This window comes from Ictalurus furcatus, chromosome 28, assembly GCF_023375685.1.
Source record: "Ictalurus furcatus strain D&B chromosome 28, Billie_1.0, whole genome shotgun sequence".
Lineage (NCBI taxonomy): Eukaryota > Metazoa > Chordata > Actinopteri > Siluriformes > Ictaluridae > Ictalurus > Ictalurus furcatus.
The window spans coordinates 10,240,560-10,297,206 of NC_071282.1; the positions used below are offsets into that span (position 1 = coordinate 10,240,560).

General features: G+C 37.5%; 3 protein-coding genes across 6 annotated transcripts; all 3 read right to left on the reverse strand.

Annotated features, from left to right (window-relative positions):
• Positions 1–5,110: 5,110 nt before the first annotated feature.
• On the reverse strand, positions 5,111–14,852 carry LOC128603902 (kynurenine--oxoglutarate transaminase 1-like). 2 transcript variants are annotated; one of them, XM_053618667.1, is made up of 13 exons: positions 14,271–14,852; positions 13,963–14,049; positions 12,583–12,730; positions 12,192–12,341; positions 11,911–11,997; positions 11,659–11,784; positions 11,029–11,149; positions 10,710–10,786; positions 10,157–10,246; positions 7,593–7,779; positions 5,860–5,936; positions 5,677–5,763; positions 5,111–5,327 (listed from the first exon to the last, which is right to left on the reverse strand). In XM_053618667.1, exons 2-13 carry the CDS (start codon positions 14,013–14,015, stop codon positions 5,253–5,255), a joined length of 1,278 nt encoding a protein of 425 aa, XP_053474642.1. In that variant the 5' UTR covers positions 14,016–14,049; positions 14,271–14,852; the 3' UTR covers positions 5,111–5,252. The 2 variants fall into 2 exon arrangements, with proteins under 2 accessions (XP_053474642.1, XP_053474644.1); XM_053618669.1 differs by lacking the exon at positions 14,271–14,852 and having other exon boundaries at positions 13,963–14,231.
• Positions 14,853–20,162: 5,310 nt separating this feature from the next.
• LOC128603857 (kynurenine--oxoglutarate transaminase 1-like) lies at positions 20,163–34,952 on the reverse strand. Of its 2 annotated transcripts, XM_053618595.1 has the most exons (14): positions 34,902–34,925; positions 34,740–34,789; positions 34,421–34,479; positions 33,523–33,670; positions 32,524–32,673; positions 30,608–30,694; positions 30,363–30,488; positions 30,007–30,127; positions 29,769–29,845; positions 24,962–25,051; positions 24,462–24,648; positions 21,004–21,080; positions 20,818–20,904; positions 20,163–20,566 (listed from the first exon to the last, which is right to left on the reverse strand). In XM_053618595.1, the coding sequence occupies exons 3-14, from the start codon at positions 34,471–34,473 to the stop codon at positions 20,486–20,488; spliced, it is 1,284 nt and encodes a 427-aa protein (XP_053474570.1). In that variant the 5' UTR covers positions 34,474–34,479; positions 34,740–34,789; positions 34,902–34,925; the 3' UTR covers positions 20,163–20,485. The 2 variants fall into 2 exon arrangements, with proteins under 2 accessions (XP_053474570.1, XP_053474571.1); XM_053618596.1 differs by lacking the exon at positions 30,363–30,488 and having other exon boundaries at positions 34,740–34,952.
• A 4,160-nt stretch (positions 34,953–39,112) lies between these two features.
• LOC128603760 (kynurenine--oxoglutarate transaminase 1-like) lies at positions 39,113–53,017 on the reverse strand. Of its 2 annotated transcripts, XM_053618421.1 has the most exons (14): positions 52,795–53,017; positions 52,414–52,507; positions 51,019–51,077; positions 48,031–48,178; positions 47,625–47,774; positions 47,378–47,464; positions 47,138–47,263; positions 46,816–46,936; positions 46,550–46,626; positions 45,624–45,713; positions 44,315–44,501; positions 42,546–42,625; positions 42,367–42,453; positions 39,113–41,554 (listed from the first exon to the last, which is right to left on the reverse strand). In XM_053618421.1, exons 2-14 carry the CDS (start codon positions 52,486–52,488, stop codon positions 41,495–41,497), a joined length of 1,347 nt encoding a protein of 448 aa, XP_053474396.1. In that variant the 5' UTR covers positions 52,489–52,507; positions 52,795–53,017; the 3' UTR covers positions 39,113–41,494. The 2 variants fall into 2 exon arrangements, with proteins under 2 accessions (XP_053474396.1, XP_053474397.1); XM_053618422.1 differs by lacking the exons at positions 52,414–52,507; positions 52,795–53,017 and adding an exon at positions 52,052–52,400.
• Between the last annotated feature and the right edge of the window lie 3,630 nt (positions 53,018–56,647).

Below are 56,647 nucleotides of genomic sequence, written 5' to 3' on the forward strand. Positions count from 1 at the left end.
ATATATATATATTGTTTACTCTGTTACTTTTACTACATCTACATTAGTGGGTTTGGAAAGTATTCAGACCGTTTCAAATGGATTCAATTTACTTTTTGCCATTAATCTATACACAATAATTTATAAAGACACAGCAGGAAAAATACAAGTTTTTAGAACTGTATTAAAAATTAAAAAGACTAAAACATCTTATTTAAATAAGTATTCAGACCCTTGGCCCACTAAACTGAGTTCAGGTGCATGCTTTTTACTTTATCTTGAGATGTCTTTCAAGATAAAGCTTATCTTGAAAGCTTGGCTGAAGTCCACCTGTGGCCACACACCTGTGTGCACAAGATCCCACAATTCACAGTGCATGTCAGACCAAAAACCAAAGCATGAAGTCCAAGGAATGCTCCGTAGACCTTATAGAGCTGGCATCTGGCTAAACTCAGTAGGGCCTTGTTCAAGGAGAGGTGACCAAGAACCCAATGATCACTCTAAAAGAGCCTCACAAGTCCTTCATAGAGATGGGAGAACCTGCTTGAAGGACAGCCGTCTCAGAAATATTCCTTCAATCAGACCTTTATTGTAGTCACTTGATGGAAGCCAATTTGTGAGACAAAAATTGAACACTTTGGGCTGAATTCCAAATGCTATGTCTAGCAAAAACCAGGTAATGCACATCAACTAGCTAATACCATCACTATGGTTTAGCATGGTGGTGGAAGCATCATGGTGTGGGGCTGCTTTTCAGTGGCAGGGAAAGGGAAACGGGTCAGAATTGAGGGAAGGCTAAATGGAGCCAAATACAGAGAGGTCCTTGAAGCAAACAGAGGTCACATGCAAACAAATACTGTAAAGCAAAGATGCCTTCAAAAATAAAGAATGTTTCTTCATAATATACAGTATCTCACAAAAGTGAGTACACCCCTCACATTTTTGTAAATATTTGATTATATCTTTTCATGTGACAACACGGAAGAAATGACACTTTGCTCCAATGTAAAGTAGTGAGTGTACAGCTTGTGTAACAGTGTAAATTTGCTGTCCCCTCAAAATAACTCAACACACAGACATTAATGTCTAAACCACTGGCAACAAAAGTGAGTACACCCCTAAGTGAAAATGTCCAAATTGGGCCCAATTAGCCATTTTCTCTCCCTGGTGGCATGTGACTTGTTAGTGTTACAAGGTCTCAGGTGTGAATGGGGAGCAGGTGTGTTAAATTTGGTGTCAATTTGGTGTAAATTTGGTGTCAGAAAATTTACACTGTTACACAAGCTGTACACTCACTACTTTACATTGTAGCAAAGTGTCATTTCTTCAGTGTTGTCACATGAAAAGATATAATCAAATATTTACAAAAATGTGAGGGGTGTACTCACTTTTGTGAGATACTGTATAAATAATATATAGATCAGAATTTCAGTTTTAATTTCCTGATATTTACATCTACACTCACCACCCACTTTAATAGTAACAATCATACACCTTCTCATTCATGCAGTTATCTAGTCGGCCAATCATGTAGCAACAGCACAATGCACAAAATCATGCAGATACAGGTCAAGAACATCAAATTCACATCAAACATCAGAATGGGGGAAATTATGATCTCTGTGACTTTGACCATGGCATGGTTGATGATACTAGATGAGCTGGAGTATTTCAGAAATTGCTGATCTCATGGGATTTTCACACAACAGTCTCTAGATTTTACACAGAATGGTGCAAAAACAAAAAAACATTGAGTGAACGACACTTTTGTGGTTTGAAATGCCTTGTTGATAAGAGAGGTCAGAGGAAAACCTTGAGGTGGATGGGCTACAACAGCAGAAGACCATGTTGGGTTCCATTCCTGTCAGTCAAGAAAAGAATCTGAGGCTATCATGGGTACAGGCTTACCAAAACTGGACAGTTGAAGATTGAGGGGGAAAATCACCTGGTCTTTTTCCAGTCTTCAACTGTTGTTTTACAGTTGTCTGCCGCTTTAGCCCATCCACCTCAAGATGCTTTGCTGCTCACCAAGATTTTAATAAGTGCTAATTTGATTTACTACAGACTTCCTGTCAGCTCAAACCAGTCTGGACATTCTCATCTAATCTCTCTCTTCAACAAGATGTTTCAGCCTGCAATAAATAACACAATATTTGGTTCCATGTCCCTTGCTTGCAATAACTGCATCAAGTCAGAGTCAGATGTTTTCCAGGCTTGTAATATAGCTTCTTTCAATTGTTTGTTTTGGGGGTTTTCTCCCTTCAGTCTCCACTTCAGGAGGTGAAATGCATGCTCATTTGGGTAAAGGTCTGGTGTCTGACAAGGTCAGTCTAAAACTTTCTACTTTTTTCCTTCATGAAAGACTTTGTTGTGTTGGCAGTGTGTTTCAGGTCATTGTCTTGCTGCATAATGAAGTTCTTCCCAATTAGGTTGGATGGTTTTCTTTGTAAATTGGTAGACAGTATGTTTCTGTAGACTTCTGAATTCATTCTGCTGCTACCATCATGAGTTACATCATCAATAAAGATTAGTGAGCCCATTCCAGAATTAGTCGCGCAAGGTCAAGCCATGACACTACTTCAACTGCGCTTGACCGATGAGCTTGTATGCTTTAGATCATGAGCAGATCCTTTCTTTCTCCACACTTTCCATCACTTTGCTAGAGGGTAATCTTGGTTCCAGAACTTTTGTGGCTCGTCATTGTATTTTTTTGCTGATTCAAATCTGGCCTTCAGATTCTTACTGCAGATGAATGGTTTGCAACTTGTAGTATGGCCTCTATATTTTGGATCTCGAAGTCTTCTTCAAACACTAGATTGTGATACCTTCACCCCTGCCCAATGGAGGTTTTTAATGATGTCACTGACTGTTGATTTTAGGTTTTTCATCAACTGCTGTTGTTTATCTTGGCCGACCTGTTCCATGTCTGGTTGTTAGTACACCAGTGGTTTCTTTTTTTCCACAGGACATTCCAAATTGTTGTGTTGGCTATGCCCAGTGCTTGTGCAATGACCTCCCTTTTTTCTCAGCTTCAAAATGGCTTGTTTTTCTCCCATAGGCAGCTCTCTGGTCTTCATGTTGGTTTATCATTTTTAACAACAACTGCAGTCTTCACAGGTAAATCTCAGCGCTCAAACCAAGAGTTTTGGGGGGGTGGGGGGGGGGGGGGGTTAAGATGTGACTAACTGGTAAGAAACACCAGTTAGTCACATTATCCAGTATATTTGATCACTTGAAAAATGGGTGGGATCAAACAAAAGGTGCCATTTGTAATACAGCTAGATGTAAATACCAGGAAATGAAAGCTGAAATTCTAATCTATCATCTCATATTCATCTAATGATATCGAACCCAACTCAAACACAAATGTTTTCGGTGTATAGCAAAAACAAAAAACACTTACTGTTCCAATACTTTCACAGGTGTATGTATGTACAGTTGCATCTAAAAAAAATTAGAATATTGTGGAAAAGTTTTTTTTATTATTATTCAAAAAGTGGAACTTTCATATATTCTAGATTCATTACACATAAAGTGAAATATTTCAAGCCTTTTTTATGTTTTAATCTTGATTACAGCTTGCAGCTCATTAAAATAAAAAATCCATCTCAAAATATTAGAATAAATAATTTATAATACAGAAATTTCGACCTGAGAAGAGCTCAAAAATTAACTCAAAACACATGAAAAGTTTTCCTGAGCCTTTAATCTCTCAGTCTGGTTCAGTACACACACACACAAAATAAATTTGCGTTTACTCAGGTTGCCTTTGTTTTATCTTAGTTTTTTTTTTTTAAATTTCTGAAATAATTTAGTATGAGATATACTCAAAAACAGAAGAAATAAGGATGGGGACAAATACTTTTTCACAGCACTGTATATGTACACACATTACACATAGATGTACAGATGAGTTTACATACATCAAGGCTAAATATCTAAAGATTTCATGTTACCATACCATACAAGTCAGTTAGGGCCTCTACTTTATTAAATACACATTTATTTCAGCTTTCATTCACTACATCAGAATTCCAGTGGGTCAGAATTTTACATACACAAAGTTGACTGTCTCTTTAAACAGTAGAAGCTTTTAGAAGCTTCAGGTTGGCCAGGTGTCATAATTAGGAGTTAAAAGGGAGTGCACCTGTAACTGCATTTAGAACCAAGTCTCCACAAGAGTCTGATTCAAGTTAAGCAATTAAAAGGCAATGCCACGAGGCACAATGCAATGACGCTTAGCTATTATTTTGAAATGACCTCTTATGCAAATAAAGTAGATGCCCCAAATGACTTAACACAGGAAATGTATGGTAACACGAAAGGTGTAGAGGTGTGAAAAAATTGAGTTTGAATGTCTTTAGCCTATGTGTATGTAAATGTTTGGCCTCAACTGGATGTTAGATACTACAACAAAAAATACTGCTATATAGGAAGCACCTGTGTATCCATAAACTGTAAGCCATCTATCTCCTCATTTCTCGATTCCTTCAAGTGCATTTTTTTTATTTCCGGGTCAAAAGAAAGAATTCATTCAAACCTGCTTATTTACTGTTCATCTTACACAGATGTGTCATATTCAAGGTCACACAAATGTAAAAGTGCTTTTATTTTAGGTTCTGCATTAATTCATACATTCAGTGGAGCTCCTTCAATAAATTACACATGCTTTCCTATTAACTGATAGGAAAAAGAAATGTTTTATTCTATGTTATTTTGATTAGTTGAATAGTGTGGATGCAAAAGAATGCAAACTCATTTGTCCATCTTCAGTAAGCAATTTATCTAGAGACTATCCTAGGAACACTGGGTGTAAGGTGGGAAATGTTTGATAATAATTAGGGAAAAAATCAGTTCAGTAATTCTTTCTAAAATAATCTGTCCCCCCATTCTTTCTAATATATCTGTTATAACATGGCTGGATATCAAACACTAGCAGAGGAAGTGTGATGACAGTAATATGTCTTGTTGCTTTTGATTATACGACAATTTTTTTCTGTTGTTTATGCCTTACGTTTTGAATTGCTCTTTTGCAGCAGCATTTTTTGTAGATTAACTGTAAAATAGAGATAACGTTTTCCTTTTTCATCCAGAAAAAATGGGGGGGGGGGTGAAATTGTTTTGCACTAAATTGTATAAGTATGGATAAAACACAGTAGGACTGCTGAATTTCCCACCCCCCTGAGGTATTTCACTTAAAAGCTTAGATTCTTCTATAGTGGTTAATGTGAGCTGACTCAGACATACTATGCAAAAAAGATTTTTGAACAGAATTAGTTTGATCCCATTTTGATATAATCATTCCACTGTTTCAGAATGTCTTCTACTGCATTCAGGGTTGAATCATCCTGTTCAGAACAAAGAAAGGGAATGTTATGAACATTTAAGCTTTATTAACCATATCACTGGATTTAATATGTATTGTGATTTTTTATTTATTTAATAATGATGCAGTAGTAATCTAAAACAACATATCTACTAAATGAAGGCACTGCCATTAACTCTAGTATACTATTCCTCAGAGATAGCATAATCAGAACGTATGCATCATAATTATGTTTTAAAAAAATATTAAAATTTCTTATTTACATTTTTCAATTATTAAATCAAATTATTAACATTTTACTTTAAACAGACCACATAAGGGCTGGGGTACTGATTGTTTGTTTGATCTGAAACATGCATTAATTTCATCACCCTGACAAAGCAGACTCTAATGTAATTCTGGAAGTGTGCTCTTTGTTCCAAGCTGAAAAATGCAGATACAGGGATAGTGCCCAAACCCTAAAAGGAACACATAAAACATCCTGTTAATGTTGCAGTTGAATGTTACAAGTGTCCCTCTGAAAATGTGGTTTAGTGAAATAAATTTATTTTTACCTTCTCTTTAATAAGCCACTTCACAAATCTGCTGTCATAGAGTTCATCCTTAGCATTTGGGTCATTTAGGTCAACCTCTACAGGACAGATACATTAAATAAATTATATCCAGGAATGGACTAGTTTTGGATTTAACAAGCCTGAGACTCCACTGAAAGCTGGCATGGGTATGCTTACAAATGCATGTACAGTCATGTGAAAAAAATAAGTACACCCCATAGAAATTGTTGCGTTTTGTTTTGTTTTGTTTTTTACATATTTGGACAAGCAAACATTTGATCCTCTCTGAAACAGTGCCTATTAATAAAGGTGATACACTCTGTCAATTGACGCATAAAATTGACATTTTGTAGTAATTTTCACAATTGAGGTGAACAAAAAACAGATCAGTACATGGAAAAAGTAAGTACACCCCTACATTTATCATACCTTCAAATCCATAAAATTAGAATTGGGTGTTCAAGATTGGGTGCCAGTTATTAGAGCCTGCTTAGGGAGTGCAGGTGGAACTGGTCTTATTTATACCCCTCTCATATCTTGTTCTGGTGTTCCCTTTGCTATTCAGGTGTGTGGTGTCATCATGCCAAGATCTAAAGAGTTCTATAAGGCCTTCAGAAAAAATGTTGTGGATGCTTAGGAAGTCCCTAGGCAAGGGATTTAAAAAGATCAACAACAAAAAAACAATTTATTTGAAATACATCATTCCACTGTAAGGAAAATCATCTGCAAATGGTGCAGATTTTAAATGACTGCCAATTTGTCTAGGACTGGCCGTCCCAGCAAAGAGCAGACAGTCTGATGCAAAAAGTCTCCAAGAATCCCAAAATTTCATCACAGGATCTACTAGTAAGTCTTGCAACTGTTGGTGTCAAAGTGCATGCTTCTACAATCAGAAAGAGATTGGACCAATTTGACCTGCATGGGAGGTGTGCAAAGAAAAAAGCCTTGCATTCATTGATTCAACTATGAATTCTGCATCATATCAAAGAGTGCTTGAAGATAATGTGAGGCCATCTGTCAGAAAGTTGAAGTTGACCTTTCAGCAGGATGATGATCCTAAGCACACTAGCGAATCCACCAAGGAATGGCTAAAAAAAAAAAGAAATAGAGGATTATGGAAGGGCCTAGTCAAAGCCCAGATTTGAATCCCATTGAAATGTTGTGGAGGGGATTTGAAACAGGCAGTACATGCAAGAAAACCCTCAATCATCTTGCAACTGCAATAATATTGCATGGAAGAGTGATCAAAGATTCCAGGAAGCCTGGTGGACAATTATGTGAAAGTAGTTATTAGGGGGCAATATTAGCTTCTGAAGCCACGGGTATACTTACTTTTTCCACAGAAGAATATCACATCTATTGATATTTCTGTTGAATAAAAGATTGAAAAAGCTAATTTTTGGTTTTGTTCAAGTATATCGACTTCATTAATAAGCACTGTTTCAAAGATGATAAAATGTTTGCTTGTCCAAATATGCCAAAAAAGCCAACAATTTCCATGGGATGTACTTATTTTTTCACATGACTGTATCTGCATATACTACTGTCCGACTGACCATGTGTCATTCTAATAGCTTTAGCTATTAGAAAAGTGTACCAGAATAGCCAGTTCTTGGAACTGTGCTCAAATCTTGTATTATAATCTTGAACATGTTCAGGATTATGTCTAGACATGTCTTTTCTACTAGTATTATTACTACTACTACTGACATACAATTCGATATAATACTCACTCACGTTGGAGATGTCCATCATCATAAAGTAGCCACCCTCAGGCATGATGGGCTGCAGCCCCACACTACTCATACAGTTGGCTAGCCTTTCGCATTTGGTTTGGAGCTGCTTTGGTAACTGTCTAAAGTAGCTTTCTTCTGTGCCAAACATGTTGTATTCTCTCTGGAAACACACTGCCAGAGCCTCCTACACAAACAAATAGTTAATAATCATGTACTCATACAGTATACTGCAATGTGAGAATCTAATATGTGGCATTCGTTAAAGAAGAAGAAATAATAAAATTGCTGAAATACACTAGGTTTCCTTTTACCACTTAATTTTTGCCATTTGTTGGATTGTACTATTTTGTATAATCATGTTATAATTAATTGATTTAATGCATATATATCCAACTCCAGAATTATTGGTACCCTGTACAAAAATAAACAAAAATTAATCAAGCTTAAACACATGGGGACAATGTTTTTTTCAAAACTAGTGCAAATTTCTCGATAGAACAAAAAATATCATTTAAATTATGTGCATCTCCAGCACTGAGCTGCCTCTTGTAATGACAGTGTTGGAGAAAACTTCTGCAGAACATTGTCTTTAAAATGATCTGCATCTGTAGCAAAGTTTTTTTATTTAAATAACTTCACAACACAAGACTGATAGAGAGACAGGAGGTGAGCATAAATATAATCAGTGTCAATGATCTAATAGAAAGTTTTCACATTAAACTAGCAACCAACGGCAGTTTAAAACTGCTGGGATTTGTAGTTTGTTACAACAACTCCATGCTTAATATTTTGGGAAGCCTCCCATGGAAAGAAAAACAGCACTAAGTGTCTTCCAATAATGATGAACAATGTTAGAGAACACTTTAGATTCCTATGTTTTGTGCACGTGCACTGCCCTTTTTAATCCTGACCACAAGTTTCCAGTAGTGTTCAAATTCCGAGACTGAAAAAGCAATTGCTAAACAGTGATTTTGTGTCAAAGTAGATGAATATTTTGGGGACATTATCTCAATGAAAGTTTAACTTTCACAGCCTTCTGAATTCACAATGACATTACTCTTCACAAGAGCCCCTGGACCGCTGGCCATAATACACACCCCAATCCAGCCTTAAATCAGACCCTTTTTACAGAGGATATCAGGTTATTTCCTAGTATTTTGACCCCATTTCGATGGTGTGCATGACCAAAATGTTCAATTTGTGAACAATTGTTAACCCGTGTCCAGATTTTCACCCTAGCTGTCTAGCTGAACAATCTGCTAGAAGAACAGCACCCATGTCAACTCATTAGGCAGTCCAAGAACTCAGCAGGAGTTGCCCCGGAGCCACTGGCGATTGACAAGAATCACTTAACACCTCTTGGAGTTAACAGAGTCAGGGGTGGTTTTAGGCAGGGTCGTGTCTCTACTCACCAAAAGCCCATAAGGTCCAGTCTTGGTGAGTGAATACTTAGTAAAGCAAATGACCTAGTCGTCTCAGATATCTGTTTGTCTATATTAGAAATTCTACCAGTTTTACAAGCATAGAATATTTTTTGGTGGGAAAACATTTTATTTATCAGCGTACTGGTCTGAGATCTTTGTTTGTCTTACTGTTTGCCAAGCCAGGTGGACCATGTTTATTACACATGTCAGTGTTACTGTGGCAGCGGGGACGGAGAGGAGGCAGGTTGAACCAGGAGGTAATGTGTGATGATTCTCACCTGTGTGTGATCACAGCGAGTTTACTTATGTGTGCTTTCTTTGTCCTCCCACGAGAATGCCATGAATGAGAGAGCAAGAGCTAAGCTGAGCTGAACTTTTTGTGTTCACAAGAATAGAAGCACTGAAAAGCATGAGCAGAAAATTAAAAGAATACTGGAAGCTCCATTAAAAGTTAGCTGTCTCACGAGATGAGTCCTTGTTTCCACGTACATAACGCATTCTACAGTTACCATTTCATATAGTCTTAGATCAAAGAACACTACAGCCAATACCCTTTCTTATTCCTGAACCTGAGTACAAAGACCCAAAACCTGACGTCATCAGGGACGTTCACTTAGTCTTTGAGCAGCCTTGGACCTTACCATGCACTTGAGTTTCTTTCTAGATCCCAGTATCTCTAGTATTGTGTTGCATTGTACTGTACTGTATTGTAATCTGTTCGCTCTTTACCTTGGGTCTCATTCCTGTCAGTGCTGTATTTACCTTGCCTTGTAGTTTTAATCTTGGTGTATCCTTAATAATTGTGGGCTTGGTTATATACAGTAAGCAATTGAGCAAAAATATCATAAAGTGGTCCATGTGAAATAATTTTTGTAGTTAGTTTTAGATCAAGAGAATGAGCGGAAGATGTGAATTAATGTGTGTAATGTTGATTTTATACAATAATTTAGGAATATTCTCATGAAGAATGACAATAATTCTGGAGTTGACAGTATTGACATCTTATAATATTTGGTCTATTCCTAATCTTCTTGTTCTTTTTTTAGTCATATTACTGTGCCCATTTGAAGAATAAGAATATCTGCCATATATATATAAACATTAGATTATTGCAAAAGAGACAGACCATACATTTACCTGAGTAGGAGTGGGACAGTGGTATACAGAGTTCTGATGAATGCTTTGCAGGTGTTTAAGGATGTGTCCTGGTCCAATTGCCCAGCCCAACTGAACATGAGTAGAAAGGATTAGGAAACTGGGTCACTATGATTAAGCAATTTATGCTGATCTAACACTGCTAATCAGAATTACTTTAAAATTTGTACTAGAAAGTTGAACCACACTCTATATGCTATATTGATGATATACCCATGCAATGGTATACCAGTAAATGAACAGTTTAAGTTACCACACATTGTGCTGAAATGAAAGGATTTTGCTGTACACTAATTTAAAATGATCAAACCCAGATTTGATATGCTACTGAAGAAAAAGATGGATCTTCATGACAAGTACATTTAAAATTCTATATCTTCCATGTAATATATTACTAGCACTAATGTAATTTAATATAATTCTGTTTAAAAATGTAAAGTTAGTATTTCATAGGAATATTGTATCCAAGATACAAGATACAAGCAAGCAGCATACCAAAAAAGTGACAATTTATCATATTGTTCCCACATTTTACCTTCCATCCTGTGGCACTAAAGCACTTGCCTGCGCTCCCGATAGTGACAGTGTGCTCCCACATACCTGGAAAACTTGCTGCAGTGGAAAAACAGTCCAATCCAAACAGATCAGTCCTCACAAGTTAAAGAGATTTGAGCAACTCTTTATTACTGCATCATGTTTCACATGCTATAAATGTATTGTAATGAACAACTGAAGAATGGGTTACATATGCTGAAATACTGTAACCTTTCCAAATATAAGGAGGTTTATGTAGGCTTTAAGCTTTAAAGACCATTATGTCTAATGCCTCTAAATCCACAGGAAACTTGTGTTACCTATTTTTATATGTTGTGCTCCATCATATGTAAGCCACTCATACACCTCATCACTGATGCAAATAACATTGTGCTTTATACACAGGTCAGCTATCATCTGCAACTCTTCCCTCTGAAAGACCTGTAAAATAAGAGTGTAGATCACTAATGAAAATCAGCTAATTAAAATATCTGTACTACTGTTTACATAATGGTTTCATCTTCATATGATTCACTGGTTTGTGATTATTTATGATATTTTCCTTTTAGCTTCAGTAATTAGAATAATGCAGCCTTCCTAAATGGGTTTCCTTGGACTTTAACAATTGGACCATAAATAACTGAACTTTGTGTGTTGAATCAATATACTAAAAAATGAAATCATAAATAATAATTAAACAAAAAAGAAAACATCTGCTTTTACTTCCAGGAACTTTTTTAATTTAGTTTTTAATTATACTTATGTGACACTTCTGCCTTGTGTCAAATTTTATCTCAATCATTATTATTGGGGGGTGTAATATACTGTCACTGTCACACACGGAATACTGTGTGTGTGTGTGTGTGTGTGTGTGTGTTTGAAACAGACCACAAGGTTTGAAAGTATCAATCTGACCATCCCTGCTCTGGAAGTAAATAGGCAGGACTCACCTTGCCTAATGGATTACTGGGATTGTTAATGATGATAGCTTTTGTATGAGAGGTAAATTTACTGGCCAGCTCTTCAGGACACAACACCCAATCAGCACTGGACAAAGTTGGACCAGTAACCTTTAGCTGTAAGATACAGACAAGCCTCCCAATGTTTTTATAAGTAAAAAAAAAAAAATTAACCGATGAATAAAGTAAAGTCCGTTCTCACCAAACAAAATTTAACTACAGCTTTTCAAAGTAAACACTCACAGGTTTGAGGGGCACGTAGACAGGTTTTCCTCCTGCCATTACAGTCATGGATTTATAACGGTCATGGAAAGGTTCTATGATAATTACCTGTAAAAGAAATCACACATGAGAGATACAGAGAGTAGTGAAAGATAATTACATGAGGCTGCCAGGGCATACTGTTAATAATGATCCTCAAATCTGTTCAATTTAATATGAAATCAGAAACACTTTTTTTGTATTAAATAATTAATTATTAAATTAAAGCCTAAGATTGATAAATATTGCTTTACTGAACTTACTTCATCACCTTCAGAAATCAGAGCCTGAATTGCACAGAAAAGGGCTTCATAGGCTCCTACAGTAATCAGGATGTCCTGCATTGGATCTATTTCCAGGCCCAAAATCCTCCCAAAAAATTTGGCAAGGATCTTTACAAGTGGTGGATGGCCCTGTGGGTCACATTACACATTTACTTACGAAACCTCTGGAAGGTGATTAAGCCTGGTTAATCTAATAAAAAACGACCATCTCTGTGCTTAGTTTTCATATAAATGGCAATAAAAGACTAAAGAAAGCACTACAGTCTGCAGGTTTATTTTAGACAATGTTTTAAATGCAAGCGAACAAATCCAATAACTAACTTGCATTTATACCTTGTTCAATGAATAAGAAAGAAAACATTTGTCTTACAAGGATGCGTGTGTATTGGTGCATACTAGTGCCCCCACAGACAGCAGTGCAAAGAGCCTCCTTGGCAAAACTGGGAGGAGGAAAGTCAGGGAATCCATGGCTCAGGTTCACTACTTCGTACTCAGCAGCTAGTTGGGTAAATTCCACCCTAGCAGCCAAACATGAGCAGTTACAAGTGGGAAAAATACTGAAAACATACTATACACCTATACAGAACCTAGCCACTGAAAAAAGAGTTCTGTGCATTAAATAATTTGCAAGTATTATTTGGAATTTCTGTCCATCTGTTTTCATTTTATTATTATTATTAATATATATATATATATATATATATATATATATATATATATATATATATATATATATATATATATATATATATATTTGTGCATGTGAAAAGGCTAGAACCTATGAAAATGCCAAAAAAAAAACAAAACAAGAAAAAGTAATCTAAATGTCCCATAAAAATTGCCATGAAGTGAACATGTGAGAATGATAAAAAAAAAAAGAGCATTTTTACAGATGTTGACTTAGCTACTTTTCCTTGGAGAGTTTTCAAGTTTTCATTACTATATGATGTGTTCAAATCCTATGCCATGTACGATATACTGGTTTTGGCCACATATGAATATCAGTTGTCATGGTAACCAGGAGAGCTTAATTGAGGTTGTTAAATGCATAAAGCTGGTTAGTTGCCAACAGTTGCTAAATAGGTTATACCACCACATTTCAACATAGCCTACTATTTACTATTGATTCTAGTAATAAGGAGTTTTTGGCTGTAGCCCTGTGACTGTATGCTTGGTTGACATTTTAGTGCACCCTTTCCAAAAGATTTGCATATCAACTTTAAAAACAGACGCACTCACACGTACACATTTGCATTTTCTTTGCCATCTTTTGAAAATTTTGCTCCAAATTTGGATATAAGGAGTGGCAGAGAGTCATAGTGGGTAGTGTTGCCACTTCACCAACTGCAGGGCCCCTGGTTCACTCTGTCTTTGAGGAGTTTTTATCTGTTTTGCCCAAAAACATACAGATGTAGGTAGACTGCTAAATGATGTCCTATCTTGGGTTAATTTTCCCATCCTGCCCCCAGTTTTCCTGCAAAAAGCTCCAGATCCTGTGTGACCCTGACCTAGGATAAAGCAGTTACTGCTTTGACATGAATGAATGAATGAATGAATGAGTGAACGAATTTGGATATAACTAAGTACATTTTATTTATTAAGAAACGTAAAAACAAAATGCTTTACAACCTTAAAACAGCAAGTCATAAAACCAATAAAATGATTCATTTAAGCAGGGAGCAGGGAGTACACTTAACTGTACTGTGGTTACTGTTGAAATTGTATTGAAAAAAGGCGAATAAATTTTTACCACACGTGATTGTCGATTGCCTCGGTCCTCTGTGTATGGAACTTGCGGGACATGGTCTAAAAATATGAACATGTGTCAGGATATAGTCTGTAAAACAGCAAACACAAGTTTTGTAGCTGCAGTCATTAGAATCACACAGCATGTTTTAAGTTTACGCATGTAAATTGGCTACAAATAATTATCTAAACTAATTAATCTAAATAAACAGATTGATATGCGTACATATATAAACCATGCAATTGTAATCAAATCTTCAGGTTAAGCCTGACCAAAACCTTCCTTCAAAGTTTTTTTTTAAGTATGCTTACCAAAACAGCTGAAATTCTTCAGAGACTGTAACTGAAAGTGAAAAGATAAAAAAATATACATTAACAGGACAAGTAAGAGGCCGCTCCGTAGACAGGACTGATTCACACCTCTGCATATCACTACAGTGTACTGAGTGGATCTGATATTTATCTACCTTACAGTGTTTTTCAGGTCATGTGAATGACTGGTGTTTTCCAAAGTAAAGCCTCATTTAACACCACTGTTCTAAACATTCCAGTATGTAAATTATACCTTCAGGGGTAGACATACAGTGCATCATTGCTTACTCTCAGGGGCACTGTAACGAGGGTGGAGGGTGGATTCTTTTGACAATAATCTATTAAGAAGCATGCTATAATGAGTGCCCTCAGACTGTGCCAGGTGTATGTGTGTCCCCTTAAGACACTCGTGGATTATTCAGAATCGGGATACCAAAAAAGGAAAGAAAAACTTAAAAAAGAGGAGAGAGCAAGACGGGGAAAACAGCTAGTCACCCAGCGTTTTTTGTTGTTGTTGTTTTAAGTGATTTACGTTCCCTGTTTTGTGCTATGATTCTGAAGCTAGTCCATATAAAGCTGTTATAATTAACATAAAATAGAAATTCTATCAGTTACCCCCCCCCCACCCCCCATGTTTATACTTGGATGGAAGTTGGAACACAATATTTCCATGAATGTATGGTTTTCCATACAATCAAGCAATAGTAATGGTGCATTGAGGTTCAAAAAGGACAGAAAATAACCGAGCGATAAGTCCAGTGTTGTATATATTCAAGCTTTCCGAAGCCTTGCAACAGCTCACAGATTCCCGGGTGAGTTTATGAGAGAACTGTTGTAATGATGTCCTATTCGTGAGTGAATCCTTTGTCTGAGTCGGTTCATTTCAACAAATTGGAGAATATAGTTGATAAACCTGTCTGAATGATTCATTCACAAATAGCACCAATTTGATTCTCGAGTTCAACTCACTGATTCAATGATCCTTTCACTGTTGTAGCTAAATTATACATTTCTTTCTGGAGCTGCTGGGTGTGTGAAACATATTATTCACTCAGTGAATAATAATAATAATAATAATAATAATAATAATAATAATAATAATAAAGTTCATTGTCCTTTTACAAGCTATTCCGTGACCTATAAACAATCCCTTCTGTGTCAGGAATAATCACTCATGCCTTGACTGAAGAAGATCTGAGACAGAAGGAGAAGGAGCTGGAGTTATTTGAGGCAGAAGGTGAGCTTTAGAAAACGATTTATTGTTGTTTAAATGTATTGAATTTTAGTTTAATAATTTAAATGGTGTCAATGTGTAAAAGCTCATGTGTTATGTGTGCAGAAAGGATTAGTAAGTTGCTAATGTATATACCTAGTTATTTGTATGTAGTTAACATAGTTATAAATTCATAATTTCAGTTAATTTAATAAACTGTTCAAAGTTAGTTCTTTTTTAATATGCAATTAAATTCCTTATTGAATATGCAATCATTTTTATGCTTATTGATAATGACTGTTTTTACACATGGCAATAAGATAAGATAATTGGGGGGTAGGGGCTTGGGGCCCAGAGTACAAATTAGCCAAATAAACTCTACAACCATGCGCTTGTAATCCAGGCAGAATGTGGTTTGGTGTTGTCCTGCTCTGGATGGCAGCATATGCTGTTCCAAAATGTGTACATATCTTTCTGCATTAATGGTGCCCTCACAGATGTGCACGTTACCCATGTCATGGGCAGTGACACACCCCCATACCATGACAGACACTGGCTTTTGGACCTGACGCTGATAACAGCTTGGATGGTCCTTTTCCTCTTTGGCCCGGAGAACACGATGGCTGTTTTGTCCAAAAACTATTTGAAATACTGACTCGTCGGACGACAAAAATACGATTCCACTGTGCTACTGTCCATCTCAGATGAGACTGAGCCCAGAGAAGTCGGCGGCACTTCTGGACAGTGTTGATGTATGGCTTCTGCTTTGCACAGTAAAGCCTTAACTTGCATCTGTGGATGTAGCGGTGGATGGTGTTGACTGACAAAGGTTTACCAAAGTATTCCCGAGCCCATGTCAGGATAGCCATTACAGACTCATGACGGTTTTTAAGACAGTGACGTCTGATGGATCGGGATCAGGATCACGTGCATTCAGAAGTGGTTTTCGGTCTTGCACTTTACGCACCGAGATTTGACCGGATTCCTCAAATCTTTTAATTATATTGTGCACTGTAGAAGGTGAAATGCCCAAAATCCTACCGATTTATCTTTGGTGAATGTTGTTCTCAGAGTGTTGGATTATTCGCTGATGCATCTGTTGGCAGATTGGTGAGCCACGACCCATCTTTGCTCTTGGTGGACTAGGCCTTTTTTGGAAGCTCCTTATATACTAAGATTGCCTCACCTGTTCACATCAACTTCTTATTTCAACGTGTCACATCGCTATTAGTCCTAAATTGCCCCTGTCCCAACTTTTTTGGAACGTGTTGGATGCATCAATTTCAAAATAAAACTTTACCTTCAAAAAACTATCTTGTCTTTATATGTTTTTTCTTGTTTAAATACAAGTCAAAGTACATTTACAAGCCATTCTTTTTTGTTTTTATTAGCATTTTCCATACTGTCCCAACTTTTTCAGAATTGGGGTTGTATTTTAATATCACTGAGCCTTATTTTAGCTTAGCTTAAATGCTGAAATAAATAAAGCATATTGTAGGCAGATCAAATCAAAACAGTGTACAAGGGTTGACTATGAAGTAGTTTGGGAGTTTTCCTGGTGGGCCAGGAATTGTTCATTGTAAGCATGCATAGACGAAATGCTGGAGAGAAACCGGAATGATGATTACTCAATGATGATTTATATGCTCTGTATGGTACGGTGTGAGACAACCTCGCCTGAGAGGAAACAATGCTTCTTTGAGCTGGAAGCAGAGCTTCGAAAGTGTCCTACTGTTCGTGTTTAATTTATGTTGAGTATTTTGTTTGTTTTATAAACCAGTAATGATATAATAAAGTGGGCGCACGGTCGCTTAGTGGTCAGCACGTTCGCCTCACACCTCCAGGGTCGGGGGTTCGATTCCCACCGTGGCCCTGTGTGTGCGGAGTTTGCATGTTCTCCCCGTGCTGCGGGGGTTTCCTCCGGGTACCCCGGTTTCCTCCCCCAGTCCAAAGACATGCGTGGTAGGCTGATTGGCGTGTCCAAAGTGTCCGTAGTGTATGAATGGGTGTGTGAGTGTGTATGTGATTGTCCCCTGCGATAGACTGGCACCCTCTCCAGGGTGTACCCTGCCTTGTGCCCAATGCTCCCTAGGATAGGCTCCAGGGTCCCGTGACCCTGAAAAGGATAAGCGGTATAGAAGATGGATGGATGGATGGATATAATAAAGCATATCAGTATCTCTTTCACTCTCAAACCAAGCATGTGTAGCATCTTTGTTTTGTTTTTTTCTCTCAGAAAATTTACGAAACTACTTAAAGTGAAGTATTGTATGGCAAGAGATGACTAGTTAGCAAAATTAACCCTGGTTCGATGGTCCTTTGATACTACAGTTAAAAACCAAGTTTAATATATATGTAGCTGGATGGAGAGGGTTACACGTGAATGTTTTCAGGCTTTATTAAAAACAACATACCAAACAAAGCAAAGTGCTAGGCAAAGTGCTAGGCAATACAAATGGTTAGGCAATTAGCAGAATGTATAGTGGAGGATCTGCGATGTTTTGGGGCTGTTTTTCCTCCAAAGACCCACATAACTGAAGCTGAAGAGGAGAATCCACAAGAGAGGACATAGGACCCCGGAGCACCTGGAAAGATTATGTATTGAGGAGTGGTCTGTATTCTCATCATGCACTATAGGAAAACACATAATGCTATTATGTTGCAAAGGGATGTACAAGGTTGCACAAAACACTATATGCAGGGATGCCATGTGGCACGCCAACACAGGGCAGAGATGCCAACTATGGTTTTGATAAGGGTTTTCTTATTTCACTGAATAAATGTACTTCAATGAAAGGTCAATTTCTCTCATATTATAAATTCAGTGTCAGATTAATTAGCCACAGTGACATTTTTTTTAGTTGTTTAACCATCCTTAGCAAGGGTGTCAATAACTTTGAAACTAACTGTATATATTTTCTAATCTAATTATCTAAGTAAATTAGGAAGGTATGTACAGACTGTGTGATAGACTTTTCCAAACAGTTGGAATGATAAAAAAAAAAAAAAAGATGCTGTGTTTATGGTGACAATCAACATTTTAAGTAAGGTTTACCTATTTATTTTGTAGTGTTTGCCTAAGAGATGGGTGTATCAGTATATTTCATGGTCATGTTTGGTGCCATTTCAGCACAGATTTCATGATGAACAATGTGCTGACTTCAATAGTAACATACAAGTTCAGGAAAGAGCATTTACAGAATATGACTCTATAGTCTTTATTGTGTGGCCCGTAGTGTTCCACAATGTGTCAAGACCTGATTCAGCTGCATTTTAAAAATGATTTTGCTGTGTTGGGGTCGTGTCAGTGGCATGTCAAAATCGAGCTCATGTGTAATGCTGCCCATATTTTATGCTCTTAGTGAAGTGTAACCTCCAGAGAAACCCACTGAAATCATTAAACCACACGTTCTTTATTCTATGATAAAGAAACATACCGGTTGTAGACTGCCCTACTGTCACATTTTTAAGTAAATGCTAAAAGAGTTATTGTGAGCTCATTGTGAGCTTTTCTTCATGATTTTTCATTGCTTTACATTCTTACTTACACTCACCGAACACTTTATTAGGAAACTATAATAATACTGGATACAGCCTCCCTTTGCTCTCAAAACAGCCTCAATTCTTCATGGCATGGATTACACAAGTGGTTAAAAAACATTCCTTTGAGATTCTGGTCCATGATGATTTTTAGGTGCAATTTCATGCTGTGACTCTCCAGTTCTACCACATCCCAAGGATGTTCTACTGAATTCAGATCCAGTGACTGGGAAGGCCACTGAAGAATATTGAACTCATTCTCATGTTCATGAAACCAGTTTGAGATACCTTTTGCTTTATGACATGGTACATTATCATGCTGGAAGTCGCCATTAGAAGATGAGAAAATTGTGGCCATGAAGGGATGCACATGGTCAGCAACAATACTCAAATAGTCTGTGGCATTCAAGTGATGATTGATTGGCATGAACAGGCCCAAAGTGTGCCAAGAAAATATTCCCCACACCATTACACCACCTCCACCAGCTTGGACTGTTGGTACAAGGCAAGTTGGGTCCATGAATTCATGCTGTTGGCACCCAACAGTCTGTCTTGGCTGACAGACGTGGTCTTCTGCTCATCCACCTCAAGGTTCAATGTGTTGTGCATTTTCTGCTCACCACAATTGTACAACGTGGTTCTCTGAGTTACTGTAGCCTTTTGGTCAGCTCGAAACAGTCTGGCTATTCTCAATTGTCCTCTCTCATAAACAAGGTGTTTCCATCTGCAAAACTTTCTGAGTAACCTCTAGAGACTGTTGTGTGTGGAAATACCAGGAGATCAACAGTTATAGAAATACTCAAACCAGCCTGTCTGGTACCAACAATCACGCCATGGTAAAAATCACTGAGATCACATTTTTTTCCCCATTCTGGTAATTGATGTGAACATTACCTGAAGCTGTTGGCCCGTAACTGCATAATTTTATGCATTGCACTGCTGACACATGATTGGCTGATTGGATAATTGCACAAATGAGCAGGTGTACAGGTGTAAGTAAAACTTCTGCAGTGAGTATAATAATATATGTATATAATATATACTTACATACATACTTATATTCTATTATATAAATCCTGTATAGCACTAAGAGTTACAAAATTAGGGACATTTATAGAGGATACTAGCAAAGTAAATAGTATTCTTTGTCATTCAGAATGTTTGTCAGCTTGGTGAGAATGAAGGGAATTACTGATGTATAGTATATCAGTTGGGACCGTGTAGATCTCTGATATCACCTTTACCCAACACCTCTGAACCCTGGTTATCCAGCTAAAATTGTTGAGTGACCAGATTGATATACATGCCATGAGACTACCCATAACCAACTCTGGTTTATTAGCATGAGCTTTCCTTGATTTGAACTCTTTTTACCTGGTTACAATAAAACACGATTCTTCTACTTGCTACTTAACAAGCATTATATTGCAGTTTGACATAGATCCACTTTGCAAAGCTCATCTCAGACAGAATCACTATCCTGTATTTTTTCATCCTTCCACTTTCTCAGAATATCTTCAGCTGCTTCCAGGGTTGAGTCGTCCTGTTCATAGCAAAAGAGAAAAAAAAATAGCTCTGACCAATCGCTGTTGCAATGTCATATGACACAGTATCTTCCTCATTATACACTATCATGAAATGGCATTTATCATACTCTCGTAAGCAACATTCTCATAATAAATGAGTAACTGGCAGCTACTTTATTAATCAATCAATTGTAAATTCATCAGGAACTATTGCAAAGTATTTTGAAGGTACAAGAATGCGCTTTGAAACATTCATAAAGCAAATCACCTTTACGAAGCAGAGTCGAATGTACTTCTGGAAGTCTTCTCTGTGTTCTGGGCTGCAAAATCCAGATACAGGGATAGTGCTCAAACCCTGAAAGAACATACAGAACACATACTGTTAATTTAACAATAAATAACAAGTGCCCCTTTGAAGAGATCTCATTTTCAGGTCAGTGTGATTTACTCTTACCTTCTCTTTGATAAGCCATTTAGTAAATCTGTAGTCATAAGGTTCGTCCTTAGTACTTGGGTCATTCAGATCAACCTCTACAGGAAAGACACAAAATTGAATACTGACTAGACCTGGGTTTTGATTTAACAGTCAGTGTTCATGGAAAGTGTTGCCTATGCTTACAGATCCATCAGTCCATTTTTCCTTCCATGCTCGTTTGATATCAATTAGAGGTGGCTTTATAGTTCCGAGCTTAAATTCATCTTCAGGATAATTTTACACATGTGTAGTGAAATAACTACGGTGATGTTTCAGTTTGTAAATTCACTTTTAGTTATTATAAATTGTGATATATGGCGCATTCACAAAGTATTCAAACCCCTTCACCTTTTTTATGTTACAGCCTTAATCTAAAATCGACTCAATCCTCTTTTCTGATCAGTCTGCTAGCAGTCCATTATGAAAAAAAAATAAACAGTTTCATTCAAGGAACACTTCGAATTTAGATTGCTAAAAAGCCTTTATTTAAATTGCTATTTCATAGTCGAAATATTTTTTTTAAAAGAAGGAGTAACGGGCTGCAAACTTTTCAGCAGAAATGCCTTCTTTAAGGTGGAGCCCCCACAAACACAAAACTGCCTCAAATGGGCTCTCACCTAAAGCAGCTGTGTTAGACACACCTGCTCAAATGACTTTCACAGCCAGAGGTGGCTAGTGTCAGAATGCCATTAGGTAGCAAGTGTCCTAGCCACCTAATGGCATTCTCCTAAAAGGACACAGCTAGATGGTGCCACAATGAGAGAAGATAACTAAATAAACAGAAACGTATACAAAAGGTCAAAATATTTGACATATACAGTACCATCCATCCATCTTCTACTGCTTACTCCTTCTTCAGGGTCGTGGGGGAACGACCCTATCCCAGGGAACATCGGGCACAGGGCGGGGTACACCCTGGACAGGGTGCCAGTCCATCGCAGGGCACAATGACACACCCATTCATACACTACGGACACTTTAGACACGCCAATCAGCCTACCATGTCTTTGCACTGGGGGAGGAAACCGTTGTACCTGGAGGAAACCCCGGCAGCATGGGGAGAACATGCAAACTCCGCACACACATGGCCCCGGCGGGAATCGAACCCCGGACCCTGGAGGTATGAACATGCTAACCACCAGGCCACCGTGCGGCCCATATACAGTACCATGCACTGGAAAATTGAATGAGTGATTTCAGAGAAAGGAACTAAAATCAATTTCTTCATGTAGATCATGAAAGTCCATCTGATATATGTAAAACATTTCCCTTTGTAATAATAATTTCAAGTGATCTCTAACCCGTATCTTTTTACCTACTGTTTCTAATGCTTCCACTATGAGACTGTCTGGGTTGCCATTATGCGCTACCTGAAAACGCCTCGCCTTAGGGTAATCTATATTCTGTTTTCTGATGGAATATTTTTGTGTTCCTGGACCTTATCCTTCAAGCACCTCTTAGTTCTATCAATGTAGAAGCAACCACAGCTGCACGGTAGCCAATAGATTACACATTGTGTATTGCAATTGATAAATGACTTTTTTGGTTTTAAAATCAATGTACTGTTTGCCATCCTTTATATTTCAGCAATAGTTCCAGGAGCCCTAAAGGACTTTCATGCCATGAGCAAAAAAAGGCCCATTGCCTCATTGAGCTCCATAGCCAATTTTATCCAGTGTGAAGGGAAATATGAATAGTTAAAATGCAGAGACAGCCTTGATGAAAACCTGCCTTGAGATGTTCATTATTTTCATGAGAAACTTGAAAATAGCAGTACAGTGGCACTCTCTATCCACAGGTTTTGCAGAGAGCAATGGAAGAAGACCCCTGTAGCATGAGAGGTGTGGTTTAGCATTGGTCTGCATACTGATGGAGGGGCATGGGTTAATTAGCCAACTGATCAATTGTTCAATGTGCCACACCTTGCTTCCCAGGATGTATGCTTCCTGGTATTGTGTTTCTGTCTCTCAGGAAGCTGTGTGTGCATTAGGGGTCTAAGCATATACAAATATAATATTGGGATCGAACAGATAATGTGTCCTAAACAAATAAGAATACAGATACGAAAAATAGGTGAAGTATTGGGGGGGGTTTGTTCCCACTGGATGAAACAAACAAAAAAAAATGTCAAACAAGAATATATTTTTCTTCTTTAATACTGAACTGTAAAGAACAGGTTGCAGAAGCTAATGGGGAGGGTTGCCAGGTTTTTGCTAAATTTCCATCTGCACACAAAGACTTGACACTATCCCAAAATGTTTGGACACATGAAAAAGAAGACTTTTTGCACCTTTCTCATTTAGGAAGAAACAAGTTAACAGTAGTTTACATTTCTGATTTGCAGTATAAATCTGCAATATATGAACAAATATGCAGAACCTGCAACCCTGCTCATGGAACTTTAAGAAAGAGCAAGATGCCTTGTACACAGAGCTGCATGGCTCTCCAAAATAAGTAATTAAATACATTTTTTAAATATTGTTATATATATATATATATATATATATATATATATATATATATATATATATATATATATATATACATATATATATATATACACACATATATGTATGTATATATAAATATTTATGTATTTGATACACAGAAGCACTGTAAGTTTGTCCTGGTTTTATAATAATTTCTAATAGCATGTCAGGCAAACTTTTCCAAACTGTGATATAAAGTAAATTATATTATTTTATACTTTTATTTTATACTATTATATTATATGGCAGTTTCTTGATTTGGGAAAGACTTTGCTTTGAAACATATTGTAGTTAGCTTGCATACTTAGTTACATTACAGAGAAGATAGAAAGTTTTCCAGAAAGTTCCACATGGTGTCTGGTTCAGGAGTTGGATAAGGTTTTGTTGTGCAAATTGCTATTTGTTTTTATAATTTGTGAATGGAACATGACTTCTTTTTCCAGCCACTGTGTTATTTTCAGTGTTTCTAGGACTTTGCCAGTGTAAATAAAACAAAGAGGAGCTGAAGAAATACAATGTAAACTGGAAAGTGGCAAATTTGTTCCACATGGGGTGGAAAATATGAATAAATATTGGGAGGTGTCCTTCATCAAAGTACTGAATAAAGTGTCTGAATGCTAGAGTGAATGTAATATTTCAGTGTTTCTTATAAATGTATGAAACTTGTAAATTTGTATGCTTTTCTGTTAGGGAGAATTTTTGCAGATGGTGTTGCATTTCTTAGTGTGTAGTTACTCTACACCGTGCAGTTTTTAGTATTGTCCTTTTTATTGGATTGTACTTGTCATCCTGCTAAATAGTACATTTATACAATGCTCTCCTGCACTATTTCCCTTCATGTAGTCATTTATACTGAGCCCCTGTATTGTCTTGCATAGCTTATGATCCTGGAGGCAAAATATTTCACTCCACCACCGTGTATGTGCATGTAGGTGTGTAAGGACTCACTCAGGTTGGAGATGTCCGTAATGATGAAGTAGCCACCGTCAGGTACAAAAGGTTGCAGCCCAACGCTCCTCAGGCACTCGGCTAGTCTGAGCCTTTTGGCCTGGAGCTGCGTGCGTAGCTGTCTGAAGTAGCTTTCTTCTGTACCAAATGTGTCATATTCCATCTGAAAACACACAGCTACAGCCTCCTGCAAAAATTAGTACTTTGTATAACTGACCACAAAAGCATAATTAAATACTGTAATGTTGCAGTATAATTAACAATTAACAATATTTAGCTCACATTATTCATTGCCATATTTAATACATCCAGCTGCACTATGCCTCTTTGGTTTGCACAATTGTTAGATTATGTTGATTTGTATGGTCGTACAGATGATTAGTGTATTGCTGAATATTTTTATGTCTTTCCATAGAATTCCTTTATATTGTTCTGATTTTCACTTTGTACTCTGCACATTTGCGATTACTTACAAATAGATGGTGTTTTTTTTTTTTTACCTGAGTAGGAGTGGGACAGTGGCATATAGACTTCTGATGGATTTTTTGCAGGTGTTCCAAGATGTGTCCTGGCCCTATTGCCCAACCCACCTAAAACAAAAAGAAGGGTACCTAAGTGTTAAAGAACAATCACACTACGTACAGTACTGTGCCAAAGTTTTAGGCACCCTATTTTTTAATTCAAACTTTGTATAAAGTTTAATTCAAACTTAGTTTTTTTTATTTTATGACATATACATTATCAAGTCAGTACAAAAAACATTTTCGATTCCCAAACATTAGTTTTCTAACACAAAATTAAATGTTACTGAAAAATGTTTGTATGTCATTAAAGAAAACAGCATATTAGGTAAGTGACACTTTTCAGACAAAAAACACAGTGAAGGCTGTTGGGTTTTGCTGCAAAAATAAGAAGCAAGCGCCGCAGTCAAAGTCTCCAGGAGAACCGTGTCTGGTTCTGCAAGACGCTCAATAAAACTTACAGCTCATTTCCTTATAAAACTACACTAATTGTACCTGAGACTATTATTTTTATATTTATTTTTTGTCACACCAAATATTGACTTTGTTTCATTTATTCCTGTTTACTGCTCTTTATGGTATTTTTTTTATTCATGTAGAAACATTTAATTTCATTATTTTAAAGGCATCTTTGCTCTACAGCATTTCTTTGCATGTGCATAAAACATTTGAACAGTACTGTAAAACTCAGTGAACTCTTACAACCCCAATTCATAAAAAGTTGGGACAGTACGGAAAATGCTAATAAAAACAATGAGGAGTGATTTGTAAATGTACTTTGACTTGTATTTAAAAAAAAAAAAAAACATATAAAGACAAGGTATTTGATGTTTTACCTAATCAACTGCATAGTTTTTTGAAGGTAAATGTTTATTTTTAAATTGATGCATGTTCCAAAAAAGTTGGGACAGGGGCAATTTTGGACTAATAGCGATGTGAGAAGTTGAAATAAGAAGTTGATGTGAAACAGGTGAGGCAATCGTCTAATCACAGTATATAAGAAGCCTCCAAAAAAGGTCTAGTCCACCAAGAGCAAGGATGGGTCGAGGCTCGCCGATCTGCCAACAGATACGTCAGTGAATAATCCAACACTTTGAGAACAATATTCCCCAAAGATAAATCGGTAGGTTTTTGGGCATTTCACCTTCTACAGTGCACAATATAATTAAAAGATTCGAGGAATCCGGTCAAATCTCGGTGCGTAAAGGGCAAGGCCGAAAACCACTTCTGAATGCACGTGATCCTGATCCCGATCCATCAGACGTCACTGGCTTAAAAACCGTTATGAGTCTATAATGGATATCCTGACATGGGCTCGGGAATACTTTGGTAAACCTTTTTCAGTCAACGCATTCGCCACTACATCCAGAGATGGAAGTTAAGGCTTCACTATGCAAAGGAGAAGCCATACATCAACACTGTCCAGAAGCACCGCCGACTTCTCTGGGCTCATCTGATCTCATCAGTAGCACAGTGGAATCGTGTTTTGTGGTCTGACGAAAACATTTCAAATAGTTTTTGGACAAAACAGTCGTTGTGTTCTCCGGGCCAAAGAGGAAAAGGACTATCCAAGCTGACCATCAGTGTCAGGTCCAAATGCCAGTATCTGTCATGGTATGGGGGTGTGTCTGTGCCCATGGCATGGGTAACTTGCACATCTGTGAGGTCACCATTAATGCAGAAAGATATGTACACATTTTGGAGCAACATATGCTGCCATCCAGAGCAGGACAACACCAAACTACATTCTGCGGGTGCTAGCATGGCCCGCCTGCAGTCCTGACCTGTCTCCGATTGAGAATGTGTGGCGCATTATGAATCACAAAAGGCCCTACACAGTTGCACAACTGAAGAAATGCATAATGGATGAATGGAGGAAAATTCCCCTTGCTAAACTTAATCAACTGGTGTCTTCAGTGCCCAAATGCTTAATAAGTGTTATTAAAAGAAAAGGTGATGTTATACAGTGGTAAACAGTTGACTGTCCCAACTTTTTTGGAGTGTGTTCAGTCATCAGATTTGAAATGAGTGTATATTGTCAAAAATAAATTAAATTCCCCAAAGACAAATCCTTTATCTAATGTGTGTTTCACAAAAAAGTGAAAAGTACTCTATAATGAATAAAACATAAACCAGTTGTTGAGTCATTATCCCAAATCTCTGCCTGTAATGTTCTTACAGCAAACTAATAATTAGCAAAATTGCTCAACACCTCCTAATGTAAAATATCCCCTATAAATTAATTTGTTTTTCTGTAATAAAGTAAAGATTGATTGCTGTTTATATATGCATATATTAGAAAAGAGTCATTGTAAATATATAATATTACTTTCTCATATTTACATTTATTGCATTTAGCAGACACCATTATCTAAAGTGACCTACTGATGTGCTTTGTGGTCCTCCTCTGAAACTTCAAGCTATTTCAATAGGTCAGGGTCTAACAATACCATCAAGCTAAAGCTATGTTAGAGAGAAGCTAGTACAGAAAGAAATCCCAACATAAGATGAGCCTGAACAAGCACCTGATCCTCATGATGTTGTATAAGAGAACCTGCATGACCAAGTCAGGTTAGCAGTGTGAGGAAAGAAGGACTGTTGGTTGTCCAGATCAACCACAAGGTGCCTATGGTGCCAGATGGCACAACCGCAACTCTGACGAGCATAGGCCATCCACCAAGTGACTGGGTAAGGGGGACATTAGTCATCGAAGGAACTCAACAGTGCTCATCTCCCTTAGAACACCAACCCCCCAGTGAAGCATGATGCTGGTAGCATCATCTTGGGAGGACTCTTTTCATCAGCAGGCACTGGGAAACTGGTCAGGTTTGAAGGCAAGATGAATGGAGTCAAATACAGGGCAACCTTAGAAGAAAATCTGTTCCAGTCTGGGAGCAAGAAACTGGAGTTAAAGTTTTCCTTCCAATAAGACAATAACCCTAAGCATACTGAGTTACATTGGAGTTGTTCAAAAGCACCTGAATGTGTTTGAATAGCCAAGTCAAAACCCAGACCTCAATCTAACTGAGAGAGAGAGAGAGAGAGAGAGAGCGCAACCAGCACAAAGCAGTGTGTGTGTGTGTGTGTGTGTGTGTGTGTGTGTGTGTGTGTGAATAAATAAGCTGAAAAGTGAAAGAGATAACAAAGTGCCTTTTGAGTTGTTCCAAGCCTGTCTCCAGCTTCCTAATGTCTCCGAACTACCAGTCGCCAACATGGTGGACTACCTGGACCTGATCGAGCTGGGACATACCGCATACTGGTGAGTGTTCAAGGGGGTACATACCATGCATTGATGGATTTGGGCTGTAACCAGTTTTAATTCACCAATGCTTGGTTCAAGCTGAGGCATTGCGAAATGCACGTTTGGTGAAGGTGAGGTGTGAGGATGTTCACAAATATCCGCTGGTCATCATTAAATTTCAGGGTGAAAACATATAGTAGAGGTGGAAGTTAGTCCTCACCTCACTCATCCACTAATCTTGGGGACAAATTGGCCAGGGTTTTGAGCCTTAGCAATAGTGAAAAATGGAGAGGAATGTGTGCAGCATTGGCCCCATTGACATCAGCACCATGTCAGGGGCACATCAAAAGTTGGGGTGCTCTGCTCCTCCCCTCTTGGTGGGGATTGGAGTAGTATTGTTAAAATGTGCTGACAATGTACAAAAAGTACTGATACACACACTGAAATCATTTAAACAGGTTTTATATTTGACTATAAAGTGATGGATGGTTGTCACTAGGCTTGCTGCAATCATTTAGTTCAGTCAGAGAACATGGCAAAATGTGTTTTGGCAAAATTTAAATGAGCCTTCTGGGATAGCAATAGTTTTTGCCTCACCTTACTTCCATGGATGCCATTTTTGCCCAGTGTCTTTCTGATAGTGGAGTCATGAACAGTGACCTTTATTGATGCAAGAGAGGTCTGTAGATCCTTTGATGTTGTCCTTGGCACTTTTGTGATTTCCTGGATGAGTAGTTGCTGTGCTCTTGGAGGAATTTTGGAAGGTCAGCCACTTCTGGGAAGGTTCAATACCGCGCCGAGTTTTTCCATTTGGAGATAATGGCTCTCACTGTGGTTCTTTGGAGTCCCATTGCATTTGAAATAGCTTTTTAACCCTTCCCAGACTGTTGTATTTCAATCACATTATTCCTCATCATTTCTGGAATATCTTTCAATTCTGGCATAGTGTGTTACTGCATAAGACCTTTTAACCAACTTCATGCTGTTGAAAAAGTTCTGTTTAAGTGTTGATTTGATTGAACAGGGTTTGCAGTAATCAGGACTGGTTTTGTGTAGTCCAGTTGAACCCCATTATGAATGCAGTTTCATAGATTAGGGAAATTAGCAACTATGGGGGCAAATACATTTTCACACAGGCCCAGTTGGTATTGGATAACTTTTTTGCTTCAATAAATAACATTGTCATTTAAAAACTGTATTGTGTGTTTACTCAGGTTGCTTTTTTTATCTTAGATTTTGTTTTAATCTCTGAAACAATTTAGTATGAGATGTACACAAAAACAGAAGAAATCAGGATGGGATTAAAAAATCCTTTTTCACAGCACTGTATACTTTTTCTGTTTTTAGTCAAATTAAAAAAACATTATGAAAATCTGTTTGTTTGTTTTTCATGATGTAAAGAGAAGGAGAAATCAGAACACTTTCTAAAAGCACTGTATATGATACAACAAACAGCACACTGTGATATAACAAAAGTAATGAAAGTGGGTTGTACAGTTTCACACCATAACTTTATCATAGCAAACTTTATCATCAGCCCATTACCTTCCATCCAGTGACGCCAAAGCTCTTGCCTGCAGTCCCAATGGTGACAGTGCGCTCCCACATCCCCGGAAGAGTCGCTGTAATGGAACCACAGATCAATTTAACAAAGGTCTTTATTATTACATGATAGATCACACACTGCTTAGTAAACAGCTCAAACATTGTAAACATATTAAAAGTTAGGACCTTTGTCTAAGTTCTAAAGGTTGAAAAATTCATAGCAAGGTTTTCTTCTTACCTATTTTAATATGTTGTGCTCCATCATATGTAAGCCATTCATATACCTCATCACTGATACAAATAACATCATGCTTTATACACAGGTCAGCTATCATCTGTAACTCTTCCCTCTGGAAGACCTGCAAAAGAAATGAGCACTAACAGAGCCAAGTATTATTTGGAAGTCTATGGTTTCACTAGTTTTCACTGGTTTGTGATTATTTCAGACACTTCCTATTAGCTAGCGATAGCTGTTGTTGAGTCGTTGATAAATTTGCTTCTTTAAGTACGTAACATGTGAAACACATCTCCATTTGGCAAACAATATTTAGACGATATTACGTTAAACTCTGAAAGCAAATGGAGAGAGCTCACCTTGCCCAATGGATTACTGGGATTGTTAATGATAATAGCTTTTGTGTGAGAGTTAAATTTACTCGTCAACTCTTCAGAACATAACACCCAGTCAGCACTAGACCCAGTTGGACCAGTGACCTTTTGCTGTAAGATATGTACAAGCACCCCAGATTTTTTAAGTGTAATAAATTATGTGATGAATAAAGAAATGTACATCACAACCATACAACATTTCGGTACAGTTTTTGAAAATGAACACTCACAGGTTTGAGGGGCACATGGACGACTTTTCCTCCTGCCATTAATGTCATGGGTTCATAGCAATGATAGGAAGGCTCCACAATGATCACCTGGGCCGACATAACATGCATGAGAAGGATAGAGAAAGAGAATAAAAATTATGAACCAGGGCAGCCTGGTGATATACACTATGTGGCCAAACGTGTGTGTACACCCATATGAGGGCCTTCCCCAACCTGTTGCCATAAGTTAGAAGCACACAACAGTACAGTATTGCTGTAGCAATACTGGAACTATGGGGCCCAAACCAGCATGACAATGCCCCTGAGAACAATGCAAGGTCCATGAAGACATGGCTTGCCAATAAGGGAGTGGAAGAACTTGGGTGCCCTGCACAGAACCTTGATCTCAACCTCACTTAACACCTTTGGCATGAATTGGAATGCTGACAAAGCCTTCTTGCTTGACATCAGTGCCTGACCTCACTAATGCTCTTGTGGCTGAATGGGCAAATCCCCAGAGCCAAGTTCCAAAATCTCATGGAAAGCCTTCTCAGAAGAGTTATTATAACAGTAAACGGTGACTAAACCTGGAATGGGATGTTCAACAAGCACATATGGGTGTGATGGTCAGGTGTCCACAAATCTTTGGCCATATAAGGTATATTGTACAACCCCAATTCCAAAAAAGTTGGGATGCTGTGTTAAATGTAAATAAATTTAAATAAAAACAGAATGCAATGATTTGCAAATCTCATAAACCCATATGTTATTCACAATAGAATACAGAAAATATATACAAAATTTAAACTGATGAAATAAGGTCATTTTGAATTTGATTGCCGCAGCACATCTCAAAAATGTTGGGACGGGGGCAACAAAAGGCTGGAAAAGTGAGTGTTACTAAAAAGAAACAGCTGGAGGTTAATTGGCAACAGGTCAATAACATGATTGGGTATAAAAAGAGTATCTTAGAGAGGCAGAGTCTTTCAGAAGTAAAGATGGGCAGAGATTCACCAATCTCACCAATCCCACAATCTATTTGTGGAACAATTTCAGAATAATGTTCCTCAACGTAAAATTGTGAAGACTATGAATATCTCATCATCTACAGTAGATGACAGTAGTAGTACAATATCATCAAAGATTCTGAGAATCTGGAGAAATCTCAAGGGACAAGGACGAAAATCAATACTGCATGCCTGTGATCTTCGGGCCCTCAGGCGGCACTGTATTTAAAACAGGCCTGATTCTGTAATGGAAATCACTGCATGGGCTCAGAAACACCTCCAGAACTCACTGTCTGTGAACACAGTTCGCTGTGCCATCCACAAATGCTGGTTAAAGCTCTATCATGCAAAGAAGAAACTATATGTGAACATGATCCAGAAACGCTGCCGTCTTCTCTGGACCAAAGCGCATTTAAAATGGATTTAAGTTTCCATCCCATCTTTACTTCTGAAAGACTCTGTTTCTCTAAGATACTCTTTTTATACCCAATCATGTAACTGACCTGTTGCCAATTAACCTAATTAGTTGCAAAATATTTCTTTTTAGTAATACTTACTTTTCCAGCCTTTTGTTGCCCTGTCCCACCTTTTTTTTGAGATGTCTTGTGTCCATGAAATTCAAAAGTACCTTATTTTTTTCTTAAACTGGTACATTTCCTCAGTTTAAACATTTGATATGTTTTCTATGTTCTATTGTGAATAACATATAGGTTTATGAGATTTGCAAATCATTGCATTCTGTTTTTATTTACATTCATTTTCATTTAACACACCATCCCAAATTTTTTGGAATTGGGGTTGTACATAATGATGCTCCAATTTGTCCAATTTAATATAAAAGTCAGCATCATGTGAAAAAGTATTTAGGACACTGTAGTTTTAGTAGTTATCCAAGTTGAACCATGATAAATATTACTTCAAGGAACTTACTTCATCGCCCTCATAAACCAGAGCTTGAACTGCACAAAAAACCGCCTGATAGGCTCCCATGGTAACTAGGATGTCCTTCATGGGATCAATTTCCTGGCCCAAAACCCTCCCAAAGAACTTGGCAAGGATCTTGACAAGAGGTGGATGGCCCTGTAGGTCACAATACATCTTTCCTTAATAAACCTAATTTAGAGGGGGCACTGATTAAAACTGATGAGTTAAAAATCATTTTAAGGGAGAACCTCAAGTGATTTATTGATAGGGATGGGCCTAGTTTGCACAAATATAAATAAATATACATATACAGTTAGTCACTGTTAGTAAATGATGAAAGACTATTTAAGTAACTGTAGTTCTATTCTATATACTCTATATACACTGAAAAAACACCGGGGGTGGTGTGTAGAAACTGCATAACACCACATGCACACAGTGATTATATGACACGCCATTTATTATAATTACTACCATGATACATTTAACATGATACATGCCCCTGTGTCTTACATACATAGCAAATAATCATCTAGTCTGAGGACGGCTGGTGTCATGTCCAAATAATACTGTAGGGAACATAACAGTATGGAACACTGTGCAGGCACAGCCTAATTGAAGGCAGCAAGATCAATATAGCGATTCAGAAAGGTGAAATGATATGACCTATGACAGAAATCCTGGATTCAGCCACTGGGATACCCCAGAGTCATTTGGCCACATTTCCAGTATAACATTTCCACCTTGTTTTGGTAAAATAATTAAATTAGTTAAAGTAAACAAGTCAGAGTATAATACTGGCAGAAAAACAGTGTTGGCAGGCTATAGTTCTGACCATGAACACAAGCTGCTAAGCAAATACCTCCATATCATCTTCAGGATAAGGAAAGAAAATGGAATGATCGATGTATGATGGTAGTATTTACAACATGCATACTCACAGTATCCAGCTGTTACATACTGCCCCTAATGGTAAGGATGGGTAAAAAAGAATATCTCTCTTACAAGACTGCGTGTGTACTGGTGCATATGAAAGCCTCCGTTGACAGCATTGAAGAGAGCCTCCTGAACAAAGCTGGCAGGAGGTAAGTCTGGGAACCCTTGGCCTAGGTTCACTGCCTTGTACTCAGCAGTTAATTGGAAAAGTTCCGACCTAGCAGAAAACAAAATGGTAAAAATCAAATCGTACCAATTTCTGTCCGAAGTATCCTATAGTGGCATACTATTGAGTATATTCATAAGTGATCACAGGCAGTGGTAAGCTTTCATGGTAACTTGATAATTGCTTAACTGGTTAGCTCACCAAAGTTGCTAAATAGATTGTATGTTTCAACATGGTTTATTATTTAGCACAGTAGCATGTAGTATTTATTATTTTTTTAAATAAATTATTGTCCTTATTTTTTCATTAATAATTTTATGTTTTCACAAATGATTGATTAAATAACAATCATTTGTATTTTCCTTTGGCACCTTTCTGAAAATTTATAAAACATTTGGACCTCAGCTTGTAAGTAAATAAATACATTTTCTTTATACAGTATGCCAAAATGTTCTGCGGTTTGGGTATAGCCCAATAATATACAAATTAGTATACAAATAGAAAATGAGTGCATACAATAATAATAATAATAATAATAATAATAATAATAATAATAATAATAAAAGCAGAAGAAAATGCAAATGCGAGCAGAGTCATGTGAACATATTTGTTTTGCATAAGAGCACAGAAAATCTGTAAAACAGCTGAAGGAATCATGTTCACACTATTGGCAGGAAAAATAAAGCTAAGGTTGTTAAAACAAAGTCCAAGAAGGGTCAAGGGCACCTCCTGTTGAAACTGAAGTGTATTTACTTTTGTGCATTTTGATTATGATACAAGAAAAGGTGAGTAAATCATTACCATATACGTTTGTCGACTACCTCAGTCCTGGTTGTGTGTGGTTTGCAGGACATGATGACCTGCAAAGCAAGAACATGTGTCAAGGTGTAACCTAAAGAAAAACAATTATATGAAAAACATTAGAATCACACATCCATCTTTATTGTAAGGATTTTGATTAGTTGACTAGAAATATACTTGGAAATTAATGCAATAAAAATAAACAAATTGAACATGTAGATCTACATGTTTATGCTAAAAACCAAAAACTGTAACCACAGCTTAGATAGATAGATAGATAGATAGATAGATAGATAGATAGATAGACTTATTTGCTTACCAAAATAGTTGAATTCTGGCACCCAAATATCAACGGCAACACAGCCAGAACTGACCAGATAAAAGGTAATAAACCAAATAAGTACTATGTTTTTTTACATCAATAACAATGACATCAATAATGTCATTAATCATAACAGGAAGGAGTTGATATCTACTCTACCTTGTTCTGCCAGTTCATGGGAATTACTAATGTTTTCCAAACTGCAGCTTGATTTACTTAAACTCTTCTAGACATTCCAGTATTTAAATGATACCTTCAAGATAAGAGTTGCTCTTAAATTTGTATGAATAATACATCTTGTTTACACAAATCAATTTTATTTTATTACAGTTATAAATTTTTTTTAAAAATCATATATTTTGGATGGTGTTGGCTAGTCAGTGGGTGATTTTTGGTCAGATTTTACTAGCTAAATAGTGAGTTTGTTCACATTCACTAATTTAGTCAGTGAAATGACTAGTTAGAATTCACTACCTATTCATATAATTGTACTTAGTTTTAGTTAGTTAGCTAGGTGGTGAGATCATTTTAATTAGCATTCACTATCTACCGAGTAAGAGAATTTTATATATTTATAATAATCTAACTGCTCAATCTTTTGCAAGATTAAGATGACAGATGTTTTATTTTCACTCAAATGTTTTGATGCATGTTAGATAGAGACAGACAAAACTGAGAAAATGATAGAGAAAATGCACATATTCAGCATACCATAATTCACAAATGGCTAAATGGTTTGTTACTATGGTTACTACATTACTATACATTACTACAGCTTACATAACTAAAAAAAACCCGGTCAAATGTGAGTCTATAGGAGTGAATCAATAATTAGATTTTTCTTAGTGATGTCGATCTAGAGCTGGGGTGTCCAATCTTATCTGCAAAGGGCCAGCGTAGGTACAGGTTTTCATTGCAATCAAGCAGGAGCCACACCTGATTTTACCTGTTTAATCAGCTCATCTTGCCTTTCAATAAACTAATAGGTGTCTTCTGACTGGTTGGAATGAAAAACTGCATGTACACCGACCCTTTCCGGATAAGACTGGACACCCTGATGTACCCAACCCAATTCAAGTAAAAACAAAATCTAAAAAAAAAATTTTAAAAAAAAAGCAAAAAAATAAATAAATCTAAAGACAGGTAGTAGCCAGAGAAGGTCAACCTTCACCTTGAAAGTTCTTACAATGTTCATTGGTAAAGGTGCAGTGGCCCATATAATAAGTACCCTGTGTGAGAGGGTGGCATTAAAGAATCTATTACTCATTAAACACCATATGAAGCAAGTTAAGACTCTTTAGACTATTTAGAGTGAAAATGTTTTGTGGTTAGAAGAGACCCAAGATGTTTCAAAATTCAAAGCATGTGACACAAAACACTACCCATGCATCAAGAAGTATGGTATCATGCCGTATGTGTGTTTTCGTCAAAACAGACAAACAGAGAAGCATGCCAACTAGCTCTCATGTACATCACAGGCTCAAAAAGGATAAGTTTCATATTTTACAGTGGCCTAGTCAAAGTCCCTGTAACATATAAACCCAGAGGGATCCATGTGCAAGACACTGAATGTTACAATCCAAAGTCATAAACAGTCTAGGGTCATACACAGGAAATACATTGAACAGACAAATCCCAAAAATAGAATCAAATGTAAACAAAACAAAAAACAACAACAAAAAAATTTTCACAAGATTTATCCAACCAACCTGGACAAAACAAACTGCTACAAATTAGATTTCAAGACAAAATGGTATACATTTGCCCCAAGAATAAGGCTGCATGATATGATCAAAATATCCATCCATCCATCCATTTTCTGTACCGCTTATCCTACACAGGGTTGTGAGGAACCTGGATCCTATCCCAGGGGACTCGGGGCACAAGGCAGGGGACACCCTGGTTGGGGTACCAACCCATCGCAGGGCACAATCGCGCACACACACACACACACATTTACACACCCATTCAAACACTACAGACAATTTAGAGATGTCAATCAGCCTACAACATGTACCACTGGGCCCCAAACTCAGCACACGCAGGTCTGGAGGCAGGATTCCCCGGAGATGCGAAGCAAATGTGCTAACCACTAAGTCACCGGACAAAATATGTTTTCACAATATTAATTATTATTATTGACAACTGGGCTACTTTTGAGGGCACAACTGGCTTTTTAGGGCAGGATGGTAGCCATTACACTCAGGAGGTGCTGCTCTCAATTATTAACATAGCTCACAGTCTTAAAACCAGCCTGTCTGGTTAACTGGTGACAATCCAGAGCCAGAGCCATGCAGCAGTCAAAAATGCAAAAACTGTTGGAGACAATTTTGATAATCCACCCTCTGAGAGCAGCTTTTACACCGATTTAGAGACGTCAGTCAAATAAAATACATAACAGTCATAGCACCCCCGTCTGAAATGATCTCTGAAAGTTTACTAGAAACAGAGTTTGTCCAAATTGCCCCTATTCTATCCACACCAGTAAAATTTGATTATAAAATACTACTATGACCTATACAGTGGGGGAAATAAGTATTGGACGTGTCAAAAAAAATTTTCAGTAAATATATTTCAAAGAACAAAGGAGCCTTTGTTTGTAATGACAGCTTCAAGACACTTCCTGTACGAAGAAATTAATCAGCCGCAGTATTCAGGTGTGATTTTGGCCCATTCTTCTAAACATATTGTCTTTAAATCTTGTTCAATTGGATTCAAGTCAGGTGACTGACTGGGCCATTCTAATGCCTTGATTTTTTTCTCTGAAACCAATTGAGCGTTTCCTTTGCTGTATGCTTTGGACCATTGTCCTGCTGGAAGGTCCACCCACGTCTCATCTTCATCATCCTGGTGGATGGCAGCCTATCCCAGGAGGCATGGGGCACAAGGCAGGGTACACCCTGGAAAGGGTGCAAATCCATCGCAGGGCACAATCACATACACATTCACACACTATGGACTACTTTGGACATGGCAATCAGCGTACCATGCATATCTTTGGACTGGGGGAGGAAACCGGAGTACCTGGAGGAAACCCCACAGCACGGGGAGAACATGCAAACTCCACACACACAGGGCAGCAGCGAGAATCAAACCCCCAACCCTGTAGGTCTGAGGCGAACGTGCTAACCACTAAGCCACTGTGAAGAAATGAAGAAAGTGACATGTGGGTGTCTGGAGTGGGGTGGAGGGTGTTACTGGATCCCAGGGTGATGTTTTTGAAGTGGTGCAGCACAGTGTTCAGGAGTCTGAGAGCCTTGAGCAGATGCTGCAGAACATTCTTTCGGATGGCAGAGGGTGTAGGGATGAATATGTATGCCCATATAATTAGCTTGCCCTAGATGGCCGCTTGGATATATACCTTCTCCTGTGATCACTTGGTCTAGGGTTACCTGCTGCTGCCTCAGAGATTTCCTATCTCCCAAAGGATGGGAGCAACCAAGCAGATGGCCTCAATGATCGGTAGGGGTGAATTGCTCGATGGAGTTTCTGGTTACCCACACAATATTTCCTTTTAGTAGAAGAGTTTCTTTTAAAAGAACCGGGACTCCTTGCCTCTGTGACAACACAACAACTACTCCCACCTCAGAAGCAGATCAGAAAATCAGATCTGTGATAGAGTGATGTTTTTAGCAGGTGAGTTGGCATTGAGAACCTTTGAAGAGATGTGTGGGAATACACCAAGTTGTCATCAGTGTAAACTACTACATACCTGTGGAGCATGTAATTGAGCACCCGGTTTATAGAAGACTGGAATACTGCATTTACACTGGCCAGGCCATATGGCTTCACCAGGTATTCATATTGCCCAGTAGATTTTGAGAAGGTGGTTTATAAAGGAGCTGTAGAAGTATGTTGGACTTTGAGTTTTCCACACTATGCATTTATGAGGCCTACAACTCAACAAATACCTCCTTCATCATGCAAGAATACTTCGCAACAAGCCAACAAGCAATTAGGCTGAATACCAAATGGATTCCTGTTCATTACTTATGCTTTCTACATAGGTTGTAACATAGCAATGCAGATCATATTGAGTGCACTATATGACTGCTAGACCAACCATTTGGAATTAAACCAAAAAAAATATTTTGAATGTAATGCTGTAGTACATTATTGTCTTTATGTCCACTTCTTAGTAGCAATTTTCTCCTCGGTTACATTCTTGCCACTCGCTGTTCATGTGACTTGGCCAAGTAGCATGCATCTATATCCGGTCTAATAGCTAACTATATTGTGTTTGGCTGTTCATGTCTGTCTGTATTTACTAGGTACATTATCTTCAGGGTCTTGATCCAGTGATAAATCTTTTTCTTTTATTATCGCAGCCTAGCAAATTTGAGCTTTATTTTTCACTTTTTTGACACAACTTCTCAAAAACGGATGTCTTTATTTTCACTATTTTAAAACAATAATGAAGACATTAACACTATGAAAAGACACACATGTAATTACCAATGTCGCATAGAAATTTCAAACGAATCAAAACTGTTTTACATTTTAAACTCTTAACAGTATTCCTGAAGAAGCTCTGAACACTCTTGGCTGCTTCTCCTCTAAATGAAAACTACTTGTTTGTGTAAACCGTAAATTAATATGGCATCACAAACTACTTTGGTGGCACAGTGGAGAGTATCTCCTCTGCAACTGTGCACTTGCTTTATTTCTATTCTATTACAACTCCTTATATATGCACAGCAACATGGTGTTTAAATCTTACAGGTTTCTTTTTCTCTACAAATACACAGTCATGTGAAAAAATAAGTACATCCCATGGAAATTGTTGTTTGTTTGTTTTTTTACATATTTGGACAAGCAAACATTTGATCCTGTGTGAGACAGTGCCTATTAATAAAGTTGATACACTATGAAATATAACATAAAATTGATATTTTGTAGTAATTTTCACATTTAAAATTAACAAAAAAAAAACAACAAACAGACCAGTCACATGTAAAAAGTAAGTACACCCCTACATTTATCACACCTTCAAATCCATAAAATTAGAATCAGGTGTTGAAGATCGGGTGCCAGTGATTCGAACCTGTTCAGAGCTTGCAAGTGGAACCTGTCTTATTTATGCCCCTCTCATATCTAGTGTCTGGTGTTCCCTTTGTTATTGAGGTGTGTGGTGTCATAATGCCAAGATCTAAAGGTTGTGGATGCCTATTAGTCTGGCAAGGGATTTAAAAAGATTGCCAAATTATTTGAGGACATCATTCCAATGTAAGGAAAATCATCTACAAATGGTGCAGATTTCCACCAACTGCCAGTTTGTCCAGCAAATTCAGTCCAAGAGCAGACCATCTGATACAAAAAGAAGTCTCCATGAACCACAAAATTTCATCACAGGATCTGCTAATAAGACTCGGAACTGTTGGTGTCAAAGTGCATGCTTCTACAATCAGAAAGAGATTGTACAAATTTGACCTGCATGGGAGGTGTGCCAGGAAAAAGCCTTTGCTGTCTAAAAAGAACATTAGAGCAAGACTACAGTTTGCCAATGAACGTACAAGCAAAGACCAGGCCTTTTGGAATAATGTGTTCTGCACAGACGAATCAAAAGATAGAGCTTTTTGGCCACAGTAACAGCAGATATGTTTGGACAGCAAATGTTATGATTTGGGGTTGCTTCGCTGCCTCGGGGATTGGACAGCTTGCATTCTTTGATTCACTATGAATTCTGCATCATATCAAAGCGTGCTTGAAGATAATGTGAGGTCATCTGTCCAAAAGTTGAAGTTGAACTGAAAGTGGACCTTTCAGCAGGATAATGATCATACGCATACTAGCATATCCACCAAGGAATGGCTCAAAAAGAAGAAATGGAGGGTTATGCAATGGCCTAGTCAAAGCTTGGATTTGAATCCCATTGAAATGTTGTAGGGGGATTTGACACGGGCAGTACATGCAGGAAAACCTTCAAACATCTTGCAACTGAAAGAATATTAAATGGAAGAGTGGCCAAAAAATCCAGTAAGCCAATGTCAGAGACTGGTGGACAATTATGTAAAACGCCTACAAGAAGTTGCCCCCTTTAACAGAACAATTTCTGCTAAAGGGGTCAATACCAGCTTCTGAGGCCAAGGGTGTACTTACTTTTCCACAGTACAAGATCACATCTATTAATATTTCTGTTGAATAAATGATTGAAAAAGCTATTTGTCCTTGTTGTTTCGTTCAAGTAGATCAACTTTAGGCACTGTTTCAAAGATAATCAAATGTTTGCTTGTCCAAATATGTCAAAAAAGCCAACTTATTTTTTCACATGACTCTGTAAATAAAAGGACAAGCTTTCATTTACATACAGTCAAATACAATATGTGGAATCATTTGTTTTTTTTCATCGTGCTGTTTTTGTCACTTGTAGGTACAAAAACAGCAAGATAATGTGGGTGGAGCACTAGAGTCATATTAAACCTATATTCACACATAAAACAGATGATCATTAAATGAAGTTTTTAATAAGAATTAAACTGTATGATTGTAACACCAGCTATAACTGGTAAGTGACTTGTGCGAGCACATGCCGTGAAGTTTACTTTTAACCAGATTTGCTGGCTTTTGACAAAGATGACTGACTGATTGACACAAAAACAATTATAATATATCTACAGACAGAGGAGAAGGAAAAAACAGGCAAACATTTACCTTTAATTGATACAGAGTCATAAATCAACATTAGTCTATACTGGTATATGTGAGCAATTTAATTTGCAAAGCTCATTTTGGACAGAATCATATGATTCCATCTATTTTTGGTTTTTCCACTGTCTCAGAATATCTTCAGCTGCTTTGAGGGTGGAGTCATCCTTTTTGATAAAGAAAAAGAACAAATATTAATATTTAGGGGGCGTTCCATGTCCCAGCATGATGAAATCATTTATCATACTGTCTACACATATATTTATGACAAACAAATACTTTTTTTTAAATCACTGGACTGGTATGATTTTAAATCAATTTAAATTTATCAGGAAGAATATTAAAAAATAAGGTACAGGGTACTGGCAATGTACATGAGTGGATCTTTACTAACTAAAATCTAATGTGCACCAATTGCTTTATTTTCCCTGTATTATTCAGATTATTTATATACACTATATGGGCAAAAATATGTAGACACCTGACCATCACACTCATCACACACTGCAAAACAGTGGGCATTATAATGGTGCATGTCCCACCTTTGCTGCTGTAACAGCATCCACTCTACTGAGAAAGATTTCCACTAGATTTTGGAGCATGTCTGAGGGGATTTCTGCTCATTCAGCCAAAAAAGCAAGAGTCAGGTCAGGCACTGATGTCAGGCAAGGAGACCTGGGGTGCATTCTGCGTTCCAATTAATCCCAAAGGTGTTCAGTTAGGTTTGGGTCAGGGCTCCGTGCAGGCCACCCATTTTCTTTCACATCGACCTTGGCAAACCAGGTCTTTATGGACCTCTTTTTGCACAGGGTCATTGTCATGCTGGAACAGGTTCGGACCCCATAGTTCCAGTGAAGGGAAATTGAATTGCTACAACATAGATTCTAGCCAAACATTTTGTGGAAGGCTCTTGTATGGGTGTACTGGTCAGCTGTCCACATATGTTTGGACATATAGTGTATCGTAAGCAACAAATTACCTTGACAAAGCACAATCTAATGTAGTTCTGAAAATCTGCTCTGCTTTCTTGGCTGTAAAATGCAGATACAGGGATAGTACCCAAATGCTGAAAGAACATACAAAACAAATCTGGTTAATTTTACAATAAATAATCAGGCATCACTTTGAAAAGGTAAAAGTTGTGTGATTTACATCTACCTTCTCTTTAATAAGCCACTTGACAAATCTGTAGTCGTAGGGTTCGTCCGTGGAGCTTGGCGTGTCATTCAGGTCAACCTCTACAGGAGAGACACATCACATATAATACCGTGTCTTAAAAGTCCGTGTTCACTGTTTACAAATCTTTCCTACCAAGCTGCTTTCCTTTTAGTGCTTGGAAAGTTATTGTAGTTGCTAGCTTGATGACAACTGCTAGAAAGTTTTCCTGCAATTTTTGATTATTAATCAAGGCAAGGTTTCATCTTCTGAAGTCAAATTCAGTGGCTACGTGTTTGGGGATTGTGAAGAGATATGTAGATAAATAAGATAACAACTAGTTTATCATGATGCTACTCCTCTTAGTGAGTAATTAGCTGGTACTGTGTGGTTAACTTATGTTACATTTTATATGAAACAGTAGTTTTTTAATTGGTTGTGTTACACTTTGTTTGTTTATTAGCCCTTACTGTACTGAGCTCTTGTATTATCTTGTACATCTTGGCTTAATTTTTCACTCCACTGTATACAATACCCTGCCTGGTTTGGATTTAAATAAGCATATAATTAAGAGCCTATGATTGCATAATTAATTAATTAATGTCATTATTTATTTATTATAATTAATTAATTAATATGTTTCAGATGGCAACAATTCTTTTAACCCTAACGGATGCAGTGTGTAGCTTCTCATTTCTTAAACAACCATGTAAGAAGACGTATCCCATGATCGTGGAAAAGATGTTACTGTGTTTCAGAAGGGGCAAATTATTGTCCTGCATCACGCAAAGAAAACAACTAATTCTTGGAATTGGGTTAAGAAGTGTTCAACGAATTATTAAAACCTGGAAGGAGCGTGGTGAACTGTCAACTTTGAGGGAGAAATGTGGTCGGAAAAATGGATGTTCAAAATCTTGAATGATCATGATCGGAGATCTATAAAATGCTTGGTGAAGTTACGTCGTAAAAACATCGACAGTAGAACTCATGGCTATGTTTAATAGTGAAAGTAAGAGCATTTCCACATGCACAATGCGAGGAGAACTTACAGAATAAACTACTGTGTGGCCTAATCAGTGTGAGGCTAATCAGACAAAAACAACTTCAATTTGCTAGGGAGCACAAAGATTGGACTGTGGAGCAATGAAAAAAGGTCATGTGGTCTGATGAATCATATTTACCCTATTCTAAAACGATGGGTGCATCAGGGAAGAACGAAAGCATATGAAGCGATGCACCCATCATGCATAGAGCCTACTGTACAAGGCTCTGGAGGCAGTGTTATGATCTGTGGTTGCTCCAATTGGTCAGGTCTAGGCTCAGCAACATTATGCTAAAACGAAGCATAAAACGAAGTCAGCTGAGTACCTGAGTCGTACTGAATGACCAGCTGATCCCATCAATGGATGTTTACCTTCCCTGATGGCACAGGCATATTCCAGGATGACAATGCCAAGATTCATCGGGCTCAAATGAGAAGGAGGAATCATTTTTACAAATGAACTAGCCACCACAGAGTCCTGACCTTAACCCAATTCAAAGCCTTTGGGATGTACTGGAGAAGACTTTACTGAGTGATTCAACTCTCCCATCCTCAATGCAAAGATTAGTCAAAAATGAATGCAGCTCTGGATGGAAATAAATGTTGCGTTGCACAAGGTTGACGAAACAATGCCACGCACTGTAATCAAAGCTAAAAGATGGTGAAACTAAATTTTAGAGTGTGTGACTTTTTGGCCAGGCAGTGTATATGTATGGAAATCAGGACTCACGCAGGCAGGAAATGTCTGTGATCATGAAGTAGCCACCCTCGGGCAGGAAGGGTTGTAACCCTACACTCTCCAGGCACTCGGCTAACCTGAGCCGTTTGGCCTGGAGCTGTGTGGGTAGCTGTTTGAAGTAGCTTTCCTCCGTGCCAAACAATTCATATTCCCTCTCAAAAGCCACAGCAACAGCCTCCTACAAACACAACTAGTATGAAAATGTGTCCAAAAGAAAAAACAAGCAAAAAAAAAACCCCACAAAATATGTTGCAATAGAAAAAGAACAATAAACAAAACAGATTCAAACAATTAAACATGATGAAGACTGAGTGACTCATTTAACAGGAGAGAATTTAATTCGTCAATTTATTGTTATATTACATGTATATAGTGGCCACTTCAGTTCAGACAATAGCAATCAATAGCAGAAGGAAGTATTAATTCCTCAGCTGTAGTGTGAGGCTTCTTCCACTGAGCTACTCTGTAGGCCGCTTTGTAGGAGCTGAGTTTTGAAGGCATTTGAAGGCACAGATGCTGCTTTAGTAAAGCGACTCTGTTGTGAATAACAGTCGAGTATGTTTTTTTTCTGAAAAAATCAACTGGCTTGTCTTTGTTTTCGTGATGCGACGTCTCTTAAGTGCCGTCTTAACTTGTTCGGCTTCGTACTGTCAGACGCTAATGTTTTGAGGCACACAACACACTGTGGTCTCTTCATCACCCACCGCTGTACTGGTGAATCCGAGTGCGAGATATGTCTCATCATGTTTTCTTGTCTTTCTTTTAGTTGTGACGTTTGAAGTAGATTCATCTTCTGCTTTACATTTGCAGTCTTTTCAAATCAAGAACTATGCATCACTCATTTATAATTTTACTCGGCTCCCTGCAATACTGATTCATCAATCACGTCATCTAGTGGTCTGTACCAGACCACTCGAGCAGGTACTGCGAGTCATCTTGAGGTAATAAAATCGGGGGAAGTTTATATTTTGTGTTCAATTACTTACTTATGTGGCAAGTAGTTGCATAATAAGCAAGATACTTTCACAGTGGGGTCTTGCATCACCCTGAAGAGATTTCTTTTTACATAAAAATCTGCTGACTGTCCACTATTCCTTAGCCTTGCCACACCCCCATTATTATAACTCTGTGTCCCCCAGTTTGGGAACCAACTGTATGTTCTTTTCTTGCCATATCTTTATTTAGTCAAATTATTAATTAAATTCCTTAGTGCTCTGTATATTTGTGATTCCTTGCCATCAGACACATGTAAGCACAAGTAAGCGGACTACATGGAATATGCTCTTAGGTGTGTTTTTACCTGATTAAGAGTGGGACAGTGATATAAGGAGTTCTGATGGAAGGTGCGCAGGTGTTTCAGTAGGCGTCCTGGCCCTATTGCCCAGCCCACCTTAAGCACACATAGTATGGTGTAGAAATAGAAATCAGGAAAAGCATTCACAAACAAGGCAGCCATTTTAAAGAATAACCACAACAGGTGAAACTCAGAGAACACAATTATTCTACATTGTGTTCATACACTACAGAAGGCTAAAAGCAACCTTCTACACAAAGGTATACAAAACCAAATAATTTAATAACAGCATTGTCATAGGCGTTAACAGGTGTTCACAGGTGTGTTTACCTAAACAATAATAATTCCATAGATTTAAAAGGGGGGGGGGGGTCTCCTCAACCACCCCCCGTGTGTAGCATCCACCTGGATGTGACGGCAGTGTTAGTGCGCCAGAATGCCCACCACACAGCAGCTATTAATGGAGAGGAGACAGTGATGTAACCAATTCAGGGATGGAGATTATTAGCAGGCCATGATAGTAAAGGGCCAAGGGGGGAATTTCACCAGGACTATAGGGGTTATACCCCTAAGCTTTATGAGAAGTGTCCTGGGATTTTTACTAAGCACAGAGGGTCAGGACCTCGGTTTAATGTCTCATCTGAAAGACGGTGCCGTGTTTTTTTTTATTTTTTTTTTTACAGTATAGTGTCCCCATCACTATACTGGGGCATTAGGACCCCAGACAGACCACAGGGCGAGTACCCCATGCTGGCCTCCCTAATACCACGTACAGCAGCAACCTTAGTTTTCTCCATTAAGTCTCCCATCTAGATATTGCCAGGCTCAACCCTACTTGGCTTCAGAGGGAAACCAGGTATATGATACATGTAAAAATAAATAAATAAATAAATAAATAAGAAAAAAGGTTTATTCCATTCCACCACTATTACCTTCCATCCTGTAGCACTGAAGCTCTTGCCTGCACTACCAACAGTGATGGTACGCTCCCACATGCCCGGAAGACTTGCTACACTCGAAACACAAATCATGGTAAACAATTCAGTCCTAGGATGTCAATAAAACTTTCCAGCAACCCTTATTACTGTATCATGCATAACACCCTTAATTGAAAAATCAGTTATATACACGGTATATTCATACACTATAATGTTTATGTTCTAAATGTCCCAAAATTCACAGGAATTTTTATTCTTACCTATTTTGATATGTTGTGCTCCATCATATGTAAGCCACTCATATACCTCATCACTGATACAAATAACATCATGCTTTATACACAGGTCAGCTATCATCTGTAACTCTTCCCTCTGGAAGACCTGTGGAATAAATGGAGAGATTATTCATTTTCATATTTTTATATGATTTGCAATTATTCCTGACTACCTATTAGTTTCGGTTGTTATTTTAAAGAATCCTTGATAAATCCGGTGCTTTAAGTACATAATATATGAAACATCTACTCCATTTTGAGTAACAATTAAGCTATTAAACTCTGGAAGCAAATGGGCAAAACTCACCTTGCCTAATGGATTATTGGGATTGTTAATGATGATAGCCTTCGTTCGAGAGGTAAATTTACTGGCTAGCTCTTCAGGACATAACACCCAGTCAGCACTAGACACAGCTGGACCAGTGACCTTTTGCTGTAAGATAAGTACAAGCACCCCAGATTTTTGTGGAATAATTTGTGATGAATAAATAAATGTACATTGTAACTAAAAAATGTTTCACTTGAGCCTTTGATAGTGAATACTCACAGGCTTCAGCGGGATGTAGACGGGTTTCCCTCCTGCCATTAATGTCATGGGTTCATAGCAGTCAAAGAAAGGCTCCACAATGATCACCTGGACCACAGAACAAGCATGAGAGGGGGAGAACATGAGGCTATCATGGATAATGACGTTCAAATCTGATCAATTTAATGATAAAATCAGTGGCGTATAGAAGGTATTTAGGTCACATATGTTCAGCTCAAACTATAATAAATATCACACACAAACTTACTTCATCACCCTCATCAATCAGAGCCTGAAAGGCACAGAAAAGTGTCCCATAGGCTCCCACAGAAACCAGTATCTCCTGCATGGGGTCGATTTCACGGGCCAAAATCCTCCCAAAGAATTTGGCAAGGGCCTTCACAAGACGCGGATGGCCCTGTGAATCAGATTGCATTTTTACTCAATATAACCAGATTATCCATGAATAATACAACTAAGCCTGGTTTTTATGTGCATCTGAAAGATTAGTGTGCATTTCTAGGTGCCTGTTTTTACACTTTAACTAGTATAGTTACTAAACCTTTTTTAGATTATTTACAGATTTTATTTAATTATTACTTCACAAACCCTAAAAGCAAGATAGTAAAAAAGATTATGAATGTACAAAGAAAGAAAATGTAAAAATGCTTTACAAAGGCGCGCGTGTACTGGTGCATGGAGAACCCTCCTTTGATGGCATTGCAGAGAGACTCCAAGAGGAAGCTGGGAGGAGAGAAGTCGGGGAATCCCTGACCCAAGTTCACAACCTTATACTCAGCAGCTAGCTTTGTAAATTCCACCCTAGCAGATAAACACAAATAATTACAACAGATAAATAATTCACAACATGCCACTGCTTTCAGTATGGTTCATTTGGGCTATCTACAGTGGGGGAAATAAGTATTGGACGCATCAACATTTTTTTCAGTAAACATATTTCCAATGAGGTTATTCACATGCAATTTTCACCAAACATCAGTATTAACTCAAGAAATACAGAAGTATAAACAATTCACAACATTAAAGTCCATAAATAAAGTTAGATGTAATAAAGTGGAATGACACAGGAAAAAAGGATTGAACACTCTAAGAAAAAGCAGTTCTCCAAGTCAAGGTAAGGCAAGGAACCAGCTGAAATCTGTAAGTAATTATACCCCCTATCTTTGCAAATTAATATCAGCTGGGTTAGTAAATAAAAAGGCTTTTCGTTACCAAGGTGTCACACAAGAAACATCTTATGATGGGTAAAAGCAAAGAGCTCACCCAAGACCTTTGCAACTTTATTGTTGAAAAACATATTGATGGAATCGGATACAGATGTATTTCAAAACCTCTGAATCCTCCAGTAAGCACCACTGGGGCCATTATCCGCAAGTGGAAGCAACATCACTTCTTCATCAACCGGCCATGCACAGGAGCTCCTCGCAAGATTTCTGACCAGGGAGTCAGAAGAATAGTCAGAAGAGTAGCCCAAGAGCCAAGGACCATTCGGAAAGAGCTCCAGAAACACTCAGAGGCAGCAGAGAAAACAATAGGCAATGCACTCCACTGCTAACGCTCACCACACAAGACTCCATTACTAAAGAAAAGGCATGTCGAAGCTTGTTTAAAGTTTACTACAACTCATTTGGACAAGTCTATGAAATACTGGGAGAGTGTGGTGTGGTCAGACGAGAGCAAAATTGAACTTTTTGGCTGTTATATTACACGCCATGTTTGGAGAAGAAATGGCACTGCACACCACCCTTAAAACACTATACCAACAGTGAAGTTTGGAGGTGGAAGCATCATGGTGTGGGGCTGTTTTTCATCACATGGTACTGGCAGACTTCATATAATTGAAGGAACGATGAATGGAGCCCTTTACTGGGAGATTCTTGAGAAGAATCTGCTGCCATCCACCAGGATGATGAACATGAGACGTAGGTGGAGCTTCCAGCAGGACAACGATCCAAAGCATACAGCAAAGGAAACTCTCAATTGGGTTCAGAGAAAAGAAAAATCAAGGTGTTAGAATGGCCCCATCAATCACCTGACTTGAATCCAATTGAACAAGATTAAAAAACAATATGTTTAGAAGAATGGGCCAAAATCACACCTGAATACTGCGTCCCATTAATTTCTTTGTGCAGGAAGCGTCTTGAAGCTGTCATTACAAACAAAGGCTCCTCCACTAAGTATTAAATACATTTCAGTTAGCGTGTTCAATACTTTTTTCCTGTGTCATTCCTCATCATCACACATAACTTCATTTTTGGACTTTAATGTTTGGATTTCTTTATATGTGTGGATTTCTTGAGTCAATACCAAAGTCTGGTGAAACATTTCATGTGAATAACCTCATTGGAAATATATTTACTGAAAAATGTTGACGCACTCAATACTTATTTCCCCCACTGTATGTCTATGGGAGAAATCTGAGTATTCAGTTAACTAAAGCTTTAACTAATATTGACATTTGTACATAAGAAACCCTACAGTCAGCTACAGATTTATTGGCACCCTTGGTTAAGCTAGATAAAGGAGGTTATGAAAAATGTCTGTGGTTAATTAATCTCACACTAAATACACAAAAATGTACTTGCCTGCATTAATCAGGCAGTGGTTCTGAAAAATATCTACATGTCTGAAAACGTCCATATTCACTGTTAGGACAATAATTAAGAAGTTTAACACAATCAGAACTGTAATAAACCTGCTTGAAAAAGGCGCAAGTGTATATGTGCAGTGAGGAGGATAGTTATTTAGGTGAAAATTATGGCCTTTTTAAATATAATTCACCGAGGGTATTTTTTTAAATTATAGAGCTGAGTGTAATGGAAACCCCAGACAATATTAAATGCCCTATTTATAAAACCGGCACAACAGTAGCTTATAAATTGTAATTTTCTTTTAGCCTCCTTTATGAAAATGTGCTTAAACCCTTCTGAACATTTGGATGGAAAATTACCTGCTAACTTACACCACTCTAAATAGCAAAGCAGGAGGCATCTGCCATCCCTTCAGACATACAGTTTCTTCAACTGATGATAACATAGGAGAAAACATTTCACTGGTTCTGACCTGTAACCCCATTCAAATGTTTACACCCATACAGATACTACAACATAACTCCCCATTGTGACACACAGGTTTGTTTTTATCTTGTAGGCCAGCAAGTACAATGTCAGTGGTCAAAAACTGTTATTCTAGTTGATCTGTTTGTGTTATACAATGCTGATTCCCAAATACACCACCATAGTACCTACTGACCTCCTGGTAATCGACCAGTGAAAAGTACTATATGGACATACTAAGGATAAAACCGAGGATAATTTAAGTAACTGCATAACTGTGTGCTGAACTGGACATAGTTCAGTAGCATGCAGCGTTGAACATAATCCAAAAGTGCAAAAAAGGTTTGTGAGCATGTAGGATAAATGTGTTGGTGTGCAATTGGAGCAAATCGACATGACGAGAGCTAGAAATGTGCATGAGAGGTAAAAGAAACAGTGATCCAAATAACAGGCTTATTATATGTTAACTGAAGGTAGAGTCAGGATCGAGTAAATCGAGTACTTCATCCAAAACCAAATGCACACTTTGGACATACTGGAGCATCTTGAGCAAACCTGAAAAAAAAAATGCTAGTAAATATTTACCACACATTCTTGTCCACATTCTCAAGCCTTCGTGCATGCAACTGCCGGGACATGTTTGTCTGCGGGGAAAAGGCACATGAGAGGTTACGGCCTTAAAAAAAATAAATTACAGCTGTTTAAGAATCATACATTATGAAGTTACATCTTTGATGCTTAAGCCCAATTTAATTTAGCACTTAGCACTATTAAACAACTACATTATTTACACAGAAACTCGCGCAAAATCAAGGAAACTCCAAAATATTCAGAGGTGCTTTGAAATTTTTGAAAATGACCGCAGAGTGTCTACAGATTTGAGCCAAGATTCTTCATGTGACGTGATCACAACACGCATTCAGGCAAAGCCCCCTTCAATTCACGTGAGTCAAACATGAGTACAGCTTAAAGGTCTTATTTACCAACAAACATTGTCACCTGATAGGAGTTTTTTGTGTGTGCCTGAAACACATTTCTGAATGGTTAAATGCATGTTTCTTATATTCAGTTTTGAAAATGATAACGTTAAAACGTTTCGTGTTTAAGAGCAACACAGGCTAAACAGCACTGCAATCATGAACTCAAGCTTAAAGTCACTTGAAGTCTTGCAGGTTTGATAACTCATTAAGGGTATTTAATTGTCTGTGTAGGTTGTTTGCAATGTCATGCGAATCGCCGCTTTCTGTAGAAATGGATTTGGTCACATTTTACTAGTGCAAAGTACCAGACTCGCCAACAAAATCAGCTTGCAGGACTAACGGGTAATTAAATAATGGCAACTTGAAGTAAAATAATAATAATAATAATAATAATAATAATAATAATAATAATATATTACAATATAGTTATGAGTGCTGGATCAATTTCTATTGGGATTGAGTTTAGAAAACATTGGAGAAGCAGTGGTTCTCAAAGTGGGGTCTGTGAAGCATAACCAGGGTCCATGTTGTTTTGTTGGTGTTGTTTATTTGGACTGTCCACTGAAACTGAATTTGTTTAATAAAATCTTAATTACACAAAACAAGTCGGTCTATAAATCATATCGGCTTGGACCTACCGTGTTGTGTTCTGCTGGAGGAAAGTTCATGAATATAAACCCCTATAGCTCCAATAAACAGACCAAACAGTATTGTTCACATTTAAATAATAATTATGTCATTTAATTTACAGTTAAAGAGCTCTCTGGCTACAAACAGTCTGAAAAGCCCTGGATTAAAGCACAAACATTTTTGCTTAACAAAATATTTGATTTCTTCAGCAAAATAAAGTGCAGCTGGAAAAAAAAGAAGAAGAAGAAAAAAGGACAGCATTGTTGACAGCAGTGACTCTGATACTGATACAGACACTGTACACACCATCTTGTGTAATTTTATATAATAAAAGTCTGGGAGTAGACACATTTTCTCCGTTGTAACTAACCTTGTTCTGCCAGATCGTAGGAATGACCGGTGATTTCCAAACTGCAGCACTGTTTACCAGCACTCTCCTAAACATCCCAGGATGCCATTTACACCTTCAAAGAAAGTATAACATAAATACGTATAACAGAAATACAACACTTTTTAATTATATAACATTCAAGTTCTCACCAACGACCAAAATATCCGTTTCATATAAGCTTATATTACATTCTTTATATCCTTAAAAAAAAACTCTCAGTGCACTACACATTAACCGGATAGTTTCTGATACAGACTTTTAGCCTGACTGCTAATGAATTCTAATACAAAATCTGAAAATAACGCTGTTTTTAAAAGTTATAATTAAGATTTAATATAGCCGGTATGACGAGACGGTTACCGAAGCAGTTAATCGCTTTTCCGCATTACACTGTTGCTGACTTTCATTCCTTCAGTCAGCTGCTGGAGCTGGCTCAATCCCAAACGCCTCCTTTCTCCCTTTATTGAGGGCACTACATGTGGTAAGTGGTGTTTTTACACTGTGTAATGCACTACGGGACTAATAAGAATCCAGAAGTCGTTTAGATTCACACGTTGAACCCTGACCTTTGAACCGGTGTAGGCGGAGTCTGTCATTTTTAGCTTTTATTATTACTTTTTTAAATTTATTTATTAATGAAATAACAGTAAGGAATACAAAGTCATACAAAAATACTTGAATTTATAAAATAGCAAAATCAAAATTCTGCATCTCATTAAAAATCAATCATACATCAGTGGTTCTCAACCAGCCCTATGCGGGCACAAAATTTTTTTTAGAATTCACAGACAAGGCATTATTTGGGTCCTCTGTGTATTTGATTGCTTTTCAAATAGGATGTGCATAAATGAAAAACCCCACGTTCCCTCTCCCTGTATTTTCTTTTTGCTGTGGAGAGGCGGAGCTTAGCTGCCTTTTATCTAGCTGTCAGTGCAGACCAGTGATGCCAACTTAGCGACTTTTCAGACCCCTTTAGCGGCTTTGTTTAAATAAATAAATAAAAACGCCTGGCGACTTTTTGGAAAAACCTTAGTGACTTTCCAAATAGCCCCAGTACTGTCCTGCAAGTGCGAGGTCTTGCTCTCCCGCTGCACTCACACCTCTCACCGCATCTGCTCTGTTCAGTGAGTCTGTTCAGTGGTCTGAGAGCCGGAGATTTAACAATGTCCTGGATAACGAGACACGCCCTTTGTCCCAATTTACATCATTCGTATGCGAATGTTTTTAGATGCAAAATAGTCCTCGTTATTACAACCTAGTTCTCTTGTTCAAAGTAGTTATAGTGTTCAGAAACATTTTTGATCATTCATGTTCCATACCTGTCCGTTATATAGTTTTATAAAAGTTATTTAAAAAAATCACAAGTTATGAAATTATTATTAAAAAAGTACAAAAACACAAAAGCAAAAAAACTATCTATCTATCAAAAACATATTATATAGATAGATAGATAGATAGATAGATAGATAGATTTTAGAACAGGTAACCATTATACCTGGTCTCCTCCACTATGGGGGGGGGGGGGGGCGTGCCACATGATAGGGAAGGCTTGGGGGGTCTTTAGTTGCAAAAGGTTTAGAACCTCTGATCTAATACATCAATTATCCTTTTCAACAGCCGAGATGTCTTAACAGCTTTATGATTGTTCTGTATTGACATTAGAGAATCGTAGAAAATCTTTACGTCAGTGGAAAATAGTCTACCATTTGGTACAGTTAACATATACTTTGCTTTATGTATATGATATTTCCCAAATAAAGAAAGAATTTTAATTATATTGCTCATTTTCAATAAACCAGTATCACACTCCATAAACAAAACCATTATATCAGTTATAGTGACAAACTTGATAACAATTCAAAAAGAAACAAAGAAATTTGGGACCAGAATAGTTTGGTATAATCCATCCATCCATCCATCTTCTACCGCTTACTCCTTCTTCAGGGTTGCGGGGGAACCTGGAGCCTATCCCAGGGAGCATTGGGCGCAAGGTGGGGTACACCCTGGACAGGGTTAGTTTGGTATAATAACAACTGAAAATAAATGTAAGATTGTTTCTGAGTCTTCTTACAAAAACAGCATAATGGTGAAAACCCTTCTTTAAACTTACTAATAAAATCATTACATGGATAATATCTATTTATTATTTTAAAGTTTCTTTGACTTTATTAGGAATTACATGTTTATTTAGATTTTGAAAAGAAAAGGAAAGATAATCCTGTTTCCTCTCCATCAGTGCTTTAAGTGAAATGCTTTTTTTCTTTGCTTAAGGTTTTTCTAATATAAAGGTTATTCATTTTTTTTATCCCTGATTGAAAGGCAGTGAGATCTGGTGGAGAACCAATTATAGGATTATACATCTTATCATTTTTAACAAGGTGAAGTATTTTTGGGGAAATACAATGAGTTGTAAATATTCTTTTGAGGATACATTTATCCCAAAATTATTAACAAATTCAGTGTAATTATATAGGTTACCTGAATGATTTATTAAACCTGTAGGCAAAATTATACCTTTGTTAAACCAACTGCTTCAGAAAATCAGTCTTCAGTCTTGTTTTTGAATAATATATATTGATTATTCCAAATAACACAGGAGTCGGGAGAAAATTGTCTTTGTAGACTAATTTCTACGCATCCAAAGCTTGTTTGTGAAAGTTAGACAACTTAATTGGGAGTTTGGTGCATTTAAAATCACAGGTGAGTAAAAAATTAAGACCACCACTTTTTTTTTTTAAAGATGGGATTAAAGAACCATGGGAAATTGTTCTCATAAAGACAGTGCTTGATCCAGTTAATTTTAAATATATTATTAATAGTGTTAAAATCTAAAACATTTAATCCTGATTCCAAGAGTCACCCTGGCTCCCAATTGACATATTATATATTACCCACAACTCCTTGTGCAAGGGAGGAGGAGCTTATTGTGACCGTTTGTCTCAAGTATGTATCACTGCAGCCCGGAGACCTTCAAGTGGGAGGTACTTACCGCCAAGTGCTTATGCTACAAGTAGGCGGGGTTTCACAAATGGGCGGGATTTAGGTGAAATCCGGACGTGATGGCAAGTATGCGGAAATCCCCAATCGCGCCGAGGTGCTCGGTGATAAATGATGACAGGAAGTAGCGACACTAGTGAAAAACACCGATTTAAAACTAAATATTGACACTCTTTATAGTGCTTTTAATTCAGTTTCTTACAGCTTTGTCGTTATTGTATGCAAGTCCAATGCCATTCTATTTGAAGTTAGACTTAAGTTTATATAATAGCTTTCTAATATTAAATATTAATTTTAAAATTCAACCGTATCAAGACAGAAACAAACTTAAAGCGAGATATAACTGCACTTAATGAGGTGAATGTGTAACAAGATTATAAACAACAATTTTTTATTGCTCGATGATTTTGTTTTTAGGTCAACTGTTCCTTCACAACAAAATCTACAAAATATGTACAAGTTACTCAGAAATAAGAACGAAATGTTACATATATTTACAGTCTAAAGTGATAAAAGGTGCCATGCATTTTCTCTGCATTTACAATGAATAATACACTTCTGACATTGTCTCTGGTTCAGGAGCGGCTCGACACTATAAATGCGACACTGCGAATTTTCTGTATTATATATTCTTTATTCTAATATTTTTATATACTGGATGCTTGATTTCCATGAGCTGTAGGCCATAATCATCAAGATTAAAACAAAAAAGGCTTGAAATATTTCACATTATGTGTAATGAAGCTAGAATATATCCAAGTTCCACTTTTTGAATTCAATTACAGGGGAAAAGTGAACTTTTCGACGATATGCAGATAGATATATATATATATATATATATATATATATATATATATATATATATATATATATATATATATATATACCTGTACTTAATCCTTTTTAAACTCAAAATGCCTTTGGAGGAGAAACACAAAGCACACATTAGCCAATCAATGTACAAATGACACAAAGTTAAACCTAGAAACACAGCATGAACCAGTGGAGCATTATAGACTTGAAACAGTCCATTAGAAATCATTCCTTTAAGTGTGTAATGGTTTACACAACATTATTTTTATTATGCTATTGATGAGACTTGGTATAAGGCACTGCCTGTATAGTGTAATTGTCAAGCTAATATTATATAATTGATTTTAACACTCCTACTGACCTCCTACTAGGCCCGACATCCCTTTATTACGGTACAACATTA

What these genes read in the sequence shown, in the direction of transcription:
- LOC128603857 (XM_053618595.1), bottom strand. Translation starts at nt 34,473, where the DNA reads ATGTCCTGCAAACCACACACAACCAGGACTGAGGTAGTCGACAAACGT. An exon ending in AGCACAACATATTAAAATAG is followed by an intron (nt 29,846 to 30,006) that starts GTAAGAAGAAAA and finishes GTTCCATTACAG; the next exon opens with CGACTCTTCCGGGGATGTGG. An exon ending in TACGGACATCTCCAACCTGA is followed by an intron (nt 21,081 to 24,461) that starts GTGAGTCCTTAC and finishes TCTTTCCTGTAG; the next exon opens with AGGTTGATCTGAATGACCCA.
- LOC128603902 (XM_053618667.1), bottom strand. Translation starts at nt 14,015, where the DNA reads ATGTCCCGCAAGTTCCATACACAGAGGACCGAGGCAATCGACAATCAC. An exon ending in TGATTTCTGAAGGTGATGAA is followed by an intron (nt 11,998 to 12,191) that starts GTAAGTTCAGTA and finishes TTTCTTTTACAG; the next exon opens with GTAATTATCATAGAACCTTT. An exon ending in AGCACAACATATAAAAATAG is followed by an intron (nt 10,787 to 11,028) that starts GTAACACAAGTT and finishes TTTCCACTGCAG; the next exon opens with CAAGTTTTCCAGGTATGTGG.
- LOC128603760 (XM_053618421.1), bottom strand. Translation starts at nt 52,488, where the DNA reads ATGTTTAGGAGAGTGCTGGTAAACAGTGCTGCAGTTTGGAAATCACCG. An exon ending in AATGTGGACAAGAATGTGTG is followed by an intron (nt 48,179 to 51,018) that starts GTAAATATTTAC and finishes TTTATCTGCTAG; the next exon opens with GGTGGAATTTACAAAGCTAG. An exon ending in ACTGTCCCACTCTTAATCAG is followed by an intron (nt 44,502 to 45,623) that starts GTAAAAACACAC and finishes TTGTGTTTGTAG; the next exon opens with GAGGCTGTTGCTGTGGCTTT.